This window comes from Coptis chinensis, chromosome 5 (genome assembly GCF_015680905.1).
Source record: "Coptis chinensis isolate HL-2020 chromosome 5, ASM1568090v1, whole genome shotgun sequence".
Lineage (NCBI taxonomy): Eukaryota > Viridiplantae > Streptophyta > Magnoliopsida > Ranunculales > Ranunculaceae > Coptis > Coptis chinensis.
The window spans coordinates 94,063,762-94,131,370 of record NC_141460.1 but is presented as its reverse complement, the minus strand read 5'-3'; the positions used below and the strand labels follow the sequence as shown (position 1 = coordinate 94,131,370).

The window sequence follows — 67,609 nt, the reverse complement described above, 5'->3', positions numbered from 1 at the left end:
CTAATCAAATAACTCCATGAGCCAAAAGTCAAAAAGTTAAAGCCAACCCACCGCGGCTAACAAAATATACTATGGCAAGCGGTAAAATTCAAATGTATGAAAAAAAAACAATGTTAACCTATAGTTCGGTTAGTTCTTGAGATTTGATAAACATCTTTGTATGATCGATTTTACAACCTCACGAAAATTACTATCTCGCTCACGGTGTTTTCTTCTCCCTCTTTTCCCTCTCAAAGGCGTTTCTCTATATATCCCATAACCGCTCTCTTTCTCCAACCGCTCTATCTCTCTAACATGCTCTCCATGATCTCTTTTCGTGTCCCACGCCCCGCCACTTGTCCAACCGCTCTTTAGGTATTGTGTTGCTTCAAGCTCGCGTGCTCCTCTTTGCTTCTTTCCTTAATCCACATTCCTTTAGGCCCCGATATTTCACTGAAACTTATGCCTTTCTAGGTTCCGCGGACTTTATCCGACGCTCCCACTCTTTCTCTAGCAGTTCTGGTAGTTCCGGCCAGATATTACGCGGACCGCGATCCGCTACATTAGGTCTCTTTCTTCGCTATTCAAAGATACGACCCAATTTACCACCTATAACCCCATGTGTCATGAATACGCCCTATACAGATGCCCTCTCGGTCCGCTTTGATATTCAGCGATATCGTTCTAAGTCAGCGGATAAACTATGAGACCGAGATAAATCTCCACTTTCTTTTACGGGTATCGCACCCTCGCACGGCGGCTTATCATTATCTCGATCGTCCGATCCGATCGCGCCAGATCGAACTGTCATTTCGCTCATGTATATCGAGCCTGCTTTTCCACTTTTCAATGCCCCACGTGTCCCTTTTTTTGGTTCTTTTCCCAACCGAAATGACCCTTTTTGCCCCCGCGATTAGTGTCCCGCCCAAACCTCTCTCTTCCTTTCAAAACCCTAAACTTCGTCTCTAAACCTTCCCATCTTCCTTTTCTTCCAGTTTCTTCTACCTTTCTTCCTGTTCTTCATCTTCAGTGGGTCTTCGATTATTCAAGGTTCGAGCTTCTCTTTCATTGCTCTTTGCCGCTTTACTCCTCAGGTTTGTCTTCCTCCCCCTTAGTTCTTGTCATTGTTCAGATTATTCTTCCTCGCTTTTACCGCTACCATTTCTCTTCTTAGCCTATTTCCTCCATTATTCTTCAGCTTAGGGCTTCTCCATTGTTTAATTTTTGTCATGTTTGAGTCCGAATCGGCGAATTCCTCAGCTACCCAACCTGATGGATCGGAGTCCTCCGCCGCCCGGATCTAGCGGTCACACCGTGGACCAATCGACTCCGACTCGCTCTAAATAAGCCTGTCGCGAGCCTTCCACCTCGTGAAGGAAAGCCACTTTGCCCCATCATACCACCGTAGCCCAACTTTAGATGCGGTTAAAGTCGCATATGGTATCGCCAACGTGATCCTTGAGCACGCGTGCGGGCGCTCTCCATTTCCCCGCATCTAGTTCCACCGCGGTCTGGTTGTCTCATTGCGAACCGCTTGGTCGATAGCGGCCACTGATTTCCCTTAACTCTCCTTGATGTCGAGGTATGTAACCACTTCAACATCCCCCCCTGCCAAGGCATCGGTAACTTTTGGCGTATCTTATATGCCGCAGACCATTACAACAAAACCAATTCTCCCAAAATCCAACTCTGCGATATGATAGCTCACTATTATATAAAGAAGAGCACCAAATTTGGTAGTGTAGGATATCAGTCTTTCTGTACCGGCCCACGTAAGAGTCCTTTTGTCCTCTACCTTACTACCTCCTCGATAAAGTGTGGCATCATTATCCGCTATATATGTGTCCAAAAGTTTTCTATCCGCGAATCTTCCCTCCGCGTTTCTCTAAAGGCATCTCGGGTTTCCTTTACTAGTGGTAATCGTCAAACTTTTTGATTTGCAGTGCTTTCGTTCCTAACTTTACTTTTAACTTGTCTTTCTTTTGTACCACGTTTGAGCCCGATTCGCGATCCAAACTTTACAACGGTGTCACCTCGGCTATTTTTCAAAAACTCCGCCAACTTTAGAAGTGCCCAGTGAAGTCCTCGCATAGATCCGAGAAAGGGGCATCCTCTTTCTCCTTGATTCTTTTCGTTGAAAAAAATATTGGTCCGTGATCAAGGTCCACTTTATCGCCTAACCCCTCCCAAGAGAGACTCCCCAAACCTCTCCTCGCCTAAAAAGAAAGGCCTACAAATCTTTTAAGTATACTAACAAGATATTGCACTCCGGGGCGCGGGCCCAACATTTTGCCAAGGCCCAAGGCCCATCCCTCTACTCCATATACCGCCTCTTCCTACTGCTTTCTGTAGATTGGGAAGACGATTTTGATCAACCCTCCTCCTTGTTCAAGAAGCCGCCATGGCCTCTTCCAAACTCAAATTATGGAAAGTGACTCGACGAGGATGAACCCGCTGAAGTTGCCGCTAAGAGCCCTCCCCGCTAAAAAAGGACCGGGATCGCAGCTTCAACCCCACCGGGTTGCTCCCGCCCCCGCCGCCTATTATTTCTTTCGCCGCCCTTTTTTAAAGATTCCCAGCCATCCGGGTCGGTGCCACCCGGTGCACCTGAAATATGGCGACCTCGATTCAGTGGCTAGAGATCGCGCCATAACTATACGCTTCGCCCTCGACAATCCATCCGTCGCAGCCTCTCTTTTCAAATTTCTCATCCGCCCAAAGATCAAGCATATGGTGATTCCGGTAGTTTCATTACTCATAGAACATCCATATACCACGGTTGGGGAAAAGGTACTATTCTCGCTCTTTGCACCTTCTTCTATTCTTTTAACACTTTGATAACCCGTGATTCTTCCCAAACCGAGTTTGGATATTGGTTATGTGATCCGGCGGCTTGACCAACACGCCGGACTCTATGGAGACCATGAAACAGAGATTGAAGGACTGAAGGCCGGAAGGCCAAATATGCCGCGTTGAGAAGGATCGCGATGCTTTTCGAATTGTGGCGTGAAGGCCCAAAAGGCGCTTCAGTGGCCCAAGATCAGCACCGACTATGTTTTGGGTTTACATCCAAACCGAGAGCCAACAAAGAGGCAGCTAAGGTCGCCACTTTCAGTCGCCAGTAGATAAAGCCGCAAAGAGGCCGCAGAGATCATTTTCAGATCCTAGCCGGTAGAGAAGATTAGCCGCTAACTTAAACAACAAAATCGAAGAACTCTCCTCCGCCGGTCGCTCCTTCCCCGTCAGGAGTCTGCAGATCCTCAACTAGCTCGCCCTCCAACCGTTGCATCGATTTCAACTCCTTTACCGGTCCCATCCCCAACTAAAGCCGTTAACCCGGTGATGCCCGCTCCGCCATCATCGTGGATATCCTACCTCCTTTCTCGCGGTGAAGTGGAATTAGTGCCTTCACCGTGACTGGCGGCGAAGGGCCTCGATAATTTCTTGGAAATTCATCTTTTGTGCTTGTGAATTTATGTTTTGCACTTAAAATGTTCCCCTTTATACTTTTGAGATTTTGTGATTCCACTTTGACAAGATTTCTTGATTGTAACATCTCTTTTACGGTTTTTAGGAATGGCCAAAGGTCTTTAATGTTGATCACTTGCCCCAAGTTGATTCGGATGTATAGTCCGCGAAGCGGCTCCTCCCCCCTTTCTCGGGCCGGTTGTGAAGCCCGGAGGGGCAACTTCGGCTTTGCCCCCGTTGATTCGGACATATAGTCCCAGAAAGGCCCTCCCCCGCTTTCTCGGGCGGCTGTGAAGCTGGAGGGGGCATGGTTGATTCGGACATTTAGTCCTTTGGCTGCGTCCCCGGCTTTCTCGACAAATAAGCATGGAGGGAACCTTCGGGCGGGATTCTTCAAATACTCCCGGGCTCTTCCCCGTTTTCTCGGTAATGGAAGCTGGAGGGGGCAACTTCAAATTTTGCCCCAAAGCTGAATCGGAGATATAGTCTGCGGCGGATCCTTTTTCACGGTCCATGGGTGGGTGGTCGTGGAAGCCCTGTGGGCTTATTCCGCTTTTGACTTGATTTGGAGTTCGCTCGTCAAAATTCCTTCCGCTTTCCTACCAACTATATATATAGAAGGACTTGTTTTATTCATGGATAAAAATATACTGTACCAGATATTACACCCTGACTCTCATATCTCACTTGAAAACTAAACAAGGCTTTCACTATGGTAAATTTTCAACATTCTTATGTTCCACGGTTTATCAATCTTTTTCCCTGCTGAAGTCCGTAGCTTATAAGTCTCAAAAGTTCCCTTTTCCGTCACGACATATGGTCCCTCCCAGTTAGGCCCCAGTTTGCCGTCATTCTCCTTCCTGGTGGCTGGCGTAACCCGTCGCAGCACCTGATCCCCCACATTGAAAGTTCGCGGCTTCATCCTTTTATCATACTGTCTCTGTAACTTTCGATGATATTCTTCCAGACGAATGCGCGCAATTTCTCTTTTTTCCTCTATGAAGTTCAACTCCGTGGTTAAAATCCCCTCATTTTTGCCTGACTCCACTATGCTGGTTCTTGTTGTTTTCTCTATCATTTCCACCGAATCATGGCTTCCACTCCATACGCCATTGAGAATGGTGATTCATTTGTAGATGTTTGCGTCGTTGTGCGGTAAGCCCATAGCACATGATGCAACTGGTCAGCCCATGCCCCTTTCCGCTCCTCCAGCTTCCTCTTAAGATTATCCATTATGATTTTGTTCGAAGCCTCTCGTCATCCATTCCCCTCCGGATTGTATGGGGCTGAGAACCCCTGCTTCACTTTAAACGCCTGAAGGAACTTTCGTACCTTTCCCCCAGTAAATTGTGTTCCATTGTCCGCGATAATTGTATGTGGCAATCCAAACCTACAAATTATATTCTCCCACAGAAACTTGTTCACATTTTCTTCCTTGACTTGTTGAAGTGCCACTCCTTCCACCCACTTTGTAAAATAATCGGTCGCGCCAACATAAATCTCCTCTTGCCGCCACGCCGCTGTTGGCGGGGGGCTATATCCATCGCCTACATGGCGAACGACCACGGACTAAAGACATCGCGGCGGTGGTTCACCGGAGCATGTATCGGGGTGCAAATCTCGACATTTTTCACACCTTTTGGCATATCCTATCATCCCTTTTCATATGTGGCCAAAATACCCCCCCGCGTGAGATCGGTCCGGTGTGGTCGTGATGCCTGCAGAATGACTTCCACGATTCGCCTTCATGTACCTTAGCCGAACTTTTTTAATCTGCAAAGCCCTATGCATTTTAACATTGGTCCGCTAAAACTTCTCCTATACAGATCCCCATCGAGTCAAGTGTATCTTTGGCTCACCTGTTCTATTCTGCGTCTTTCCTGTTTGTTTTCTACCTCCACCCCTATCAAGAAAGCTTTGATGGGTGTTATCCAACTTGGATCCATATCAGCGATAAGGCAGACATCTTCCTCTTCGGTGGTACTAGGCTTGCTCAACACCTTTACTTCAATAGATCTTCCCTCTGTCCCCCGAAAATCGCCGCACATATGCCAATGCATCGGTATGTCTATTTTCACCGCGGTTCAAATGTGCAAATTTAATCTTCTTGAACTTACGTGCTTTTCTCTGTAAGACTTCCAAATATCTTGCCATCCTTGGGCAGCGAGCCACGAATCCTCCATTCACTTGACACACCACTAGGTTAGAATCCGAGTAAACAGACAGTTCGCTCACTCCCAAATCTTGTGCCATACCTAAACCTGCTATCACTGCTTCGTACTCAGACTCATTGTTGGAAGCCGCAAATCCCAGTTTCATCGATAATTCCAGCCTATTGTTCTCAGGAGTCACCAGGACGACGCCTATTCCGTTCCCTGTATCTGTAGCCGAGCCATCCGCGAAAACTCTCCAACCATTCCGCGCATCCCATGGATCCAATGGGTCGTGGTTAAGCTCCCCTTCGCGATCCATGACCATTTCCTCTCCCCACGTTGGGTCCTTAGCTGGAAATTCCACTAACACCTCCGCCATCGCTTGTGCTTTTTCTCCAGGGTTCGACTGGTAATCAATTTCGAAGAACCGAAAGTATTATCGCCCACTTCAAAGATTCTTCCCCGATTTCTCGGCTTTCAATGCCCGCCTTTGAGAGGCGTGTTTGTTATTACCACCACGGAATGAGCTTCGGCGGCGGTTTCAACTTTTTAGCTACTGAAATTCCAGCTGCTAAAGCCGTTTTCGATTTTGTCAGATTCGGTTTCCGCCCAAAGATGGTCTTACTCTGAAAGTAAACGGGTTTTCTATCTTTTCAACGATTCGCACCAATACCGAAGCTCACCGCTGCTCAAAACCCCTAGATACAAATACAGTTTTTCCCTTGTTCCGCCCCACGGCGGAAGTGGTGCTTTACCTAAATAATTCTTCAACTCCTGAAGGCTCCCTCACATTCCGCGTCCATTGAAGTCTTGTGTTTTCCTCAATAATCGATACAAATGACGACATTTGTCCGATGATTTAGAAATAAACCGATTGAGTGCGACTCTTCCCCGGGCTAAACTTTGTACCTCTTTCACATTTTGGGGACGACATTTCTATCGATCTAATTTGTTCGATTTTCCTCTATACCGCGTGTGTTACTATGTAACCCAAGAACTTTCCGCCTTACCCAAAGGTACACTTCGGCCGAGCCGACACTTTTGTGTCTTCGTAGTATGTGAAAAGTTTCCTAAAAGACCTTCCAAGTGTTCGCCTTCCTCGACATGCTCTTTTCCACCATATCATCAATATATATCTCCATCCCCTTCGAATCTTCCCCCTGGAACATTTTTCTCCTACTCATTGAAATGTTGCCCCAAAGATTTTTAACCCAAAGGGCATCCCCGGTGTAACGGTGTTGCCCCTACCACGAACGGTCTTTTTTCTCGATCCGGGGCCGCACATGGCGACCTGATTGTATCCCATGGACGGCGTCCATGAAAGAGAACACCTTGAATCCTGCAGTTCTCGTCCACTAGTTCATCCACCCGCGCATAGGGTAACAATCTTTCGGACACTCCTTGTTCACATCCGTAAAGTCCACGCACATTCGACTTTGCCATTCTTTTTCGTGAATCAGCGACCATGTTGGACAACCACTGTATTCTACCTCCTTATTATCCCCGCCTTTCAAATCGAATAACCTCCTCACGAATCGCTTCAGTGCCGGACGATATGCTTCTCATCTTTTGGCGAATTGGCTTAGCACCCCTCATTCATGTGCGGATGATGACATGCAAACTCTAGATCCAACCCCGCGATATCCTCTATCACCCACGCAAACACGCCTGAATTTTCGTTAAGAACCGCGACGAAGTTTACTTTTCCATTCTCTTTGCAAGTCGGCCCTACGGATGTAAATTTCATCGCCTCCTACCCCGTGTTAACTATTTCCACCGTATCCAACGTTTTTCGGACCTAATGGCGGCTCGGATCTTCTTGCCTCCCGGCTTCCTGTAATTGCTATTGCTGCTGCTCCTTGTTCATGAGACGGCCCTCTCCTCTTTGTTCACGGACCAAACTCTTCGCAGTTACATTTGTATACTTTGCTGCTACTTGATCCCCCCTTGATTTCATATGTGTTCCCCGTGGGAAAGCGGATCACCTCAGTAATACGCCGATGGAATGGCCTTCATTTCATGAATCCATTTTCTCCCTAAAATCACATTATATTGTGAACCAGTGTCCACCACCATGAACCTAGTGAATACGGTCACCGGACTCGGCTTTGCCGCGGGAGCGTCAACTCCCCAACCGCTCTCATCATACTGCCATTGAACCCATACAGATTGGTTTGCGGAGCCTTCAACTGGTTTCGGTCAATGTTCATATCCTCCATGGCCCCTTTGAATAACAAATCCACTGAACTGCCGCAGTCTATCAACACCCTTCGAACTAGGTAATTCCCCATCGCTATGGTAATTACCAAGGCATCCTCATGCGGCGAAATTACCGACTCTAAATCCTTCGGGGTGAACATTATGCTCCCGTCTATCATCGTGACTCCACTTACTAACCGCGGTATGCTCACCACCTCACTCACCTGTTGTAGATTCGCTGCCCTTCTTATCTTATCCCTGTGTGTATTCCTACCTAGCGTCTCTCCACTGAAAATGACATTGATGGCGTACCTAAAATTCTAGCCGGGGATGGCACTCTCTCAGCTTGGTGAACTTCGGCGACAAACTCTCTGAGCATTCCCTTTTCAATCATCCTTTCTACTAGCCATTTCAAAGCGCAAACACTCATTTGTAGCATGGTTTCGACTTGATGATACTTTCGCAGAAATGGTTTCCTTCTATCTCCCGTGGGATACTTCATGCCCCTCATAATCTTGGGTTCCCCTTAATTAGAGGCAAGATTTCCTCTAAAGGTTTCCGCTAAGAGGCGCTCGTGTTCTAACTCACGGTATGGCTTCCTCTCCGTATGTCCCTTCTACCCCGATCTCCTGTCCTATCCGGACCTCGGCTCTCCCCTTTGTAAGACCCCCTCTCCTTGTCTTCTATCTTTCTTTTACCCTTTCGATCATCCCTCTCAACCTCTTGCACTGCTTTTCCCGATTTCTTCGTCGCTTTGCGTTCTTCTGCGATTATATCCTCATATCTTATGTATTTTTCTACTTTCGGGTATAGTGCGTGCAAAGTAGTAATTTCGATTTTGGAGACCGACTCATGGACTCTCGTTCCCGACCTCAATCCGTGCTGGAAAGCTATGACCGCCGTATGCTTATCTAAGTTTTCCACTCTTAACGCCTCTTCCTTGAATCTACATAAAACTCCCTTTAACGATTCTCACGGACCTTTGTTTAATATTGAATAGAGCAGCGATATCGACCACCCTTCTCTTTTGGTGAATGAAGTGGTCGATAAATGCGCGCTCCAATTCTTCAAACACTTTGATGCTCCGCGAAGACAACCGGTAATACCAAATCGGCTCCCCTTAAGGCTTGGCCGAAACATCATACAATGAGCCCATCATACTTACTCTCCTGCCATAACGGCATTTGCTGCCGAAAATGGTGCAAATGATTAGTTGGGTCTCCTTTCCCATCGCACCGTTCAAATCTGGGCTGGGAGAACCTCTTAGGTACTTCAGAATTCCATATTGAATCTGCTAGCGGATTTTTATTGAGGCTCGCTACCTCTTTCTGAGCCGCACTCTGGTTCACTTTTTCTGCCACACGGTTCACTTCCCTATCTTTCTCGATCATGGCCTGAACTACCTCCAAAGTGATACCCGCCGTTGGTTCGACGTCCTGTAGCGGGTACTCCACATTCTCCCCCTCCGCTTCACTGCCCCTAGGATCCCCCAGCTCCGTTTCCCCCCGTGTAGTCTCCCTGTCCTTCCTCAACTCGTCATTTTCATTTCTTAGCCTCACTACCTCTTTCTGCAGAAGTCTGGTGGCGTCAACCACCACATCCGATAATTCTTCCTCTCCTACCCCTTCCATCCCAGCGCTCTCGACTTCCTCAACGGCTTCTCTAACTGCTCCTTTCTTAGGTCTTCCAACGCTTTTTTGCTATAGTGGCCATTTTTCCTACGAGTCCCCACGACGGCCAAAATGTATGATCAGATTTTTACAACCTCCTCAAAAATTACTATCTCACTCGGTGTTTTCTTCTCCCTCTTTCCCTCTCTCGCTTTCTCTATATCCCATAACCGCTCTCTTTCTCCAACCGCTCCATCCTCTCTAACCGCTCTCCATGATCTCTTTTTTAAAATCCCACGCCCGCCACTTGTCCAACCGCCTCTCTTTAGGTATTGTGGTTCTCAAGCTCGCGTGCTCCTCACGCTTCTTTCCTTAATCCACATTCCTTTAGGCCCCGATATTTCACTGAAACTTATGCCTTTCTAGGTTCCGCGGTACATCTCTGTTCCGCGGACTTTATCCGACGCTCCCACTCTTTCTCTTCGCCATGTGGCGCTTCTCGGCCGGTTGTATTACCGCGGACACGATCCGCTACATTAGGTCTCTTCTTCGCTATTCAGCATACGACCCACTTGCCACCTATAACCCCATGTGTCATGAATACATCCTATACACATGCTACTCATTGAACTCACTGTTTAGCGACAATACCATCCTTGTATATAAACAAAATCTGAATAGCTTCTTGAATATTACAAAAACAATATCAGCATTCATCACGTACAAATCTCAAATTAATTAAAAGGCTACTCAAAAAAATATCAAGTCATGTCTATTTCGTGTAAACAACATATAAGTGGTTTCCATGTAGTTCATATACACTTCAATAAGTTTTAAAAAAAGCCCCTTTGAATGGGTGTTGAAAGCCTAGAAAGACTTCTCTATCAAGAACCTAACTAGCTTTCAAACCCATCCTACGAACGGCTGTCGTTATATTAAATTATTCTAAAAAATATTAGCAACTATGCACAACTATGAGATATGAAAATTATAGCTAAACAAACTGACGTCGCATCTGTTGCTTCGCCAATTGGTCATTGTTTCAATGAACCTTCTATTTGGAACTCTGATTTTAACAACAGGTTTCCCTTCAGTCTTATGGAAACGAATCGCAAAGATCTCCATGGCCATGACGACAAGCCGCTACAACAAACACCTTTCACAAAATCAGCAACATCAATCTTTGCGGCAACCCGATAGTGGGGACGTTAATTCAAACCAGCAGCAGTGCTCACCACTGTCTCTTGCTATTCTATCCATTAATGTTGTCGAGGTTATCGTGTTTCCAAAACTAAAGTTAGTTGAAGGAGAAAAAGGTGAGAAGACCAAGCCAGTCCCACCACCGCCACCACTACACCAAGTTTGTCATAGTATTCTGCCACCACTATCTGCACAACTAGTTTCAACTATAAAACCCGCAAAACCAAGTAATGTTTCCAAAGGTCCTATTTTCCTACCAACTGACGATGGCCATCAAGACTTTGGCGAGGTTCATAACAACTTGCTCATTGTTGTTAGTGAAAGACGAGTTGACGATGATGCTTGGGTCATACTACCTTATAGTGCATATATGTGCATAGAAAAAGCGGAAAATGGCAATTACGTGAAATTTCCAGCACAGGAAACTACTATCGATGATGAGGAGAACCATGGAGGAGGGGAAGGAGGTTCATACCTTCTTGAAAGAGTAAAACTTTCGCGGCGGTTGCAATCCATATCGTAAGTTCTCCCATAATTGTGATCGATATGGTACTTCGACCCATGGAAACTTTGATGATCGGGCGGCGGCGTTGACTCTCTTCTACTTCTCATACGATACTCCATGACAATTAACCAAGAAAATTGAAGATTTTTTTTTCCCGCAATGAATAGTACTCGTGAACAGTATTTCTTGAAAAAAAAAATCCCAAAAATCGATTGGCTCTTGATACCAAATTTGATGTATCTTGTTGGCGGAAGCTTTAACAATGGATGAACATCAATAAGATTTAATAAAACAAACACTTAAATCTAGGGCTTAAACCTTCAAACATGAAGAACAATTCACAAAGGATTAATAATCAATAATAACCAACCCAACAATGAAGGCCTAGATGCCTTTATATAAGAAAACAACTACTAAACCTAATTGGAAACCAAATATAAAACCATTCTAAATCTTTATCCTAATTCAATTAGGAGACTAAATAAAATAGAAACTACTAATTAATTAACTAATTTAGAAACTTCCATGCTCATGCATCAGTTAGACTGCACAAACGCATGAAGGTGACACTTAGACCATAGAGAATAGCAGTGGAAATAGGCAAAAAAGGTACCTCAATCTTAAGGTTTGATATTTGTTCAAATGTCCAATATTCCGTATGGTCAGCAACTCCAGGTGCTCGATGGACATACTCCTTCCAAGTTTTTTTCTCTTGCCACCACCACCACCAATTATATCTGAAAATATCGTGATTAAAACAAAAGCTTTTTATATCATCGAAATATCACGATATATCCACAAATATCATCGATACTTACACTGGTATTTATCCAAACTAATATCGCGATTTTTATATACCCATATCTAAAATCTCGATATTTATTGCGATATATCGCGATATTTTGTGCTAGACACTGTGTAATTGTTGAGAATGAGCAAAATTGCACATTAACGTGTTGCCCAGCATTGTGTACGTACCAAATTGGCTTGAACCAATGTACACTCACAATATAGTATGGCAAAGGAAATAAGGAAAAACACTAAGAAAAGAACAAGATTTCAACTAAATTGGACTAAAAACAGAACTTTCACATTTACTAAAGCTCATAAATATTCATAAAAATACAGTTCAATCACAAACTTAGACATCACACCTCACTAAAACACACACAAGAATATTCATAAAAATACAGTTCAATCACAAACTTAGACATCACACCTCACCAAAACACACACAAGACTCCATACCCACACACATGACACATTAACATTTGAAATGTACTGATAAACTAATTAGGCTGGATAGGCTTCAATGATGGATATTACATCTGAATTTGAATAATTCTATGACGAGAATATCCTCCATCCCTTAGTAGCTTTTCCCATTCAGTTTCAGTTCTTTCTTTGCCGCCAGAGCTATGAGCAATCATTGAGAGATCAAATATCAATCCTGTTTCATCCAAAGGAGCTACTCCATCTGGTTGCAACACGATTTCAACAATTATAACTTTTACTCCTCTATTTGCTATAGCTTTGTGACAATTTTTCAATATCTTCACACAATCTTCGTCATTCCAATCATGTAATATCCACTGTATGAATGAAAAAAAAAAAAAAAAAAAAATAAGTAAAGTATGTTTTCGTGAATAACAAATAAATTCGGCAAAGTAATATGTCAATCCAATATGAAAAAAAACACAACTAATTAATGACTGATCGAATAGTTGAATGAACTATAATATCAACCAGATAGAGGCTTTCAGGGGTGGAACCGGCCAGTATTTTATAATGTTAATTGGGGTGGGCTGTAAAATGCTCAGTATATAATTTTGTTAATAATAAAATATTGCGCCTAGAAAATTCAACATATACCGTTAATATTTCAATAAATCACCAAAATAATCAACTATATGCAGTTCATTTGGGAAGACAAACTCAAAATGATGACTCAACAAGTTTTTTGCAAAAGAAAAAACTGATGATGGGTTTTATGAGTCCTTTGTTAATTTGCTAAATTTTATAGACAAGTTGGTGTTCTATAGGTAGCACATTGAGTGAGTTGTGTTTGTTCTGAGTCCTGAGCAAGTAAGCAAGTAAGCAAATGCAATATATTGGTTAGTTTTACCCATGATGTAAAGGCAATTAAGCTAGCAAAATACTAGTATTGTAGATAATTTTTTCCCCAAAATTTAAGTGGGGTTACTGCCAGATCCTTGATGCGCCCATGTAGGCTTTAGTGGTTTCCCTAACAATTAAGGCCATATATCTCTACTATTTTAAAAATCCTAAGCTCATTTACAGTTCTGCAACAATACTTTTATTATTTTTAATGTATCTCTTGGTCTGTTGGTCCATTTTTTATGACTGTTTTGCCCTTCACTTCCATAGAAAATTTCAATAGTATATATGCCAAATACCAAGGTAATAAACATTAATTAGATTGGAGGGACAAAAACGTAAACATACATTTAGATGAAACCTCTTTATCCTTTCAACAAAAACCGCACAACATGCGTGCATCCATGTAGTATCTATTAGTTATGTCCTTGCATTGAAACTTTGAAAGTGAGTTTTGTATTATTATTTTTTTTTTTTTGTTTTTTGCTAGGAAATAATTGATACTAGCAAAAATGTACTTTCATGAGTGTGGTATGCATATAATTACAAATTTCGAATTCAGTGAAATTTTGAAATGTTGAAAAATCTAAATTCTGTTTGGAATTCAGCAATATAAAAATTGTTTTGCAAGGTATTAAAAACAATTGGAACACGTCCTGACTCCTGATTTTATATTTTAGATCTTATCATTGTTCATCCACTTAAGTTTAAGAGTTTATAGTTATGGTTTTTTAACATAACAACGGCGTGATTGTTAAGGTGGAGAAACAATGGGGCCGAGGCTGTGAAGTGAAATTGATTGATGGTGATGGAGAAGACGAAGTTTATGATGAATGATAATCTCCATTTTTCCTCGACCTCTTTCATTTCATTTTTTTCTTTCTAAATTAACTATTCTTCAATTTCATAATATATCATCTATTTGTTATTCAATTTCATCACCAATGATTTATGCATATAGTTACAAATTTCAAAATTAACGGAATTTTGAAATGTTGAAAAATCTAAATTCCATTCGAATTCCAACAACAGTATCGAAATTTGCAAGGTAATAAAAACAATTTGAACATGTCCTGATCGTCAAATGTTAGATCTTATCACTGTCCATCCACTTAAGTTTATAAATAGTTTATACTTAGAGTTTCTTAACATAACGATTGTTGTTGTAAAGGTGGAGCAATAATAATAGCTGTTAAGGTGAAATTGATCAATGGGGATGACGAAGACGAAGTTTATGATGAATAATAATCTCCATTTCCCCTTTACATACCTCCTTCAATTTCATCATTTTTTTTTCTAAATTATTCATCAATTTCATAATATATCATATATTTGTTCTTCAATTTCATCGTATATCCTCCAGGAATTTGGAGCTAGGATTAGATAAATAGATCTGGGTTAGTACGTGTTGATAAACAATATAGTTTAATGTAATTACGATAAAGTACATTCCGATTATTTCAATTTCGATGTCATTTCGCTTTTCTCTTAGATTAGTAGTTATTCGCTTAGATTAGGAGAGAGAAAAATGGAATACATAATACGTATAAAGCCCAGTGGCAATATTGCACCAAATGTAATATAAAAAAAACACACACATAGGAGTAATTTTGTAATTTTAAGTATAGGACTTTATAGTAATTTAGATAAAATATAGGGATTAATATGTAATTTAAAAAAAATGTAAAGACTATTATGTAGTTATCATAAAATATAGGAACTGTACCGTAATTACCATAAAGAGTAGGAATTATTCTGTAATTTACATAAAACATGGGGATCTGAAATAAAATTAAAAAATGATGAAATTACTCCTACGTCCACACACAATTACTATTCACTTGACCCCATATTTTTCTATATAGTAAAAATGTCTATCTGTCTCCGCTACTCCCTTCTCCATAGTCCATATATAATACAGTAATATGTATTTTACAGTTTTACATTGATACACCTTAGGATTCACCAGTCAAAATGTCGGATTTAGTTCAAATGCATGGTCTCCTCTCTCTCTATATATATATATGCATGCAAACAATGTTTAGTGAAAAAAAATATATATAGATATGGAAAACATATATCTTGAGAATCACATCAGATACTCACAGTAAGCTACTTCAATAACAATTAAGGAGCAAACCTTCATGACAATGGCATCGGCATGGGGAATCTCTACAAACATGTCACCACCAACGTGCACAACTCCAGCGTGCTCAGGTGCTGTTGCTACAACATGTGGTAGATCAAAATTAGTGCCAGTTAAATGTGGATAAGCTTTCACAATCTCTCCAATCAACGTCCCCGTCCCACCACCAACATCAACAAGCGATCTTAAACCATCAAAACCATTTTTATAACCCGACAAAATTGCATCCACAGCGATCTTGGAGGCAGAAGCCATACCCGAGTTAAAAAGCCTATTAAACTCTGGGTTCATGGAAGCAAACTCCCAAATCTCACACCCATTGGCTTTGGCAAAAGCGTACCCTCCTTCTTCCACACATTTGTTCAGTTTTTGAAATGAGTCCATTGAGCAATGATGTGTCACAGCCTGGATTATTGGGGTCATGCTAAAATCAGCATCACGTAATAGCCACTTGGAAGAATTAGTAAGGCCATAGAGTTTTTCCTCATTTTGGTTTGGAGCGTGTGATGAGAAAACACCTTTACGAACTAGCAATCTCATTATGCGAAATAGATAATTGATATTAGGAGGAGAAGAAGAAGATGATGTTGATTGAATGCCGGCAGCTATTTCTGAGAGGGATATGGGAAGGCCATGGCTGTTTATGATATCTGCTATACGAAGCTCGACCACACATTTTAGAGCCATGGTGTCTGCAAAGGCAAACAGTAACTTTGTTATGTTTTGTTGGCCTTGTAGTATAGCTTCTTCTTCAGCCATCTCCCTCTCTCTCATGTACTCTCTCTCCGTCTAGTCTGTTTGCTTTGATATATAATGTCCTACATTATTTAAGCCAACACGGAACCCCAATTTTCGTAATCACTGGGTCATCAATTTTACCAATCGAATCTTCTGAATCTTTTTTTTTTTTCTAATCGTATTAGTTTTTTTGGTTCTAATCGTATTAGTTGAATTTTAAATATATGTCAATTTTAGAAGAGGTTTTCTTACTTGCCCATAACCTCCTATGCATTCCAATGCACATCAATCTCAGCTAATGAAATTCTGAAGTAAACTTGTTAACCTGAGAAACTGGTTAGACTAGCTTTCGAACCCGTCCTACGAACGAGTGCCGTTATATTAATTATTGTAAAAAATATTAGCAACTATACATAGCTATGAGATATATTAAAATTATATTAATCAGTCATTCAAATTTCTTGCACCACTCTCTATAAAAAGGAAGCACCAAACCTTGATAAAACTCATCGACTTCTTTTTGTTGTTAGGTTTAATAATTGAAGTTTGATTGAAGTTTTGTGAGAATGCCCAATGTGACGAAAATAATATTGAAGCTACTTGAATAACATGACATTTTTAATCATAATAAAAAAAATTTATGATAAACACTACTTAAAATACAAAACTATATTTGTCGAGACATTTATTCCCCCTACATATAATACAAACATGTTTTAGGGTTATTAGTTCAATGCATTTGTATCAAGTTTCTGATTTTCCATTAATTATTTTTTGAGGTTAGTTCAATGTAGCACGTTGCATTCAGTTTCTAATTTCTCATTAATTATTTTTTGAGGTTAGTTCAATACAGTTGTATCAAGTTTCCGATTTTCCGTTAATTATTATTTGAGGTTAGTTCAGTGCAATTGCATTCACTTTATAATTTCCCGTTAGTTATTCATTAAGGTTAATTCAGTACAGTTGCATCCAGTTTTTGATGTTTCGTTAATTACTCTTTGTGATTTGTTCAATACATTTGCATTCAGTTTCTGATTTCCCGTTAATTATTTTTCTAGGTTAGTTCGATAGTTTATAATTTCTAGTTATTTATGCTTTTGAGGTTAGTCGCGATCTGATTTACATCCGGCTTTTCGATTTCCAGTTCACTATTATTTGAGGTTATTTCAATGCATTTGCATCCACTTCGATTTCCGTTAGTTAATCTCTAATTTTAGTTTAATGCAGTTGCATCCAGTTTATGATTTTCTGTTAATTATTCTTTGAGGTTAGTTCAATACAGTTGTATCCAATTTCCGATTTTATGTTAATTGTTTTTTGAGGTTAATTCAATGCATTTGCATCAAGTTTCTGATTTTCTGTTAATTACTTTTTGAGGTTAGTTCAATGCATTTAGATCAAATTTATAATTTCATGTTAATTATTCATTTAGGTTAGTTCAGTGTAGTTTCATCCCTTTTTCAATATTTTATTAATTAGTATTTGAGATTAGTTCATTGCAATTGCATCTTGTTTCCAATTTTTCGTAATAATTCTTTAAGGTTAGTTCAATATATCTGCATATAGTTTTTGATTATTTATGCTTTGAGGTTAGTTTGATGCAATTACATCATGTTTCTGATTTCCCATTAACTATTCTTTGAGGTTATTTTAATGCATATTTGCATTTAGTTTCTGATTTCCCACCAATTGTTCTATGAGGTTAGTTCAATGCAGTTGCATTCGATTTTTGATTTTATGTTAATTATTTTTTGAGTTTAGTTCAATGCATTTGCATACAGTTTCTGGTTTTCCATTAATTATTATTTGAGGTTTGTTTGATGTATTTGCATACCGATTTTCGGTTAAATATTTTTTAAAGATTTGCATCCAATTTCTAATTTTTCGTTAGTTATTCTCTGATGTTAGTTTAATGCAATTGCATCAAGTTTTTCGATTTCTAGTTAATTACTTTTTGAGTTTAGTTTATTGTATTTGCATAAAGTTTTCGATTTTCCGTTAATTACTCTTTGAGTTCAGTTATGTATTTGAATCCAATTTTCAATTTCCTTTTAATTATCCAATGTGGTGTGTAATACCAACTTCTACTGATCCATCTGTAGTGTCCTTGCAAACATGACATAAAAAATAAATTATGTTTGATTTACTATGTGGGATCATCAAAGATTATCCAGTTCCCGATTTTCTATTAATTATTCTTTAAATTATGCATGACTCTCTATGTGGAATCTGCAAAGATTATCTACGAACGGGTGTTATTATATTAATTATTCTAAAAAATATTTGTAAATATGCATAACTATTTTATATTAATATTATATTGATCACTCATCCAAATTTCTTATAACGTGAAAACCTCACTCTCTATTAAAAAAACTCACCTTTGATAAAACCCTTCAACTTCATTTTGTTGTTTAATAATATAAATTTGATTGAAGTTTTGTGAGGTTACCTAATAAGGCGAAGTTCATATATATTGAAGCTACTTGAATAGTAAGGAGTTACCAGTCATACGGAAAAAGATAAGATAAACACCATTTTAAATGCAAAACTATACTTATCAAGACATTCTCACAACATATAATCCAACTATGTTTTGAGGTTAATTCAATACATTTGCATCCAGTTTCTGATTTTCCGTTATTTATAATTTGAGGTTAGTTCAATACAGTTGAATCCAATTTTTGATTCCCGTTTTTTTTTAGGTTAGTTCAATGCAGTTGTATCTTGTTTCCGATTTTTCGTTAATTATTCTTTGCAGTTAGTTCAATACATTTGCATCCAATTTCCAATTCCCTATTAATTGTTATTTGAGGTTAGCTCAATGCATTTGCATCCCGTTTCTGATTTCCCGTTAATTATTCTGTGAGATTAGTTTAATGCATTTGTATAAAGTTTCCGATTTCTCGTTTATTATTTGATAAGGTTGCATTTGCATCTAGTTTTCCATTTCCCGTTAATTATTGTTTGAGGTTAGTTCAATGAATTTGCATCCAATTTTCAATTTCCCGTTAATTATTTCTTGAGGTTAGTTCAATGTATTTGCATTCAGTTTATTTTTAGATATTAGTTCAGTGCAGCTGCATCCGGTTTCCGATTTTCCGTTAATTATTCTTTAAGATTAGTTCCACGCATTTGAATCATGTTTCCAATTTATAATTAATTTTTCTTTGAGGTTAGTTCAATGTATTTGCATCCAGTTCCCAATTTCCCGACAATTATTTTTTTTTATATTTGTTTGATGTATTTGCATCCAAGTTTTGATTTCCCGTTAATTATTCTTTGAGGTTAGTTTAATGCAGTTGTATCCATATTCCGATTTTCTATTAATTACTTTTTAAGATTAGTTTAATACTTGCATTTGCATCTAGTTTTCGATTTCCTGTTAAATATTATTTGAGGTTAGGTCGATGCATTTGCATCTAGTTTTCAGTTCCCCATTAATTGTTCTTTGACGTTAGTTTCATTCAGTATTATATATGTTTTGAAATATTTGTCATTATTGCTTTGCCGTTATTTTTTTTTTTCCATTTTCTATTATATATTTTGTGATGTTATTTTTTGTATAATTTAATTTTTCACATGTAATTTGTTTTGGTTTGGTATATAATTTATTTAAGCCCAACTTCCACTTTAACTGAATCTTGTTATTCCATTTGAATATATATATATATATATATATATATATATATATGATATATATATATATATATGTTATATATATATATATATATATATAATAGTGTTGAAAATTTATATAAATTTATAAATTTAATTGGAATCTGCCGTAATTATTGTGACTAGAATTGTGATTTTTGGAATCCTTAACTATGAATAAATGTTTAAATCCCATTGTGGATGACGCATCAAATCGAAAAGGTTTTTGGAAAATTGTTTTCGGTGGAAACTATTATTTTTAGCAATTTAGTTTTTTTGTCTCATATTTTTTTTTTCGTAATTAGCTATATTTTTTGGAAAAAGTTAGAGACTCTATGAAACTCTAGATGGGATTGTTTTTGTGAAACTCTAGATGGAATTGTTTTTTCGTAATTAGTTATAGTGTTTAGGAAAAGTTAGAAACTCTATGAAACTTTATATGGGATTGTTTTCTTATTTATATCATACTTTTTTATAAGTAGTAATAGAGTTTAGAAAAAACTGGAGTCCCTGCGAGTGTTCCAAAAAATAGATTGGTGAGGGTGTAACTATAATATATATATAAGGAATTGGAATATGTCATAATTATTGTGGTTGTAATTGTGATTTTTTGAATCCTTAACTATGAATAAATGTCTAAATCACATAGTGGATGGCGCATCAAATCGAAAGGATTTAGAAAAATCGTTTTCGGTGGAAATTATTGTTTTTAGTAATTTAGTTTTTTGTTTACTATTTTTTTTTTCGTAATTAACTATATTGTTTAGGAAAAGTTGGAGATTTTATGAAACTCTAGATGTGATTGTTTTTTCATAATTAGCTATAGTGTTTAGAAAAAGTTAAAGAGTATGTGAAACTCTAGGTGGGATTGTTTCTTTATTTATATCATATTTTTTTATATTTAGTAATAGAGTTTAGAAAAAACTGCTTTTATATTTAGTAATAGAGTTTAAAAAAAACTAGAGTCTTTGTGAGGGTATAGTTATAATATATATCTAAGGATAAAGATAAATATTTGTTTTTTTTTTATATTTTTTACCCTCTTCAATTGGAGGAAGCGAATTGAAGAGTGTCCAATATATATCAAGACTAATTAAGAAAAAATAGGATATATATATATATATATATATATATATATATATATATATATATATATATATATATAAGGAATTGGAATATGTCATAATTATTGTGGTCGTAATTGTGATTTTTTGAATCATTAACTATGAATAAATGTCTAAATCATACAGTGGATGGCACATCAAATCGAAAGGGTTTTAGAAAAATTGTTTTCGGTGGAAATTATTGTTTTTAGTAATTTAGTTTTTTGTTTACTATTTTTTTTTCCGTAATTAGCTATATTGTTTAGGAAAAGTTGGAGATTTTGTGAAAATCTAGATGTGATTGTTTTTTCATAATTAGCTATAGTGTTTAGAAAAAGTTAGAGAGTATATGAAACTCTAGATGGGATTGTTTCTTTATTTATATCCTATTTTTTTATATTTAGTAATAGAGTTTAAAAAAAAAACTGGAGTCTTTGTGAAGGTATAGTTATAATATATATCTAAGGATAAAGATAAATATTTGTTTCCTATTTTATCTCCTATTTTTTCTTAATTAGCCTTGACACATGGACACTCTAGAAATGCTTTCTCAATTGAAGAGGGTAAAAGTATAATATATACTAGGTATTATACCCGGGCATATGCCCGGGTTCTTTTTATGAAATTTTCATTTCTAGCATTGTGTAATAGGAGTAAGGGTATTATCATGTAATTTAACTAATTGAGAAATTTCATTTCCAGCATTGTGTAATAGGAGTAAGTGTATCATCATGTAATTTAACTAATTGAGAAATTATTGCATAATAAATCTCAAACATGTAATAAATTTAAGCATATATTTATGCGTTTTGATAAGTTTAAAACTTGGCACAATCTATAACCTAATTATTATTCTTAAAATAAGTAATAGTTCCATTAAAATTTATTCTCTTGATCATCATCATCACTAATGTTGATTATCCAACAACTTCATCACTCGTCATGTCAACATTAGCAAATGATGTTAAGTAATTCTCTATTTTCTTGTCCAACGTGCATGATATCATTATGCAGCTGTTGATTTATTTCATGAAACTGTTAATTGGCTTCTTGAAGTTGTATGATTTCGTTTGTAGCTTCTTCATGAATCTGACGCAGATGATTGATTTCGCTCCTTGCTTCTTTAAGTTGTTGTCGTATATGGCTAAGTTCTTTGAAGTTGAAATCTCTGACGTCGAATTGGTACAATTCACGAAGTGATGTGAGAGCAGTTTGTGCAGCTTGATTTTCAGCTATATTTTGTGTTTCTTCTAGAGTTCCATAACATGTTTGCAATGTTGACGAATTATCATAGTTGTCACAATCTTCTTTAAATATTCCTTGTAGAATAGGAATGTCTATAGTCACATTTGATCCAAATCTATCGCCTATAATTTCCGTTTTGTAAACTGGTGGTGTATAAATTTCGTTATGCAACAGTATCTGATTCAATATTGCTTTCCTTGAAATAGGAAATATTTTATCATGATCCATTTTGCTACACAAAAAATTAAACATAATTAGTACGTTAAATTGTGAATAAGTTTATATACATGTTGGCATAATATCTACTATCGTGCCGATGCAATATTCCGGATATGGCATTTACCGATACAGTTGTTAATTATATTTGCTAAAGTAATATGCCAAGAAATATTTCCAAATTCCAAATATTTGCTAAAGTATGTGTAATCCAAATTCCAAATAATTAGAATTCAAAAATTTAAATTCCACATAGCGATATTTCCAAATTCCAAATTCCACACAGCGATATTTCTTTACTATTCAACAATTCAAAAACACGCGCCATTGGCACTCTGGCAGCATTGAAGAATTGTAAATTCAAGGCAATTTTTTCTAGTTATCCACGTTTATTTGATTTTTTTATCTTACAATCTACTCTAGAATCCATTGTAATTGTAAAGCTTTGGAAAGAATTTGTAAAGAGAAAATAATTGACATACCTGTAAGTTGAAAACTGGAAAGAAATTAGATTGTTGCAAAGAAGAAATCAGCAAATATTTGTGTAGTCGGATCTGGTGTTATATAGAGTTGATTTTGTTGATTTTAGAATTCTAGTTGATTTTGAATTTGAAATATTGTTCTGTATCAGAATTCTGATTTGGTTTTGAATTGGTAAGTTGTATATTTTGATTTGATTTTTTGTTTAGGAATCTATTGCTATTGCTCTGTAAAATGGGTTCGTTGAATGTGTAAATATTCACATATCAGTACTTTAACCTTGCAAAATTCTTAGGTTGACCAATATCATTTCCAGCACCCACCCCCTCCCAATAAAGGTTTTTGTTCTGTTTTTTTTAGTGATTGAGATGCCATAAGAACGAGCTTCAGCGATGAAGGCTTCGGTCCTCCCCCTAAGAAATGGAAAGACATTTGCCATGGAGGAAACAATTTTAAAGGCAATAGGTAACTCTCATCCTTGAATTCTGTCATTTGTGGTTAATTGCACCAGTATTTTACGTTTTCTGGTGTGCTAATACCTAGTTAGACATTTCCAACAAACTTTGGCTTATTTCACTGTTATGCTAAGAACATAATTTATTATTTGAGTTAGCAAACTGATGAACATACAAAAATTAATCAACTTGATTAGTGATTTTATCCTCATTGTGATTTATCTAAATAAGGAAGTGTTAAAGTCCACTTGAAAAAAACCGTATATGGATTAGCATTCAACAACGATATCCATTGGATTATAAACAAAATTATATTCCGACTTTTCTTTGGTGTCTCAGCCCAAATTTAGATGTATTATAATCTAACGGAATCTGTGAATGAGCGTACATATTTTAAGTAGAAAAAATTATCGTTTTGGGTTCGCAACTTGAGCGCTTTTTTACCATACAAATTTTATTACATTTTAGATTGCATTTTAGGGTACTCGTTATGTATTCGCTAGTGTACATGCTTATCTATCTATCTACTTTACTTCTATCAAGTTTTTCCTTTCCCAATAAGTAGATTATAAGTAGATTAGCCGCTTTCCTTGTTTAGTGATTGAGATGCAGTTTTAACCATAAGCTGAAAATTCTTAGTTCATATGCTGATGCTGCGGAAGGATTGGTGGCATGTGGATGATGGATTACAAAAATTGAAAAGTATGGGTGCTTTGTGAAATTTTACAATGGAGTCCAAGGATTTGCTTCAAGGTTAGCTATCTGAATCTTTCATATAGCATACTTTAGATTTAGCTAGTTTATTTGTTAAACACATATTTGCTTACATAGATAGGTTGCTGAAAATAAATGTCAGCTGTCCTGAATGTGAAATTGTAGACTACAAAAACATAGCCAAAAGGTCTTGTTTTCTGTTCGGTATGGCCTGTTATCAATACACTTGTAGGAGATCATAGAAAATGGTTTCTTAATTTTGTGAATCGCTTTGATCAATTTTGTAATTATTGCCATTTGTTTGTTTTACTTTTTTAAACGGCTTAGTAGAATTTTAAGCTGATTTTAACAAAGGATTATATATACATTAGAACCAAAAAGAACGTCCAACCCTTGCAACGCCGACATGAGGGGTTCAGTTCACTCCACCAAAAACTCGAGTTCGTAAGGAATCTAGTCGTAAGTACATCTTCTTATTCCATATTTAGTTGGAACAGCTTTTTAGTCTACCGATGTCAGAGCCAATAGGCATTGGATGATCTCAGTTTGGTCGAAATCCAGGAATGAAATGACTGGCGTTATCTATTGAGCAACAACTTGAAGTGTACCGCCTTTATGAATAATCATGTTTCTTGGTTGAGCACCTAGGTGAAGTGATGATAGAAATCTTTATTTGAGAGTAACATCACCACAGTCCACAGTCATTTAAATATGTTTATGAATGTGCTATTGGGAATTTTGGTATTCGTCAATATGGTGGAATTTTGATTGGAACTGTTATTTATATATAGAGTAGAATAACTTGAGTATAAAAAAAATTTAAGTTTAAAACAATCTATTGAAATAACAAACTACAGTATGATGTTTCCTCAACTAACATCGATTAAGTCGCATAGTCAAATATAAATATAAAATCAAATATGCTACTAAATTATTATTCTTGCTTATCTTCATTCGTTCTGCAAATTCTTTTCGTTGGTGGTTGCTCATCTTCTCCGTCATTTGTGTTGTTTGAATCTTCAATGATGGTGGCCACAGTTCCATCTAGATGTGCTTTTGAATGATGTGTAATCTGATGAGTTATTTTTGTATTCCGAGATGCATTGTCACTTGGTGTTGCATCATAGTTGTCCTGAAAGTAAAATATGTATGGTAAGTAATTTGTAGAGATGTATTATATTGTTAAATTGTTATTGACTAAGATAAAGTATACCTTCTGATTTTGTTCAGTGTTGTCTATTTTGTTCACTGGAAAGATTTTAGAAATAGTTAGTGAATTGTTGTTCTGTTCTTTGTTAAATCTTGTTACTCTTATCTGGAATATAGTTGTGTGCCCAATTAGCCTTCCAAACTCTTTTTCAGCAATCTCTGTTCCATTCTCCTGTAAAATTAAAGTAAGATAATGATCAGTTGCGTGAAATTAAATATTAATAATTTATGATAATTTTGAAGTTGTGTATAAATCTACCTCCATTGTGAGTAATTCCTTTGCACTTTTCTGAAGTAAAGATGAAGCCTCTTGTTCAAATAAAGTTGTCATTGCTGTGGCTGTGTTGTCCTCTATTTCCATCTTTAGGATGTACCTACAAATTAAAAGTAAAGTTAGTCGATACAGAATTGAATATTGCATTTTACAATCTAAAGTCATGTATCATACTTTGGAATTGGTTCCACATTGCCATGTTTTGTGCACTCGTATCCTTCTGCATTGGTGGTGATTTTTTTTGCACAATGTGGGCAAGCTTTGTAATACCAACCGTTATCATGTAGTACCTTGGTTATGGATGCCTTGCATGTGAAATGTGTCTCCTGCAAATAAATATAGTAATAAATATATTTCTATACTAAAAAAAATAATAAATAAATAATAACAACTTACATCTGAAAAAAGATTTGTTACTGAATTTTTTATCTCCGAAAGAGATCTTCTGTTGTGATTCATTACTTCTTCAGTAGTTTTTGATTTTTTCATCTGTGCTTCTTGTGCTTCAACTTCTATTGCGCTGTGAAAAAAAAAGTTAGTTAGTTTTTTCTATTTATTTGATTTTGTTATTTTTTCGAGTGAATAATTATAGTAGAGTGTACCTGTTTTTCAGATTTGCAATCTCTTGAATGTCTGAATTCTGATACACTTTCGTTGCTGATGTTGTAGATAGAGAATATGAACCTGCGACATTGGATTTTTCGTTTAGTTTGCGTATAATGATCGACTCAGTAATAATTTGATTTTTTTTTCGACTTACCGTAAAATTCACTAATTGATGCTGAAGTGATTATTAGCACAATTTTGCCTAAAGAGTTTTTAAGTATCCAATCTTTGATTATTTTTGCGTTTTCACCCCAAATAGTCACTTGTATTGAATTGTTCCTGTACAATTATATAAAAAATTGTTGTTAGTAGAAGGCGTTAACTTCATTACTTTTACTGTTTAAATTGAAATTATCACCTTTCATCTTTCAGATATAATTCCATCATTGTTGATACTGTGTTGTTTTTCTTTTTCTGCTCTACTGGTTGGCTCCATGTACTAACTATTCCAATGATATATGTACACAATGAAAAAAAAAATCGTGTTATAGAAAACACACTTTGTAGACATCACATCTTATATTTATGATTAATTACATATGTTTATTTTTTTTTACCTGTTAGGTGTTTGTTGTCTTTTCTCGATGACACCTTTGTGAAATCTACGAAGTCAAATTGTTGTTTTGGGAATTGAGTGTCGAATTCTCTGTTTGGCTTCACGATTGTATTCCATTTGAACTTGATGATGTAGGGATGATTCACTGGACGGTATGTGACATTGTCAAATATTTTGAGTGTTGAAAAGTCTTCGATGTGGTAGATTTGCATCTCTTTCAGCTGCGGTTTATATTTGCCCATAATGAAACTTGGAATTTTTGCATGTATCTGATCTCCCTATTAGACAATAAAATCGTGTTACTTCTATTTGTATGAGTTTGACGTAGTGAAATAAAAAGATTAGCTTATACTTGCATGTTCGTCTAACAGCAAGATGTCTAAGCTTTTGACTGTATTGGTAGTGTAGTCAATTGCTTCCCAGATTCTGCTTACTCTGACCTTGATTTTGTAATTTCCATTGGACTCTTTGATTTCCTTGATTCTGGTGTATTCTTTTTCAGCCATATTCCTGAAAATTGGTCAGGAGTCAATTACATTACATGCACGTCATATTGATTGATGTTGGTTTAAGTTTGATGGTTTGTAATAAGTTTGTGCAGTAAAGATTGTTCTTGAGAATAACGAAATAAGATAATTGAATTATTGGTATCTAGTTCTTAGGTTTAAGTTAGATGCATACATATCTGTGTAAGGTAAATAGTTTGATGATTATAGAATAGTAGAGAGAAAACATACCTTTAAGCAGTCAATTAATAGACCAATACTATCTAGATGAATTAACTCGGAGGATAGAAAAGTTATAAGAAACTACTTCTCCATAATGCCTTTTATATAGACTATTTTGTTTGTTGTTCGAATATGGTTTTCTATTTTGATTTGTAATATGTTTATAAATTGATTTGGATTTGTGTCCGCAACAATTCTAATACGTATCTAAATAGGACTCCTACAGACACCACAAAATAGGAATATGGACACTGTCTTTAATTATTTGGGCTGAATTCTAATACCTATCTAAATAGGATTCTTACAGATGCCACAAAATTGGAAAGTTGCAAAGTATGGACACCGTCTTTAATTATTTGGGCTGGACTATTTTATAATTTAATTAAATGGAGTGTGTATTTTTCATATTGCAAATGCATTGTCGTATGTATATCAAAGCAGTAATGTCTTGTTTATAGAGACATTGTCATATTCATTTTAGATTCATTTCAACAGGATACACAATTCCATCAGGTTGGGCAATCATGGTCTGCTCTCTTGCCATTCATCTGAACCCTGATAAATACGAAGATCCCCTTGCCTTCAATCCATGGTGATGGGAGGTGGGTGCTTATTGTAGCATTTTCAAGTGTATTTGTTGGACTGCTGCTTGTTCCGGCTCGAAACACTTCGGCAACCCCAATGCTTGGCCATCATGTAGCTGTTTCAAGTGTCTTACTTCTGAGTCATTATTTTTGTGTCTTATTTGGGCAGTTCGATATCACAATGGGATAAGTGGCCTGTGCTAATCCTCCGATTCATTTACATGTACCATTGCGTCACAGCTCTACCTCCACAAAAAAGGGAAAAAATAATTCTTTTTAACTCTGCTGGCGATATTCATACATTACTTTGAATGGGTATTGGAGCTTGGTTTGATCAACACTACTGATGCTTGTTCTTGGTTGTATATTGTGACCTTTACAGTTTTAGCCATAAGCTGAAAATTCTTAGCTCATATTCTGATGCTGCGGAGGGATTGGTGACATGTGGATGGATTACAAAAATTGAAAAGCATGGGTGCTTTGTGAAATTTTACAATGGAGTCCAAGGATTTGCTTCAAGGTTAGCTATCTGAATCTTTCATATAGCGTACTTTAGATTTAGCTAGTTTATTTGTTAAACACATATATGCTTACATAGATAGGTTGCTGAAAATAAATGTTAGTGCTTGGCCATCATGTAGCTGTTTCAAGTGTCTTACTTCTGAGTCAGTATTTTTGTGCCTTGGTAACGTTGTTTCAATAATGCTGAGCATCACCCCCTGTTCTGGTCTGTGATCCAACTTATATATATTCTGGTATTGTGATCCAAATTATATATAGCTTCAAAATAATGTTAATAATCGATCAAAATTCATTTTGGCTATGAGATTTTGGACATGTACTAAATTCGACGTTACAATGGGATAAGTGGTCGTTCCTTTTGGTGGTGGAATGAGAATTTGCTTACCGCTCATAGTACACATAGCTGCAAATATATGTGGTCCTCCATTTTTGGTCACAATTACGTAAAACTTTCCCTAAAGTGCTCAGAAAATAGGTTCGTTGAATGTGAAAATATTCACATAGAACATGGGTTGAAATACACCGCCAATCACTATGTTTGTGTGATTGACTTGTCGAAATCGGTCTAGTCATTTCTAAGAAGTCAAGACATTATTGATGGCATGCCTATGAGCCCGATAGATTCTTGTGGGATTCTTTGCTCGGTGGTCAGAGAATTTTTGGGAATATCAAACTTGTAAAAAGAAAGCGTGAAAACATTATTTGAAATAGAACCCGAGAATGCAAAGAATATATGTGACCTTAGCCAATGTATAAGCTTCATGGGATGTGGCGAAGCGGCTACTATTAGAAAGGCTATGGATGACCGAGGGGTGGTGAAGAAGCGGTTCTAGTTGGATGAAGGTTAAAAGGCAGATCCATTTGTTTTGGGTGGAGATGAATCCCACCCAAGAAGCAAAGAAATTTACGACTTTTTAGAGGAACTGTCAAAAAGGATGAAGGAAGAGGGATTTGTGCCAAAGACAGATTATGTGTTGCATGATGTGGAGGAGGAGCAGAAGGAGCAAAATCTATCCTATCATAGTGAGAAACTTGCAATTGCATTTTGGATCATTGCCACACCTACTGGAACACCGATAAAGGTTTTTAGAGATTGCCATACCGCTATTAAATTTATATCAAAGATTGTTGCAAGGGAGATCACTATCAGGGACTTTAATTGTTTCCATTGTTTTAAGGATGGAATTTTTTCATGTGGTGATTTATGGCGATTTAACTCATGAAAGTGAATCTCATCTCCATGATATGCACATTCCTGATTGTGATTATCAGATTTGATCCATGAAAATCGGAAGGGATGCCATTGTTCTTACCCAAATTGCCAAATCGAGAGCTATAGGTTTCCTGTCACAATCATTAAATGAAGGCAAAGATGTAAGTTATCACCAGTTTCTTATGTTTGTTTTCCTTGTTTTGCTTTATCTAATTAATTGATATGACTGCAGATTCTGGAAATTCCAATTGTAAGCTATGCTAGGCGGGGCCTTATGATGGAATTTGACTTAAAGCGTTCATACACCAAATTTTCGGCTAAATATAATCCGAGAAGTATAAAGGAATTTTCACCTTTTGATGAGTAATTCATTGCGACACTATTACTCTTAGAGGGTTGGGACACAAATATACATATGGAATTTGGATGAATGGTGGTCAGATTATTGTTTGACCGGCGCAAGATGGAAAGGATACTTTGCACGAAGGTGACATTTTTATTCGGTCTAGAAGGATCGGGATCGTCCGGTCGGATCGGCCCGGAAAGGTTGGTAATTATCACATTCTATTTGAAGTCCTAAACATTTATGTAGGAAGAAGGTTTTGTAGTTTTCTTTAAGTTGCAAATCAACTTATTATACCGCCAGATAGTTTATTATCTTACTCTCTTGCTTTTAGTTTATATGGGTTGATTTTTTTTTTTTTTTTTTTAGTTATTACTTTTGCAATTAGTATTTGTTATTTCAGTCTTTCCTTTTTTTTTTTTTCTTATAGGTCCCTTTGGACTATTCCCTCCGATCGTGCTTGAAGTTATCTTTTGGATCCTCGATTGAAGATCAAGGTTCAAGGGTCACCGGTAACTAACTTCATAGTCCATCTTAATAATGTTATTGTTCACTCTCTAGTTGCATTTTGTATAACTTGTTTCATTGATTGATGGATGACTTCTTTTTAGGTCAAAAGTTTCCCATTGGCAAAATCTTTGAATAAGACGGCTATTAGAAAAGGTCATATCCTGGGAAAACCTGTTCAGCTCATTCTTGGTCGTTCTCAAGTAGAATGGGAAAGGATGAATAGTGGAATATTTTTGTATTGGCATGGCCGACTGATTGAGGTGAGCTGTTTTCAATTGTTTCTTATGGTTATAATTCTTTTTGGTATGGTAAACGGTCACCGTCAATAATTAGCTTTTACTATATGCAATAGAAAGTTATTTTTTTTAGTCAAAAAATTCAGCCATGTGTGGTGATTTTAATTGATGGAGGCAGGAATGAGTTTGGGGGGCAAGTGTATATGCAACTACACACAAATATATAGCATAGCATCCGAATATGGTTGGTTCTCTGAAAGAGTATCCCTGGATGATGACTGGGTCTGGAAAGCCACCCTCTGTTCATGAGGTTAAAAGGATTGCAGATATTATATCATTGGAAGGATGGCATACCTTATGGAGAGGTCTCGGATCGAGTAGTCGCGGGATTCTATTTTGCTTAGCCCATAAATGTTCCAGATATGTGGGAGTGGGTCCATGTCTTCCATCTTACCACCATCATCATCACTATCATCATTTGTCCCATTTTTTTTTGTCGACACTTTACATTAAGCACTAATTCTCACACATCCCACATATAAAATGGCAGTTAAATGCTTTCTATCTTTGCTTTGAAAAGACATTGTTTTCAATTATAATCTTCCGTTGTGTTTAATGGTCGTCCGTTGAAGAAATTGGTATCTTGTCACCTTGGGTTGCCGTTGTTTACGGATTATCTGGTTCAAGAGGTCGTTGTCGCTTCTCATTGTTTCGACATAGCCAAAAGTCGATCTCAGTGTATTGTGCTCCCAAAGGTAATTTGATACATATTATACATGGTTAAATTAAATAAAATTGTCCTTCCCCTTTGTTTTCTGTAGTTGTTGCTAACTCGAATTATCCTTTCCTCTACAATAAATTTATTGTGTTATCTACTTCGTCGCAGTACGTCTCCAAAGAAAGAAGGCTTCTGAAATGGAAACAGCCAGGATATTGGGTTGAGAGAGTTTTAGGGATTTACCCAAAAGATAGAGGAAATAAAAAATGCAGATCGGAGTGGACCAAAAGGAATAATAAATGCCATTAGGATATCTATCATCGTTGCGTGCGGTTACCTTGTCAGTATCATGTTTACTAAGGTAATCAACTTAATTTATTATGTATAAGTCAGTAATAGAAATAGAAAATACATAATGTTTAAAATTGATTAAAAAAATAATCATGAGAATATATATGTCTTCCAATGCCTTCAGTTTTAACATTATTATCTCCTGTGTGCACAATAGAAAGAATGTATTAGAATTTAATTAGATATAAAAATAAAATAAAAATATGTATGCGAGTGCAATTGGTTGTAATACATTTGTGTTTGATAATCTTACCATGTGATTGAGCTGTGTTGCTTTTTGTTCTTCAATTTCCATGTGTAGCTGCTGTGAAATTTATTTTTAAAAGTTTGATAATAACATTTGGTCAGTGGTATTAAATATATATTCATAGATTAAGAGATGATGTGTTCGAATCATGTCTAGTTGACATACCTGTTGGTAGATTGTTGAAAACTTCATGGTAAACAATGTTCTTTGTATGACCGTATGGTTTATTTTCTTTGTTGTCTATCAATATCTTTAATCCTTCTCGTGACGTGGTACGGGAAACAGCAACATACAGTTGTCCATGGCTGAAAACGGGTGTAGGAAGGTAGATTCCAACATGTTTTAGAGTTTGACCACGCTCTTGTTGATTGTCATCGCAAAAACAAATTTTTATAGGAAACTGCGTCGTCGTCTTAGAATGAAAGGCCATTTTGATTCGTTTGAAGACATGACGATGCGATGGATGGGAACTCTTTTTCCGATATTCCTTCCTGTTATAATTTGTGCCTCGATAACCCTTTCTCCTAGTTTTGTGATGATCAGCCTTGTGCCATTGCACATGCCCATACTCGGGTTTGTGTTTCTGAGGAGCATAATGGGTACGCCACGCTTCATCTCGAGTTCATGATTTGGAATCCCAAACAACTCTATCGTATTTAGGAACTCTGTCGGATACAAAATATCTTGATTTTGAATATTTCCACACATTGGGCTTATTGAGTCAGCACTCAGGTATTTTTTAGAGGTCTCCTTCCAATGTCGAAAGGACGAATGAGTTAACTTCGTCGACACAATCATTTCTTGGTGTCAAAATGCATCTGTCTCTCAAGTATTCCAACTTTGTATAGTTGTTCTCAATGTCAGGGTAGATGCTAGACACAATTTCTTTAATGCCGTTCTCTCCAGGCGGAATGAGAAGATCGTCTGGGATTTTTATCCAAGTTGGCTCTTTGTTACTATTAAGAGCAATTGTAGGCAACTTTCCTTCACCAAAATCGAGGACCGACTTGCTGAATTTGGATATGGACTCAACCATTTCTGTATCAAGGTTTTCGTCTCTAAGTTGCATATTTTTTGTCAGTAGATAAACCTTGCATTGGTCCCACAAATGACATCTGGTTAGTGAAGCGCAGACCACTTGTTCTCTTTTTTCTTTTGCGATAACGGTAGAGTTTGTCCGAAATCTCCTCCCAAGAGTACTTGTTTTTCCTCCAAAGACTTTTATATTGGATTGTGGATCTTTAAATCGTGATCGGATCTCTCAAGGTTTTGTCCATTGCTTCAAAAGCATCTTTATGATTCATTGGTGCCTCATCCCACACAATAAGATCCGCCAGCATATGAGTTCACCAAATGGTTGCCTTGGCCAATGTTGCAACATGAGTATTCATCAATGTCTATAGGAATTTTCAATCTGAATGTGCGGTTCTTCCTCCGGGCATTAATAGAGATGCTATACACGGGAAGAAGCTCTTGCCAACACAATTTTCCCCTGTGATCTCAATCTCGCTAGGATCGTGTTCCAAAGGAATGTTTTCCCAGTTCCTCCACTGCCATACACAAAAAATAGGCCTCATATTTTTTCCTCCACCGCATTGATAACTGCGCCAAAAACTCTCATTTGATCACTGTTTAGCTGTTTGTGATGCTCGGAGAACTCTTTGTCGAGGGCTACCCTATCGTAGCACAACTCTTCTTGAAGCAATCTGTTACCTTTACCAACATCAGACTCTTTCGACATGTCGGGAATTAGTTTTTCTGAAAAGTCTTTGAGTTTTTTATTGTACTTGTTTAATAATCTCTCAATCTTGCAGAGTGCACGATTTTGAATTTCCTCATCAGTGAGTGTCAGTTCATCGTTTTTTAGTATGTTTCTTTCGTCGAAGAGAATGTCCTCAGAAAGTAATTTCCAATTTCTGTTCCATAGTTCCAAAGGATCGGTTATCTCGCAGTACATCAAAAGAGTGACGAACATTTGCCTCAATGTTTTTGGTAATGCTGAAATTGATGCTTCTTTGATTGCTTCATGCCATTCACCATCGTCTTCCAACAAATCTGAGTGCAAGGCACGCTGACTTGTAGGTCGGATGCACTTTTCCATTTACTGTTCTTGTCTCTTTAAAGTTCCTTGGACCCTTCACCGTGTTAAGAAGTAGACGAAGATAAAACCGTTCACCTGTTGTCGGTGGGGTATAGTATATCCTGCCTATAGTTCTTCCTGATTTCCTTCTTGTCCATTTCTTGTCATTGTTTGCATCCCAGACCCATTTTGTAGGAAATTCAGCATATGTCAATTGCCTTGTATCTTCGTTCTCCGCATTCGTCTTCATCCACTCGGTGAATTGAGTGTCGTGCACTCCACTCCTATTTGCCACATCAGGTATATAATCACTGTCTTGGTATATGATAGGCTGTTGGTTTTCCAAGTGGAATGAAAGACGTTCGACTGTCGGGTTTCAATATTGAATGTGAAAACCGAGAATTCTCCAAGCTGCCTCATGTGCTGATAGATAACGACAGTCTTGATATTGTTTGACCTCGTCAACTTCACGTATGACCTGTTCTCCATTTGACTCGCCATCTTGGATGTTCTCCTCAATAACAAATGTTGCTCTGTCACCACCTTTGTGCACATATTTGAACAAATACTTAACAGACCTTCCGTGGTTGAAGAATTCGATATTTATGTGTGCTTGGTATTTGACAATCAAATCTCGTTGTAATGGAACAACAACCAGAATCAAGTATCAACTTTTTTCCCTTTCTTTGTAATAGCGAATTTGGAATCATTTCTTCTCATGTAAGCAGCAAATCCTTTTTCATCTATGGTTGTTTCGTTGCAAAATCTCTTTGGGAATTTTCTAGTGCATTTATTTTCATCCATGCAAGGAGATTTTTCATTTTCTGTGCCACATGGACCGTGTATCATGTATTGGACTACGGCTTGAAATCCCAATGGATCATCGACTTCATCGGGCAGCTCGGCAGAGATGATTTTTTGGATGTCTGATGGAGTTTTTAGTTTGTCGTGGAGGAACAACAATATATGAGCATGTGGTAGTCCCCTTTTTTGAAATTCAATTGTGTGAACAGCTGCAAAGAGGAAATCAATTAGATTAAATACACAAAAAGGTAATAAGGACAGAGAAACAAAAGTCCCTATTGACTTAGAGGCTAAAGTTCGAAGTTCAAAGTCCAAATGAAAATAAATAATTAGCCACTTTGGCTGATGTTAATATTAATTAATATATAGTTAATTAGGAAGTTCAACTAAAATTGAATAAATTAGATCGTCGATGGAGACGTAGGAGAGACATCTAGAAAATACACGCCATAACCTTTCCGAAGTGTTGACCTCGACATAAATCGTCCATGAGTTGATCTAGCTTGATCTTAAATGCCCGAGCTACAATTAATGGGTCATCTTGTGGTTTTAGCCCCACTAAGGTGGTGAATTCTTCTATCTCCGCCATTTAGAATTACAGTAAATGTGATGAAAAGATCCGGTGTTCTGCGTATCTACAAAAATAGCAATTGCGTCTTGATAGCTTTGAACCATATATCTTGGACCTCCTGTAAATGAAGAAGGTAGAACTAATCTTTTTCCAACTGAAGCTGGTGTTGTGTCCCCGACAACAACTACATCTTGGAGACCTTGGTACAATTCTGATATGATCTTTTTCTGGTTATCACGTATCCAACGTGGACGGAGCTCCACCACGCTTGTTTCTGCATCAACTACTAATCGGCTCAAAAGAGCGTCCACCTCTCATCGATTAATCCGTCCTTCATTTTTTCTATATGTTGAAGCCTGTAAGCATAGAATTCTCTAATGCTTCTTCAGATTGCGTTTTGTCGACTTACTTCCACGCATTATTTTTAAAAATCTGCAAATGGAAACCGTCTTCTCTAAATGGAAAAAGAATAGGATATTGCATAGCCATAAAGCTTGGTTGTAACTCATTCATCCTTTTTAAGCCTTTTGATCTTTTCTCGACAATTACGTCTCTACCGTTATTATTTTCATGTCCGTCTCCAACAATTAATCCAAAGAACTTAACTGCGTGCGGTATGTTGTACTGCCTTGCATCCTTGTTTCGTGTTCTAATGATTCTCAAGCGCACGTGGATCAAATCAGACTCTTGAAATCTTTCTCTTGCTATTCTGAAAGATTTTATTAGATTATTCTCAACATTGAACATTTTTATCAATCCGTCGACAATTTCTTTATCTATGTTTTTTGGATCTTCTTTTTCTTTTCTTTTCAAAAAATCCACTCGGTTTTGAACTTCGTTTTCTGTGTCATGTATATATAATTGAGCAAATCTTGGCTTCTGGCCTGGCATTGGCAGTAAAGAACCTATTTTATGATGATTCTGTCCGGTCAATTTGAAAACATAGGGTCCACAACCTTTTTTGTTTATATCCTTGTCTATTTTTCCGCCCATAGACGTCATAGCAAACATCGTATTGTATGACCGTATGTTTTCTCTGAATTTTCTTGATCTAGGTCCCCCATTGTAGTCCATGAGCTGCTTTAGAAAACTCGGAGGTTCTCTTAGTAATGGCAATTTTACCTTCCCTTGTTGGCAACAGATGGTAAACTTTGGATTCTTGGGTCTCTTATATTTTGTGTTCCTCTCCTCATACCAAAGTATAGCACCACAGTGAGAGCAGACACTTGAAGGTCCTCCGAAATTCCACGGCGTAGAGAATTTTCCTAAAAATGAAAATACATACATGTTAATAATATAAATTAATTTAGCAAAACAATAATACAATTAGAACTTACTATTGGTGACAACTTTGTCTTGATTGTTATGTTGATCCGTAAACATCTCGTCTGCTAAAATGTCACCGTCTGTAGCATTAATAAGGTGTTAACAAATGATTTTGTGATATACACTAAGAAATGCATTAATAAGGTATTACCAATTGTATCATAATCAATTTCCATATGATCATCGCTTGCCAAGGTTGTGGCATTTGTGTATACAGTCAAAACCTCTTGTGACCTTTGTGTATTGCAAGAGCCAATATCTGAACATATAGAAGAGAAAAGTAAGAATCCTAAAAGTTTTATTTCATAAATATATTATCATATTTTCAATATTGTACCTGATTGATATTGAGGAAGATTTGCATATTGAGTCTGTTGGAATAGTGATCGTGAGATTGGATGTGTCGGGTGGACATTATATCCAATTGCTGCACACATAATGATGTAAGTAACTTCTCATAAATGTATGTAAATATATATAAATATGATTTTTTTTTACCTGGTGAATGTTGAACATAAGGAAAGTACTGGTATTGTGAATGTGAAATCATAGGTGATGATTGCAAGTTGCTATTATACTGAAAAGATAATGGATACGAAGGAAAGAATCCATGTGCTTGTGCTGTTGAATGTTGAACATAAGGAAAGTACTGGTATTGTGAATGTGAAATCACAGGGGATGATTGCACGTTGCTATTGTATTGAAATGATAATGGATATGAAGCAAAGTATCCATGTACTTGTGTTGTTGAGATAAATATATATTAGTTCATGTGCTTGTGCTTGTGCTTGTGCTTGTGCTTGTGCTTGTGCTGTTGAGATAAATGAATGTGATAAGAATTACCAAATGCTAGACCGGCATGTGAGTTTTGTCTTGGTGTGTTATGCATTCTTCTTCTGTGTATATGGTTTCCCTTTGCTCTCAACTTAAACATTCTTTCTATGCGTGCTTGTTTTGCCTTCAGTTTTTTGGAGACATTCATTTAGTTCTGCACCGGAAAATATATTAGTCAATAAAATAAATATATACAAACTAATATAGCATGCTTTATGCAGGATGGCTGGCTCCTTGTGCTACTATGAATGTGGTAAGGTCTGCAACATAACCTTTACTTGCAGCAAAACAGAAACATAAGTAGAGTAATAAAAAACATAAGGAGGCTGCTGCATTACACATTGCTCTGTTTGATCGAGATAACATGCTTGCCAAATTCCGATACTTGTTAGGCCACAACGATGGAATTAATGGAAAGAGTTGGGGCTTTATCTAGACAAACAAAGAAATATCAAACTGAAGCTGAAGGTTTTAGGGCCGAGAAACGCAAGGATGAAGAAATTGTCCACTACTACATGGTTTATCTTATGTATCCTTTTGTTTTTGGATACCCTGGAATGCTTCAAAGAATAATCCATGGTAGGCACCAAAAAAAGAAAAAGAAAAAACGGTCTGGACTCTGGACCATCAGCAAATTGGACATTATGTCATCAATAGTTTTCGGTCATTTTCTTTGCTAACACCCTATTTTTTTATGTGTAGGTTCTGGCAATAGCCGAGGGTCTATATGATGTTCACAGTTTAGAGAAGGAGGCTGCTGCAAGCATACACCTTCTTTGTAGGTTTTGGCAATAATCGAGGGTCTACATGGTTCACAGTTTATGGAAGGAGGCTGCTGCATTACACACTGCTCTATTTGATCGAGATAACATACTTGCCAAATTCCGATACTTGTTCTTGTAGGCAAAGGCCACAACGATGGAATTAATGGAAAGAGTTGGGGCTTTATCTAGACAAACTAAGAAATATCAAACTGAAGCTGAAGGTCTTAGGGCCGAGAAACGCAAGGATGAAGAAATTGTCCACTACTACATGGTTTATCTTATGTATCCTTTTGTTTTTGGATATGCTGGAATGCTTCAAAGAATCCATGGTAGGCACCAGAAAAAGAAAAAGAAAAAACGGTTTGGACTCTGGACCATCAGCATAACAAACTGCTTGTCTTATTTCCCCTCTAAAAATGATAATATCCGATTGTTTTTAGCACAACCAGCTCATCTTCCTTTAGTGGAATTAAGTGTAACCAATTAATTCTAATCGGCTTCTTTTCGGTTCATATGATCTTGTTAATTGTATGCAATTTTTATTACGATTATGAATTTTGGGGTTTCATCAGCATTCTTGTCAGAAAAGCTTTTTGCAGTAGGTCTTGGGTAGTTGGGTGTACCAAAGGAAAGTCTGAAGAGACTATAAAGAACAAAAACATCAAGGAGAGATAAATTTTCGAAAAGAAGAAACGAAAATTCGAAGCTAGCTAGGCGCTGCCAAGATTTTGATCTATTTCGCATTCATCTCAGTTCTTAGCTATGATTTGTTTGTTCTGTTTCCTAACTATCCTCTTATAGATTCTCTTTAAAGAACTTAACTATCCTCTTATAGATTTTGATTCATGTTATGCATCTGTATGCAGATGGTTCATGGGTGACAAAGAAATCGGAGACGGGCAGATGGTTAATCGGTGGCTGAACTCAGAAACGGATTTATTTGTAGTTCGATGAAGTATGACGTTTGCTTTATTTGCTTTGACCGTGTATTTCTTCCTTATCCGGGTGTGGCGTCAGATATTGTAGCTTTTTATTGTAGTGTTGGTCCGTGAGCCGATAGTTTACGATAAAGTTGATAAGTAGTCCAGGAATAAAACAAAAATAGGTGCTTACCTTGGTGTGGGTTGAAGTTATTCTATCTATTGCTGTTGTATTCTACTGACTTACAGAGAGTCTATGTAAGTTATTCTATCTATTGCTATTGTATCCCATTTATTTTGTATGACCATTTGAAGAAAATCCTAATGACCATAAGTATTGAAAAAGTTTTTGCTAAGATGCTCAGTGTTACTGTATAGAATAAATAAATAATGAGGAAAAGAGAAAAAGAGAAAAAGAAGTGAACCTTTCAATGAATCAGCAGGAAGAACGTTGAAGATGAAGATGAACAGAAGATGAGCAAGATGATGAGTAGGAAAAATTATTGTTAATATATAGAAGATGACCGACACAATTCGATTGCTAATAAAATTTGTTATCTATTTGTCATACGGATTCGATTGCTAATAGAATTTGTTCTAATATATTTAATAGAATTTGTCTACAGAGTTTTAGTGGAGAGATGAGTGTACGTGGCATACCTCTCTCTTAAGAACGCGCCACCTAGGATTGTGATTGCCACCTCAGCTGGACTCTGTTTTAATCCATTAGCGTGAGCGAACTCTTGAGGTCACTATTCAACACTCTCACAAAAAACCACTTCATACGTGTCACTCTCCCAGGTGTCTGTCCGTACCCCCAAATAACCCTTACTTTGTTTCTGACCGTACCCCCCTCTCTCATTTTCTCCTGTCTTTGCCTGCAACCTCTCCCAATCTCTCCTCCAAACTGTTCTCACAATCTAAGAGTGATTTACACAGCCTCAATCTCCCTCCTTCAGTCTTCCTCTCCCTCTCTCTCTCCCCACCACAAACTCATCTCTCCCTCTCTCTTCTCTACCTCCACTCACGCCCCCACTGCCTTGCAGTTATCTAGTATAGAGAGAGGTGATATAAAGATAATGAAACAAGTATAGAAAATACCAAATCTACCCATGATACTAATCCAACTGAAAAAGTAACCATCCTACTCCCAGAAATTTTGAACCTTCGGAAAAAATGAAATAGTTACGCACTCTCTCTTCGGCAGAGTTATGATTTCTCGACTGAACTCTCTCTTTTCTATTGTTTCCCTCTCTCAATCTCAACTACACAAACTTTAAAAAAAAATCAGTTATTGTCTCCCAAGAGAAATCCCTTTCATTTGAAACTCTCAATTACTGATTCAGGTTTGGATACTCGTTTCTATATATTATGTGCTGAAATTTACTACCTTCTTGTAATATTGGATGATTTTTAATATGGGAATAATTTTTTTCTTCTTCATTGAATCGAAATTTTGGGTTTTCTCATTACTACCAATTTTGACATTGAAACTAATTCATGCTCCTTGTGGTTAGTTTAGAATTTTCCATTAGTGAAGCCACTATATTTATCGTAGTTTCTTCTTAAGTTTTTGGAACTTCATTCGTTTATTTATTCTCGGTTCCAATTTCAGTTTGTCAAACTAGCCTAATGAGAACATATCTTAGCTACATTTTAATTGTTTTAATTGAAATGTAGTTTGGTATTTTGATTATAGTGATTGTTCAGCAGTTATTTAGTTTGACAAACATATTAGTTATCTTCATTTCCTTGTGAATTTTGCCCTTTGTCTAGGGTTGTGAGTTGGGTTGCTCGTTTTTAGTTACATGTCAGATTATTGTGCTGGTCGTTAATAACCAATTATTAGTACATTTTGTATTTATTGTAGTGAATAAGTGAATTATAAGCTTCAAAGCCAATGGTCCTGTAACTCAGTTGGTTAAAGCGTTGGTCTCATGAGCCGAAGAATTAACATATTTTAAAGCTTAGAAGAAAGCATTATAAGCTTGTTCATTGTGTGTCAAGAAAGGTCACATTTCTTCGTTTTGTTGGGAGTTGGGAGTTCTTGGGACTATGGTTGTGCATCTACTTCTGATCATACAGTAAATACTTTTGTTAAGACCAAGTCTTCTTCTGTGAAAAAGATTTTTACTTGTTATGCTTGTGGTAGGAAGGGACATCTTGCTTCATATTGTTGGGATAACTTTTGCTTCATATTGTTGGGATAACTTTTGTAGTTATCAAGATCAGGTTTCTTATGGAAGTAGGTATTGGTTTTCTTTTGTGTCTTTTCAACAAAAAGTTTATCTCTATTACTTGCCTTCACAGTATGCTAAGACTAAGTTTAATTGGAATAAAAAGACTAAAAAGGGGATGTGAGTACCCCCAGATCTGCCATACAACCTGCCACACCTAGAGGTAAAGCTCATGTTTCTTCAGAGTCTTACAAGACAGATTGGGTAAGAAGAGATGAACTTGGTCCCCGACCCTGTTCACATGGGTTAGTCTCATTTTTTTTGTAGACCTATGCTTTTATCGTATATTGTTTTTGGTGTCTCCAGTCTTTTGTTAAGAGTTTAGGATCATATTCTTTTTCCCTTAGTGTGTTTGCATTCATGCATATTTAGCCTTTTTATTTTTGTGAATGAGTGCATTTAGTTAGGATTTTTATTTTTTATTTTTTCAAAAAAAAGTAAATAGAAAAGAAAATTATTGTTTTTGGTTTTGATTGAGTTCACGTACACATTGTTTTTTTATGGTGGGTTACTTGGTGCGTCCTTTCAAAACCCGACTTCCAATAGAATGAGGAGACTAGTTTTGTACACTTGACTATTGTATAAGTATATTGATATTACTATCTTGCTCATCACGTTCCTATTAGTGATATGGTGACAACAAGTGGTTACATTTACTATCGCATAAATTTTTCCCATACAAGTAACCATATTGCTGAAGAGTTAATATTTGTAAATGTGTTGCACTGATATAGATTTTGTTTCTTAGTAAGGAAAATGTTATTTGTGTGTATTAGGTCCAAGTGTGGAATCTGCAGTCAACTAGGTCATACTAAGCCTTGGTGTACATCGTTGAATCCTCAAGCACAAGGTTAGTCGCTTCTTTCCAATAATGCTGTTAGGGGATGTAGTTTATCACCGTTGCATCAAGGTTTCTTTTCTCTTTTGTGAATCTCTCCCCGGTCATTAACAAAACAAAAATGGTGTGCAACTATTTCTGCTAATTCTAGAGTGAGAACCTCTTCACTTTTTGGCTGAAGGGGTTAGGATGTGAATGGTGTGTTTGGCCTTTATCAAATGCCTGACTTATTTTGTTTGTATTCACCCACTGTCGATGTTGGGGGAGCAGGTTGCCACATACAAGCAAGTTGACTCTTGTAGATATTGAAGTACCAAAAATATGATTATAAAGTGAGGAGCTCTTCACTTTTCATGGCCATCATAAGTACATTACCATCAACGAAGAATACATACAACATTTAAGCATTTTCTCCAATTCTTTTGCTTTTGTTTTTGTTTTCTTTTGTTTAGCGAAGAAAAGTTCATAGGGTTCAGCAGACCATAACCTATATTCATCGTCTAGATCATATGTAAATCCTACCACTGCCTTCTTCCTGCACCTCGGTACTTAATATTTGGATTACTGGGGTGCATAATACGTACATACAAAAATTATCACCAAGTTAGGCTACATGATTGGAACATCTATAGACCCCACTGTATACATGTGAGAATTCAATGAACTTGAAGCTTGGAGCTTAGTAAACGCAGAGGCAATACCAAGGTGGTGCCTCTGTGACTCTTATATCTTTAAACTACCCTCAACGAATCTGATTTGACTAGGATTCTCATTATATACCTTGCTCCATGCGATATTTCAAGCCTTGTGTATTACCTAATTATTTGTATGTCAGCATAGATAAGATTGTTGTTTGTGTCGCTTTTGACCACTGTTCTTTGAGCTAATGTGGAATTTGAGGGGATGATCAACTTTCCTTGGGATTTCACATTAGCATGTTTTTACATTATATACCTGACCAACCGAAGCACAACTAAAACTGACAAGGAGTACTTGTTTGAGTCCGTTAACATAGACATAGAAGTGTAAAAGTGTCACTCTGAGAGACAAGGAGTATCTGAATGCTGCTGCAGATGTTGATTAACCTTAAGAAAGACATGCAGTCTGCCCCTAATTAAAATGCTTCAAGTTTTTCAATATTTTCACATTGTTTCTGCACCTTTAATTGGTCCATCCACCACTCCATTTCATGTTAGGAAAACATTGTGTGTATCTCAAGCTAACAATACAGGGTACAGTTAGAGCTGAAAGCATTGAGGTAGGCTTGAAGAGGTGCCTGAGCTACTTTGTTTGTATTCACCCACTTTCAATGTTGGGGGAGCAGATTGTCACTGTAGTTTTTTAATGACCTTGGGATTTGGTTGAGGTTAGGGTATGCAAAAAACTTTGGATGCTGCTTGTATGGGAGTTAGTGGTTACTCTGCTTCTTTGAGCTTGCATTTTATATGCTCGGTTGGTTCAGTGGCCTTATATTGTCTAATTTCTATTTACTTATATGGTAGATATGTTTTAATAATGTCTTACTATTGCAGTCGATATTCTCACATCATACCCATATGTAGTTAAGTTCTGATATGATATCAGTTTCCTGTTGCCAATGAATCTAGGTGTGCATATATTCACTTACCTTTTGGAACTAGATGTTTCAAATTTTATTGGAACATGAAATTTTAAGGCACTCCAGTTATATTTGCTCCTTGATGTAACTGCTCTTCTCAAATTTTATTTTCTTTTAAATTTTGATTTTTATGTTGAATGCACAAGTGTATTTACTGCAATGCCTTCTCTAATGGTCATTTTTTCAATTGTTTTCAGAATTGGATCAGGAGGTTGCCCCTAGTTCATAAGTGGTTGATTCGGCATCAGACAATAAAATTGGAAGTGTGACAGCTAGACTTCGGTTTCTGTGGATGTCTTTGTTGAGGGTGGAAGAAGTTTACAAGAGTTCAGGAGTATTGAGTGTCAAATGGCAGGAAGACGTGACCGTTGAGGGCTCAAGGCCATTCATTCGATCATAGTGGTGGTGGCCTGCGGAATGGTTCACATAGCATCAACAACATAGTGTAGCTGCTTTGGATTGTTTTGTGTAGAGGACACATAGTTCTTTAATGTTTAATCTTTTCCAATCTAGCTTATGCTTTGTACGTCAACTTTGACATCAATAAAATTCCATTACGTACTGACATTGTTCCAAATGCATGCGTATCTATTTTTACATGATTGTAGTTATTGTTTGAATTACTATCCCATAGGTTAATTTTTGTCCCCCATTGTCTTTGTAAGTCTTACGCAACTGAGTGACACCAAACACTTTTCTGAGCGAAACTATAGGAAATTAGCATGATGCGATTCAATTTAGAAGGTCATACATAATTCTCATAAAAAAAATGTAAATATTTCATCTCATACAACCACAAGTGGTTATGATATCTCCACTAATGTGCTTAACTTGGAACTTGTTTATTTAGTTCATTGGTTGCCACTCTAGATCTTTGTATCAATCATGGTCTAATGCTAAATCCTGCTTATGAATCATCAGCCAAATTTATCATATTCATCTTGCTATGTTTGGTTTCTGCTTGATGCAGCCTCATTTGTCTACTAGCCAACTTCTGAGTTTTTTGTTTTTCAAGAGTGATACTTGTCCAATAGTTGATAGTTGTATTTCAGCACTCTTTTGTTGTCCAAGCGTTAGTGGAAAGAGAAACACAAGATTTTTGAAATCTTTATGCAATTCCTTTCCCGAATGACAAATCAAGAGCTGGATGCGATTAGCAATTTTCTTAATATCTGAATTAACCTCGAATTTCTGATCGCCCTCCTAATGTTTCTTATAGTGCTCACAGAGGCTTTGCAATTTTGCATTGACGTACGGATTCTGTTGCACAATACTGCCACGCAGTCTCTTGTGGCCAAAAATTTAATGGGTACGCAGTCAAAAGTCAAAACTAAGCAAGGAGGAGGACCATTTTACTATCTAGTGGAAACCGCTTTTAGTATATAACCAGGTCGTTCAATTATAGGTAGGTGAGTTTAAGGAATGATAATGGATAAAATGGTTGAAGCTGTAAGAACTGATGTGAGAATTCAAACTGGAAGCACAGTACACAATTCCACATAACTTCATCAACCAGAACCACAAGCAAAAGTTTCTGGACCTGCCAATTCTGTTAATGCTAAAGTTAACACACCAGGACATATATAATGCCAGACGAATTTTACAATGAAATACATTGGTTAACACCATGTCTATGTTAGAAATGGCAAATAGCTTAGCTGAAGATACAACTGTATAGTGAAGGACATTAAATACATGTTGACATCGATACAATATATAAACCATGACGATTGACGAGAAGTGTCTCCTAAAACTTGAGTTCGCCTAGTACATGTGAACCAATTCATTGATAACAAACCAACTTCACACTTCTTTTGGCTGAATTTGCTCGAAGTCAAATACCTCAAACATGAGGCGTCTCACATCTGCCTTCCCATACACGGTGTAAGAGAGTCCATGGATGGCTTGCTGAATAGCAGTGGTGACAGGATTCCTAAGTCTCCGGTTGTGTTCGAACTTGTCCTGTATCTGCTCATCGTAGATGATAAAGCGGTGGAGGTTTTTGTCCCTGAAGTACCTCCCACAGAACTTGTTGAGCAGAAGACGCCGATGCCTCTCCTGTAACCATCTTCCAGGAGCATCGATATGCTTCATGAGTAGCTTCTCGGCCATGACAAGATCCTGAATAGAAGAAAAATAGATAAATTTCATATTTGGCTCTTCAATGCTGTTCTGTCTCGTCTTGATTTCACGAGTGAGGTAGTATTATGGAAATGACTTGGCTAGCTTCAGTAAAAACTGCTACCTCAGAGTAGAAGTTCTCCATCCAGTGTGATTTTGGGTAGGGAACAGAACAGGTATATAAGCCAAACATGTAATGGCATCCAACATTCCAAATTACATTATTTTTTTGTCTATATAACAGTTCTTGCAACTGGGCTACGAATATGCTTCAATGCAACGCAAAACTTGAGTAAAGTGCTTAAGAAAGGATCGCTGACATGTACCAACAATTGAACACTCTTGATCTAGAGGCTTCTGCCGTGAGGTGAATCAAGCACAGACATGTTGTATGAGGTAAGCAAGGTGCCAGGGAGAGGCATTAAGTTATACTCTTTATTGAGAAGCATCTGTTGTGGTATTGCAAAAATATGCTTACGATGCTCCAAAAAATCGTCAGACGTCAGGTAATGAGACAACACCACTTTTCCAACTTCAGTTGAAGACCACTAAAACTCAGCATGTTGCAAGTGGCTAAAAATGCTTATGATGAATCATAAGGGCTTCAAAGTAGAAAGCCCAAAAGGACAAGATCAACAAATCCTGGAAACATATCTGATATACACCTCAGGACTGCCTAATTATTTTGAAAATTCCTATGCAAATCATTCTTACCTCAGCCTCTCGATTATTCAAAATGCTATTTTCAAGAATGGTGCTTCTGCGGGACTTCTCATCTGTGTCATCTGAGAATACAGTTGTGCTGTTGGTATTGGCATCACTGGGGTCCGACGCTACCATATCAAAGTCATAATTCAAAATCTTCTTCTCTGACAAACCAAGCTGAAAGTAAATAAAATAGAAAATGAATTTCCTAAAATGAGTCCAATAGTCCATCTGTTTTATACTATTCAAGTACTCATGCTGAATTGTAGGAAGATCCTACTCATGCTATGTATGAAAACTCCATGGATTATACACAAATGGTAGCTTATGACAGTTGCAGTCCACGATTAGACCATTACTGCATATTTTCATAGAGTCAAATATTCATTTACTTATTACCAAGAAAAAACAATGGCATATTTTCATAGATAACCTAAGAAAAAATCTACATATGGCTCCCCTGCATATGTGCTAACTGTCTCAGTATGCGATTAGCAGACAACACCAGGTCAACTGGCAGAGCCTGTACATTCCTGTTCTTTTTCAAAAACCAAACAGTACACAGAAGCAGAAAGACCCAACCGAACGTCAAAAAATAAAATAAAAATCACACGGTTGAAAAAACCAACCATTTGCCGCCTTCTCCACATGTGAGTCCATAAGTTCAATAGCTCATTGGTGCGTAATGGCTTAGCAAGATAATCAGCTGCTCCAAGTTTCAAGCACTTCACAACAACAGAAACCTCATCTTGAGCAGACATCACTGAGCGATTCAAAAGGATAAGAAAAGTGAGAATCAGTTCACATACATGCAAAGATAGCACATACAATATCAAATTGAACTTACTGATGATAGGAATCCGTCGTAATTATTCGTCGCGCATAATGTACTTTAACAGCTTTAAGCCTTTGGTTACCGGAAGGTCAACTTCGACAAGTATATACTAGAGAAAAGATTAAGAGGTGTGGAATCCTCTCAAAAGAAAGAGTGTATAGTAAAGCTTGTATAATAATAAAACCATGGGAAGAGGAAACCACCATAACAGTAATTGAGAAAAATATCAAGAAACAAAAACTTTGAGTGACTTCTCTTTCTCCAAAATACTTGCCTCCGTTTTCAGAGCAAAAGACCCATGGATAAACAATAACCAAAGTTGAATGCAAACAGCCAAATGGCTTACCAACAAGAATTGATGCCATGCAAATAGTGACCAATATAAATATGTAATGAGATTGTTAAGAATTCTAATGGCAAGGGCAAAGCGGCTCATTAGCCACTGTAGAGAAAAAACGAGTTTTTCTGCTTCTCACGATCAGAGCGCGCCCGCGCTCAGAGTGGGCGCGACTCGCGCTCATGACTCCAGTGATTTAGCGCGACCCGCGCTCAAAGAAGGGGCGACCCGCGCTCATGGCTTTAACACATAACGCGCCCGCGCTCAGAGGAGGGCGCGCCCGCGCTTTTTTTCTCCGTGGGCTTCGCTACAGTAACCGCGAAGTTTTGGTTTTTGGTATAAAAACAAAATCAGTTTTCTGGAAAACCTAACTTTTCCAAAAAGAAAGAAAGAGAGAGATTGTAAGAGAGAAATTTTTAGTGAGTTGAGTGTTCATTCTTTGTGAGTGAATTGAGAGCTCTTGTGTCTGTTACTCTGGACTTCTAGTAAAGCTTGGATCTCGCCAGGTGTGGATGTAGGCAAATTCTTAGAACCACGATATATCCTTGTCTTGTGGTTGGTTCTCTTTTTGCATTATTATATTTACTTTATATGCTTGTTAAATTGTTAATGAGAAGCGTTGGGATATTATTTGGAGGGTGTTGAAGTCTTGTCTATTGAGAAAGATCAATCTTTGTGTAGGATTGATCCGTTTGGTGTGGAGTAACGTTGTTTCCAGCTTAATTATTCACAACAATTGGTATCGAGGCGAGGTATATACGACCTAGGATTTTGAGTTTTGGTAAAGAACCATAGTGCTTTCGAAATTTATGTAGACAAGGTGTTCGATAAAATTCCCCGAGTGAGATAATTTTTTGGGTTATTGTGTGTGACTTGAAAAAAGGGGGCTCCCAAGATGTCAAATGCTAGATTTAAAGTAGAGAAGTTTGATAAAGAAGCAAAAGAAAAGATGGCGAGGGTGATGTCGAATGAGATGACTTCCACAAGCAAGTGGAAGGGTAGTTCGAAGAAGCCTTTAAAACATGTACGGTGCTACAATTGCAAAGAAAAGGGGCATTATCTATGTGATTGCTCTAGCCCGAAAAAGAGTAACAAGATGAGTGGTAAGTTTGAGAATGAGGATGTTAGTGAAGCAAGTCTTGCTTCCGGCTTCGATGGGGATGATGTAAGTCTTTTGGTGTCTACACAAGACGACCACATGACCGATACATGGATTCTTGATTCCGGGTGTTCCTACCACATGTGTCCAAATAGGAAGTGGTTTGCTACCTATGAGAACTTGAGTGGAGGTTCCGTTTTGATGGGCAATGACGTTGCTTGTAAGACGGTTGGGATTGGAACTATACGGGTCAAGATGCATGATGGTGTAGTGAGGACTTTAACCGATGTGAGACATGTTCCTGAGTTAAAGAAGAACCTTATTTCTCTTGGTACCTTGGATTCCAAAGGCCACACTTTTGTGGGAAATGGTGGAGTCCTAAAGATCCTTAGTGGCTCTCTAGTCATTATGAAGGGTCAAAGACATGGAAACTTGTATACTTTGTTGGGTAGTACAGTGATAGGTGATGTAGCAGTGGGTACATGTAGTGATGATTCTGAGTGCACAAAATTGTGGCATATCGCTCATACGGCATATGAGCGGATTGTCCGAGTTGTGCGCGAGGGCTACCGAAAAGACTTGGAGAAACCAAGTATGGAATTCTCATGAAGCATTGTGTCTCTATGGCAAGCAAAGCAGAGTCAAGTTCGGTACAAGCAAGCACAAGGCGAGAGACATCCTGGATTATGTGCATACGGATGTTTGGGGACCTTCTAGAGTGGCTTCTAAGGGAGGAAACCGGTATTATGTCTCTTTCATCGATGATTATACACGCTTATGTGTGGGTATATATCTTGAAGTCCAAGGATGAAGTTTTGAGACATTTAAGAAGTGGAAGGCAAGGGTTGAGAATCGCATGATAGGAAGGTGAAGACTTTACGGTCCCACAATGGTACCGAGTATACCTATAGGCCTTTCCAAGAGTTTTGTGCGCAACAAAGGAATTGCCGCACACCGGGCGATGAGGGCACGCCACGCCAGAATGGGTTAGCGAGAGAATGAATCGCGTTGCTTTGCTTGAAAGCTAGGTGTTTGCTTTCCATGCCAATCTTGGCAAAGAGTTACGAGGCGATCACGATGGCCATGGCGTGTTACTTGTATAATAGATCACCGGTTCCGTGATAGATCGCAAAACACCTTATGAGGTGTGGACAGGAAACCAAACGATTATGGTACTTTTATGAGTGTTTGGATCTAGTGCTTACTACCACATGAATGATAGTAAACTTGATTCTAAAGCTAGGAAAGCAATATTCTTGGGCTATGCAAAGGGAGGAAAGGGATACGGATTGTGGTGTCTAGAGAACCACAAGTTCCTGGTCAGCAGTGAGGTTACCTTTGATGAGACTTCGGTGCTATTTTTTAGCAGGCCGGAGAAGGCTGGAAATAGGGGTGATTCTATACAATCTCAAGTGATTGAGATAGAAGCGTCTGAGGATGCTAAAGAGAGTGAGGTTCTTAGTGAAAGAACTATTCAACAAGAAGTAGAGTTACAACAACCTGAGCAGCAAACTTTGGCTAGATCAAAGCCAAAGAGAAGTGTGAAACAAGTTATGAAGTACGGGCATGATAAGCCAGTGAAGCATTATGGTCAACCGGACTCGGTTGCCTACGCACTGAATATTGCAGATGATGAACCAGGTAGCTTCAAGGAAGCTGTTAGAGATGCTCATTACAGAGATTGGTCGGTGGATATGCAGAAAATGGTGGAGGCTCGTGACAAGTTTTGTACTTGGCAATTTGTTTCATTGCCTAAGGGCAACAGGGTTTTGGGTTGTAGAAGGTTCTCTATGGAGTTGAGTTCCAACATTGGTTGGGGGTACTCCACAAATGGTGGAGGCTCATGCATTGTTGATTGATGCCTTTCGTAGGCATGGCCCTTTGTGGGCGTGATTGCTCTTTGTGAGCATGACTCTCTGTGAAGATAGCTCTTTGTGAGCAAGACACTCTTTGTGGGTGGCTCTTTGTGAGCATGACACTCTTTATGGGTGGCTCTTTGTGAGCAAGACACTCTTTGTGAGTGGTCCTTTGTGGGCATAAATCGCGAGTTCGATGGATGTGTTCTTCTTTGGATGTGTTCGCCCGGTTTTATCGCGTAAAAACCTCACCGAGGTGGAGAATGTAGAGAAAAAAACGAGTTTTTCTGCTTTCACGATCGAGCGCCAGCGCTTTCCAGAGTAAAGCGACTTCGCTCATGACTCCGATGATTTAAGCGACCAGCGCTCAAAAGAAAAAGCGACCAGCGCTCATGGCTTTAACATAGCCGCGCTTCCAGAGGAGGCGCCCCCGAGCTTTTCTCCGTGGGCTTCGCTACAAGAATCCGCCGGTTTTGGTTTTGGTATAAAAACAAAATCAGTTTCTGAAAACCTAACTTTTCCAAAAAGAAAGAAAGAGAGAGATTGTAAGAGAGAAATTTTTAGTGAGTTGAGTGTTCATTCTTTGTGAGTGAATTGAGAGCTCTTGTAATCTGTTACTCTGGACTTCTAGTAAAGCTTGGATCTCGCCAGTGTGGATGTAGGCAAATTGCCGAACCACGATATATCCTTGTCTTGTGGTTGGTTCTCTTTTGCATTATTATATTTACTTTATATGCTTGTTAAATTGTTAATGAGAAGCGTTGGGATATTATTTGGAGGGTGTTGAAGTCTTGTCTATTGAGAAAGATCAATCTTTGTGTAGGATTGATCCGTTTGGTGTGGGTAACGTTGTTTCCGCAGTTAATTATTCACAACAGCCACCCTTATCTCAATTACATAAATCCTATAGTGCCATTCTACAAGCCCAGTCGGAGAGATACTAAGAGATAAAGTCAGCCAATATGATCTTGGCTTTCACGACAAAAGCCAAACTCATAGTACAGGTAATAGGATAACAAATCCAAAAGCAAAATTCCAAGACTGTAGCTCAGTTCACTACTTTGTTCAAAAATCTAAATCCAAATAAAGGATAAAGTATGTACATCATAAGGTTATTACCCTACAGGAGAAAGTATGTACATCATGATAGAAGAGTGATTGAGAAGAAAAATAAGTTTATTCAATTCTTCCAGAAACTATTACATTGCTCTTATATACTAGACAAAGTCAGTTACAGAAGATTAGTTACTAACCACTACTAAAAACGTAATTAGTTACTGATTCTTTGAGTTGTCATAACTTTGATCAGGTTTGACAGTTTTCCTTTGACTCACATATATCCTTAATACCCCCCTTCAAGCTGAAGGGAGATGGTTGAACTGATAGCTTGGAAAGTAAAAACTGAAATCTCTGACATGATAGACCCTTTGTAAAAATATCTGCCAATTGATCCTTCGTGCATAAATACTTGACTTCTAAAAACTTGGATGTAACCAACTCTCTGACATAGTGATAGTCAATCTCAACATGTTTTGTTCTTGCATGGAAGACTGGGTTATTGGCTAATGAAATAGCACTGATATTATCACAATGGATGATAGGTCTCTGTAAGAGTGAAATCTGAAGATCCTTGAACAAAGTGCATAACCAATACAATTCGGCAGATGTATGAGCTAAAGCTCAGACTTTCGGCTTTGGTGAGGACCTTGCCATCATGTTGCTTCTTTGCAGACCAAGAAATAAGGTTGGAGCCAAGAAAAACACAGAACCCTGTGATGGATCTTCTGTCCATTGGACAGCCTGCCCAATCAGCATCAGCATAAGCATTCAAATGCAATGTTCCTTTAGTAAACCAAAGACCATGAGAGATAGTGCCTTTGAGGTATCTCAGAATTCTTTTCACTAAATTGAGATGAGTCATTCTAGGTTTATGCATGAACTGACACACTAGATTAACAGCAAAAGAAACATCAGGTCTTGTCCAAGTTAAATACTGTAGTCCACCAACTAATGGCCTATAAGATGTAGGATCTGCAATCAATTCTCCACTGTGATCATCCAGTTTACAAGAACTTGATATAGGAGTAGATGATGGTTTGGCATTTAACATATTTGCCTTCCCAAGTAGATCATATATGTATTTTGTCTGAGAAAGAAATAACCCATGAGAGTTTCTTTTAACTTCTAATCCAAGAAAGTAATGAACTGAACCAAGATCTTTCATAGAGAAAGTACTACTAAGCTGTGTTATAATCCTCTGATAAGTGTTAGGGCAATTTCTAGTGATAAGAATATCATCCACATAGACCAGCACATATGTAATAGACTGAAAATCCTTGAGAATGAATAAAGAATGATCAACTTCTGAAGTAGTAAATCCAAAACTGAGAAGTGCCTGATAAAGTTCTTCATACCAAGCACGAGGTGCTTGTTTTAGACCATAAAGAGACTTTAACAATTTGCACACATGATTAGGTTTCTGAGGATCCACAAACCCTTGAGGCTGAGTCATGAACACTTCTTCCTTTAGATGGCCATGAAGAAAGGCATTTGAGACATCAAGTTGTCTAACATCCCAATTGAAGTGAACAGCTAGAGAAAGAATGATTTTGATGGTTGCAGGTTTAGCAACTGGACTAAATGTTTCATCATAGTCCAACCCACTTTTCTGAAGATATCCCTTTGCAACCAAACGAGCCTTAAACTTATCTATAGAACCATCTTCTTTCTGCTTGAGTCTGAATACCCATTTATGTTTTAAAACATTCTGCTCAGAGGAATATGGAACAAGAATCCAAGTACCAGTTTTAATTAAGGCATTAAATTCTTGTACCATAGCTTCTTTCCAATTTGAATCTTTGATTGCTTGACTGAAACATGTTGGAGTAGAAGGAATAGAGGTCATAGTGGCTTGTAAGGCAACAGAAATAGGATGTTTTGTAGAAATGAGAGTTTTAGGTTTAAAAATACCATGTTTTGATCTTGTTGTCATAGGATGAGAAGTTGGTGAGGATAAACTTGAATCGGAGATATAATATTTGATGATGATGATGTTACATGAGTAGAAGGAATAAAAACAGATGATGGCAATGAGGGTGATTGTAAGACAGAATCAGAGGGAAATGTGATGTTAGTAAACTCTAGAGTGCAAAAAGATGAAGTAAGAAATGAAGTGATAGATGTGGAATCAGTTGAAGAAGATTTGAACGGAAATTCATTTTCATTGAATATGACATGCCTAGATAGAAAAATACGACTAGTTTCACTATCTAAACACTTGTAGCCTTTATGATGTAAGCTATACCCTAGAAATACACATGGCTTTGATCTGAGTTCTAACTTATTTGAAGTGTAGGGTTTTAACCAAGGATAACATCTACACCCAAAGGCTTTTAGTATAGAATAATTTGGCTCACTGTTATAAAGCTTTTGCCATGGTGAAATATGAAGCAGAGAAGAAGAGGGTAATCTGTTGATGAGATAAACTGAGGTAGAGAAAAGTTCAACCCAGTATTTAGGTGGAATATGAGATTGAGAGAGTAAAGTTCTAGACATGTCAAGAATATGCCTATGTTTTCTTTCCACTACACCATTTTGTTCTGGTGTATGTGGACATGAAAACTGATGAATAATACCACAAGTGCTTAAAAAAGTTTCAAAAATGGTACTAGTAAACTCTCCACCAGCATCTGTTCTTAGTGAAAAATTTGTAACTGGTGGTACGGCCATTGGATAAACAGTTTGATTTTGCTGTGAGAAATCTTGATTCTGCTGTGAGAAACCGTGATTTAGTGAGAAACCTTGATTCTGCTGTGGTTGTGAAGAATTTAGGTTTGGAGCTTGAGGAAATTGAGAAAACTGAAAGATTGGAGATCGATTTGAACTCGTGTTCATAGGATTGAAACTTGTTGTATTGCGATCAACAAGATTAGGGTTTGGTGGAAGTTGAGCTTCAACCAATAAAGCTGGAATTTGAGCATCAGCCATTAAAACTGAATTTGTTGATTCAGCATTGTTTACTGGAATGTTAGCATCAGTAATTGAATTAGGGTTTGTTGAATTTATAGCAACACCTAAATCAGATTGATTGTTCATCATTGTAGATGGTAGATTTGTTTGGTTTGTTCTTGTCATTTAGATTTGAAATGAATATTGAATTGATGATGATGATGATCAATTGGGTTTTGAGGATAAAGAAATTTTAATGGCGGATCGAACACCAATTGGTGACGAGCTCTGATACCATGATAGAAGAGTGATTGAGAAGAAAAATGAGTTTATTCAATCCTTCCATAAACTATTACATTGCTCTTATTTACTAGACAAAGTCAGTTACAGAAGATTAGTTACTAATCACTACTAAAGCAGAATTAGTTACAGTTGCTGAGTTGTCATAACTTTGACTGTGCTTGATAGTTTTCCTTTGACTCACATATATCCTTAATACATCATACATTCAGAAGGGAAGTCGAATGACCGCTACTTCAAAAGGATAATAAACATTTCCAATAGAATATCTAGAATACTATAGTCCATACTACGTCTTGGTTGGCAATACTAATCACGTTACTTAGATTAATTTCATAAATGCAGCATCCTAGGACCTACCATCCTTTCACCAAATCAACCACAAAGATGGGTATTCTTTTGACTTAAAAACATACCACTGGATTTGTATTGCCTTGATGTCTTTGGCTCTCATCAACAAGTGTATTCTCCAGATGGACTTTTTCTGTCTAACAAACAATAAAAGGGGAATAGTTGAAACAGTTAACATGAGCTTTCAAAAACAAACCCCATTTGCAGTTGATAGAAAACTGATTGTAGCAAAGAACTCTACGTTGCCCTTCAAGTCAGTATTTAAGACATAATCTTAAAGGTATTTCATCAATCGAAGATGATCAATGAAAAAAATTAAGTAATCTACGTTGCAACAGATATGAAAACAAACAAACAGTTGACTGTTGATGGTTGATGTCTCCAATTGGGAGGGGAGGTAACAAATGGAGCGGAAATAGAGAATGTGGAGATCCATTCGAAAGTGGAGGGGGGGGGGGGGCGGGAACATGGTGATCGTGGGTTTGGACGTGGTGTGTGGGGAAGCCGGGAAGATAAATTCTTTAAGTTTTTTGAAGTTTTGAAATTTTGAAAATTCCGATAAACTGAAACAAAATTGAAAATTGTACTTCATCCGAAATGTGGCCAACGGGGCAAATCCACATGGCCCAATTTTTTCCATATCCACACACACACAAAACCGAATTATATCGGTCTATATCGATATTTTGGAGATTCCAGCTTTTTTGAAATAGTTAAAATTTCGATATATATCATTATATATATGATATATAACAGCATATGTCAGAATTATCTATCAACAAGTCAATCGATATATATCAAATATATCGGATATATTGCTGATATACATCGGTCCAAAAATGAATCAAAATATCACATTATTTCCATATCGTGTACTCATATTCCGATATATTGATATATCGGACGATATTTTCGGCCTTGGTTGAAGAGAAAAAGAACTAAGTTAGGGGTTCAATAACATTTTTATTTTTCAATTTTTGGTTTAGGAGAGAAATAAAATTAGCTTATGTGTTTGCTGAAATCTTCGAGCATTTTTTTCCTTCCAAATTAAATGTCGTCCACTGAAGCTTAGATAAAGACTTTATATATCTCTCCACTGAAGCTCAAATAAAGATTTTATATATCTCTCCTGTAATGACAAATATCCCAGATTTGAAATAAATTTTTTCCGATTTTGCATTTTATATCATTTTGGTCATTATTCATACCTTATGTGATGTATGAACAGTGATTGTTCATACCCACATAGGTTAACATACTTCATACACTATGTTGATGTATGTTCATACCCCAAATATGTACAAACAATGATTGTTTATACTCCAATATGTGTTCTTATTGATTATACATTATGTTAATGTATGAACTTATGAACAATTAATGATTGTTCATACCCCAAATATGTATGAACAATGAGTATTCATATAAACAATGATTGTTCATAGCTCAGGTTGAGGTATGACCCCCTCCAAATAGGTATATGAACAATCATTATAGGTATGAATAATCATTGTTTATACTCATAGCTCATGTATAGCTCATTGTTCGTACTCATAGCTCATTGTTTGTGAGTGATTATAAAAAAAAAATCATATCCTCTAGAGTTGTTTTGAAACAAACTTGGCCCTGGGGCTAATTTATTGTATTCAGAATATATTGCCTAGGCTTGACCTGATTTGACTAAAGCAATTTCATTGTGTAATCAAGTCAACTGCTGTTTGGTAATACTCAAGGTCTCAAACGGACTCTAAGAGGTAAACAAGGTAATTGATGAGGTTAAACCTCGGTAGTTTAAGTGCCTATTAATCCCCGCTTAAGACCAATTTTCGAGAAATCGGTATATAAAAAAAAAGCGTCGCCTTAATAGGTATGCAGGTTTTTTTTTTTTTTTTTGTTTTGTTTTTTTTTTTTAAACAGTAATGCTACACCGACCCACTTATTTGACTTACTATTTGAACCCACTGATGTGTCAAAAGTCTTAATCATCGATTTACATAGAGATATGTGTGTGTGTGTATTGCAATGCAAACTAACGTTATCCAAATAGTGAGTTCAATAGTATATCTAATCAGTAGGTCCGTGTATCACTACTCAAATTTAAGTCCACAAAAAAGCCCAAAAGAGAAAAGCCCATGAATCCATATATTGAAAACGTTGACAAGGTAAACGAACTCAAGGTAAGCATATGCTAGCTAAAAAGAAACTGCTGAGGTTATTTTGGAGGTATTTCGGAACTCCCAACCCCCACGTTCAAGGTTCAAACCCCCACGTCTCTAGTCGTTTCTTCATTTGTTTCGCCTTCAACGATCATTATCCTAAGCATGGACCAAAATATCGCCGATATATATTGGTACACCGACATCGATATTTACGACATATATCCACCGAATATAGAACCCTTTTTTTCCGATATATATCGGAATTTCCGATATAAAACTTTATATCGCCGATATAATCGATATATCCGATATATATATATCGGTTGACTTTTTGACTATTTTTTAATATAAATCCGATATTTCTAATATATTTCCGATATTTCTGATATTATATGTCCGATATATATGATATTTCCGATATTTTAAATAGTTTGGAATAGTCACCAAAATAATAGATATATCCGATATATATCGGTTTTTGGGTACACCGATATATTGATCGATATCGATATTTTGGGCCTTGATCCTAAGAGGTGACAATTTTGTTAGCATTGGTTCATTAACTGATATCAGTGGACTTCACATTTTCGAGGTATACACGTATCCATTTCCTGTTGCTTAGAAGTTTTTAGCTTTTCATGTTATTTTTCTTTTTGTTCATTTGTCCCATGCCAACGAAATTGAGGATAGAGTTAAGTTGCAAATATCAGCAAAGAAATAGGATAATGATCTTGAGACGAGACTTTTCAAAGCTGCTATAATGGAACTAGAGAATACTCTTGTGCCAATTATTAGATATAAATATGCTTTACCTATCACTCCTGAGCTAATGAAGGAGACAATGAAAACAAAACGGAAGGTAAATTCATGCTAAAGATTTTATGATTAAGTAGAAACTATGTTAATAAAAAGAAAAATAGTTGCATAGTGAGATGTTGTTATGCCCTTGAAATAGTGTGTGCTAGAGATTCTTTAGCCAATACCCCCACAATAACAAAGAAAATGTGCATTCACATAATACTCATTTTACTTGTTACAAGCACGAAGATAACAATTTGTTATTGTTTTAGGTTGTTATTTGTTATTTGTCTCTAGTCGTTTTCTTCATTTGTTTCCTCTACAACGCTCATTACCCTTAGACGTGACACTTTTATTAGCATTGGTCCATTAAAGGATATCAGTAGACTTCATATTTTCGAGGTATACACCCATTTCCCGTTGGTTAGAAGTTTTTAGTTTGTCATGTTATTTTTCTTTTTGTTCCTTGGTTTTATTGCTTAGTTTCATTATGTCTCCCAGGTAGTAATTATTGTTTTTGTTCAGATAATACGGTACCTTCTTCTTGAGAAGTAATAGAAGTGTTAATCTTGTGAAAGGCTTATTCTGATCATATTGACCCGACCCGACCAATTCTAACTTCCAAGGTATGTGTGGTTTGCTTGGAGGTCACGTCTAGTATCTTATGTTTCTTGTCCGGTTTTCTCTTGTTGATTGCATCTTCTTTTGCTATGTTGCATTGTGCATGCATTATTACTTCCAGTTTTATTGGAAACTTATACTACGATATTAGTTTTACTTTCATTTAATATTACGAATCGGTTCTTTTCCTAATTGTTTGATTTATTTATTCTTACTCACTGATTGATATTTTCACTTATATTAGCTGATGAGTGTTTCCTACCTAAGTGAGTTTATGTATTGTGTTTTTAATCTTAGTTGGTTTTCACTGTCACAAATTGGTAACAGACGACATATAGCCTTTCTTAAGGCCCTGTTTGGCAGCATGAATTGCCCAACCTGTAGAAGGAATAAGGCCATGTATACCAGGTCTTAGTGTTTGGTCAGGTCCATTTTATGAATTGGGGCCACAACTAATGAGTAGGGTATAAACCGGGTTGATTGTGAAACTAGAAAAACCGTGTATAGTGGATCTTTGGGTTTATGTGAGATAACGTAATACATGAGAGAAATACAGGAGAGAGAAAATAAAAACAAAACTCTTGATGGAAAAAAAAAAAAAAAAAAGAAAAGAAAAGAAAAGGGAATTGGGTCGTCTTCTCCATGCCGATGTCTTCTCCATGTTGTTACTAACTTCTCTCCATGACCCCCAACCCATCTATTCTTTCGACAAAATCAAAATCACAATTCATACTCACCCCACCACAAGTAATCCATTCTTCTCTTCAAGTATTTTCAAATTCGTTGAAATCAATCAATCAAAATTTGTTATTAATTTTAAGTTGGGTTTTTTGTTTGTGGGTTTGAAGAAAATTCTCATTGTTTGTATTTTTATGGCGTCATGTATTCAAAGAAGATCTTAGAAGATTGGGTTTGTTGTCTATTTTGTGATAAGAAGATTTATTGTGTCAATCAAATTGAAACATTGCACTGATTTTGGATTAATCCTTTCAAAACTTTTTTTATATTTCCTATTTCAATCACAGACAAACACTGGACAAGGCATAGAGAAGACAACGAAAGTGAGACCAAACAATTTCCATTCCCATTTTGTGTTGTTTGTACATCTACTGTGTTGAATCACCTAAACTAGGTTGGCTGCTACACATTTTTCTACTGCCAAACAGAGCCTAAGCATTCACAAACAGCAGCCCAATTTTGACTGTTTTCTAAATTTTGCTATGTTAGTTCTCATATATTCGTATACTACACCTTCTCATTTGCGAGTCAAAATGAACATCTAAAGGATGTTAAGGGTCAATTGTTATGCTCGACTAGAGTTATCAATATGTCGTTGAAGCCTCAAATATTAATGTTTCTTTATTTAGTTTTGATTTTCAGGTTCCAATGGAAAAACTACATAAGGAGGTGGTTAGTGTGAAGCTAGATTTATGTGCAATGAAATCGTATCTTGATGAGGCTTTTAAAGGTTTAGTGTCCCATGCCAACCAAATTGAGGATAGAGTTAAGTTGGAAATATCAGCAAAGAAATGGGAGAATGATCCTGAGATGAGACGTTTCGAAGCAGCTTTAATGGAATTAGAGAATACTCATGTGCCAATTATTAGATATAAAGATGCTTCATCTATCACTCCTGAGCTGATAAAGGAGACAATGAAAGCAAAACAGAAGGTAGATTCATGTTAAGGATCGATTTTATGATTAAGTAGAAACTATATTAATGAAAAAAAAACAAAGTTAGTTTAATGCAATTGTTTGAGTTCACTTTAAATTTGTGTAGAATAAAATAATATGTTCTTCATAATTTTGGATGTTGTTTGAAACAAATTATTGCTTCCTCTTATATTAGTTATGCACAAGTAAAAAACTATCGAATCCAAAGCCTTGTGTGTATGTAAAATCATGAGTGATGTGATTTTGAGTTGTAATATGATCATGAATAGCTGCAATATTATCTTAAGTTGTAGGGTCCTCTAAGTTGTAATATGATCATGAAATAGACGGAGAAAGAGACACAAAAAAAAAAATTGTGCCTCTTTCAGATTAAACAATTAATTAGAAGTGGATCCATATGGATTCGAACCATCAGCCTCTCAAATAATGAGCACTCTTACCCTTTTGAGCTTATGGATCCATTGACAAAGACAAACATTCACCATATGATGAGTAACAAGTTCAGATATCAGAAGTCATATTGATCTGATATACATACAAAGAGTACAATAAAATCAATTTAAGGGTGATTTGATGAGGGAAAAGGTAGGAGATTCATTTTAAAAAGGTTCAAGATAGATATAAACTATAACATTGCAGCAGGGTGAAAACAAAATTCATCAAGGTATGCTTGTATGCGCTCGCTGCTCAGGTAATTAGATTGCTCATGTATTCCAAGAGCTTTAGTTTATCCGAGCTTTATTTTGAAGTAAGTAATGGAATTCAAAGTCCTGAAGGAACTTTGTTATGTTCCCACCAAATCAGCAGGGAATAACTTGACAAACAAGCAGTTCTCTGTATTGTGCTCTAAAAAACTGAATGTGGGAAAATAACACGCTAAAATGTAGAAAGAGGCATTGCTTCCTTGAACTTTTGAACAGGCCGATACCCTGCCTTAAAGCATTTTCGTTCAGAGATAGTAGACAATTTGGGGTTATTCAGCACACGGCAGGTCAAAAGATGCAAGTTGAGATGCTATTAAACTATTATGCAGAAAGGGGATGGAATAATTGAATCAAGTATATCAAACATCAATTTTTCATCATGACTACTGGCCTACTACATATATAACAGAATAGAATAGTACTTGCAATCATATGTGTTGCATCTCTATGTAATAAAATGAAGTTACATAAAAAAAAAAAAAATATGCAAGCCAAAATATAACAACTTGTTGAAAATAGTAAATATTTCATTAGAACGGTACACATAGTTAGGAGAAGCCAACCCTTCTATGTATCGTAGTATGGCCAATGATTGGTTGGTTTGCCTCATTTTCATGATCTGGAAGAAGCCTCCAGCTAGTTAAGAAGGACCCTCTGTGGAGCATCAGGCCACCTTACACGGCCAAATATATCAGTATATTCGGTTTTATCTAGTTCAACCAACTTCCTCTTGTATGTTGGATGGGCATAGCTTTCCTCAATTGCGACAAATCTGTAAATAACGGAACAAATTCTAAGGTAAGATTATATCTTTTTTGGCACACCAGTTTAAAGAATGCATGTCTATGTTGGAACCTGGACACTGGTGGCACGATAGCTTCCGAAAAAGCAAAAAACTGAAGTAGTTTAAATGATAAGTGTGTAAATAAAAAAAAAAATGAAATCAGAACTTGGCTATGAAACCTAAGTGTCGTTCTATACATAGTTTTTGGAACGAGGACTTTTATCACTCTAACTTTTTACTATAAACATCTCCTTCACAGATAGAACAACTTTCATTACAATGTTGTTACCTTAGCTTCTGTGAAAAAGAACCATTATACCGCTCACCTAGTGCCAAGGCTGATGCCCTGAGCCCCTAGGGCCAAAGCAGCAACATAACCACACCCATCCACAATACCACCTGCAGCAATGATGGGCATATCTTGACCAACAACGAGATCAACTACTTTTGGCAATAGAGACATCAATCCATCCTGAAAAAACAATTAGAATCAATGCTAAAGAGGTGAATAATTTTCCTACATACATCTGTAAATTAAAAACATCAAAAAGTTAAACACATTGTGTCACTTAGTATCCATGAATCGTGATAATTTTCTGTAACATGGCAAACATATTGTTAAACCTCTTACAAAGGGCAAGTAATAATTTTCTGATATTAATTAACATCATACAAGAGAAAAATAATAACTTGCAACACTTGATAATATAAGTCTCAACTATTATTTCAACCAGGGTTCAAGTAAAAGATATACCTCCTTGCAGTATGAGGAAGAGCAGTTCGTACATTTTCTGCCATAGGATGTCATAATCCTTCCATCCACAGAAAATCCAAAGCTAGTGTGCTGAAGGCCTCAAAGATAAGCTTTGTGTGTATTTGTGTTTAGCCGTTTAGGTTATAAGTTCAATATTATCTTTGTTAGATTGGATAGTACCAAGAAAAGAAAAATGCAAGCAAGCCTATTTGTCAGTGAGTAAAGAGAGACGGAGGAGAGAGTTATCGAACATAGAGACTGGGGAGAGGAGTCTGGGCACGAGTTTCTTGTTACAGAATAATGGAAAACCTAAACAAAATTTCATCCAGTTTTATGCCGGTTTCACCTTTTGTACATTTTCTCATCTTTATGCTAGAAGATGACAGATGTGTGGTCTAGATATGTGCGCATTGAGATGCATTTAAAGCTCTGCGCATTGTAGATTTAGTAATTTTAGAAGGACACATTAGCACAATTTTCAAAAAAAGAACCCAATCTTAAGAGAGCTTCTTTCTTTTTCCATGCGGACAACTTTAAATGCGCTCCATGTGCGCTAATGTGGGCCACATATGTTAAATGTCACAAAAGCCACGAACAGCGGTTACCTAAACTTCATAATGAACCCAAATTAGTAATTTCACACCATATTTCTTCCTTCTTTGCACCCAATCACGAGCCCTTCACTTAAATCTTGCGAATCAATGAACCATGAAGAATTTAAACTCTTTAAACTCTAACTTCGTCGTGCTTCCTCTCGGGATTCCATTAAAGGCATCCATGGTTTGTCTATTATCAATTGATGATATAGTTTATGGTTTGTTCTAGCTGTTATGATAGTGCTCTTGATTACTTTAGAGGTGTGATATTTTGGGTCTACGACCTGATGTTGTAGATGGTTGTACTCTTTCTTGGGACAAGAGTTGCCTACATATAAAGTTCTTTGGGTAAAACTTGAATCAAGCCTTACATAGTTCATCTCTCTCTACTTATAGATGTTTAAGCTGACCTTTCTTATTTGCTCCAGGCCGTTGTCAAGTGTAGATCCATATTTTGTGCTATCTTAATGATTCGTCATTACTCCTGATGTTACAAAGTAAATGTCTCCTTGATTGGTGCGTTGACTGAGCTCCAGGATCGCGCTAAATTCACTACACCATATCAGTTTTTTGTGGCAGGGGCTTTTCCCAATTTGTGACGCAAAATAGGCGTCATAAAAGTTATGACGTCAAATTGTCGTCAGTATTGTTGTTTGGCATCACAATAAATCAACAAATTAGTTTTACTTTATTTATGAAATTTGTTTAAAATATAGTGACGGCAAAGAGGCATCACTTTAATAAAGATCAAGAGTCACGTGTTTGGCATGTGCGATAGGATGAGACATCAACTTCCAATCTTTGCGATTTCTTCTCGACTCTTTTTCTTCTAAACACAGAAACCCCTTCCCGCTCAAAACTCTTCTCCACTTTTCCCAATCTATTTGAATTCCACTCTCTTTTTCATTCATCTTCCCCAAATTTCGATGAAAGTGAACTAAATGAGGTTACGAGAAAAATGGTGAAAAAAACTGCGAAAAAAAATGAGATAAACTTGCCGAGAGAAAAACTGCTCCAACTCAAAATGGAAACCCACCAAAACCCACGACTCTCACCCGAACTGATCTCTCTCTCCCACTCTCTCTTCTCTACCACCGAACCTCAAGAATTTTAGATGAGTGATCAACACAACATTTATATCTTATAGCTATGTATATCTCCAAATATTTTTTAGAATAACTTAATATAAACGGCACACTAACTCTGAAAGTTGAATCATAACTTAGAATTGCAAGAATTTGAGAAAGTTACCAAAGTGGCTACTCGACCTACCAACACTTTATTTTCTTGACATCATTGGATTCCGAGAAAGTTACCAAAGTGGCTACTCGACCTACCAACACTTTATTTTCTTGACATCATTGGATTCCATCCAGAGCTACATAAGAGATGCAAGGACTGGACAGGGACTCCCCACCTTCGTGTGGAAAAGTGATTGTGTTTTAGAATCATCTAATCAGGCGTCCAGCACTAGAAGGGGTGAAATGCACCCTGTCTTTGCAAGCAGCACATTTTACAATGTGATAAGAAACCTAAAGGAAGGGGTAATCGGTTAGGTATCTAATACATGTGGCTATATGCCAGGCATTGTGGAAAGCAAGCAACGGAAATCAGGTTGCAGCAGTGAAGTCTATGTTGTTACCCATCAAGGTGACTTTCTGGTATTCACTTAGGACTTAATAGCAGACCCTTTTAGAGGTCATTGAGGGTGTCCACGTCGATAGGGGGATTACAAGAAAGATGGTGAAAAAAACTGTGAAAAAAAATGAGATAAAGTTGCCGAGAGAAAAACTACTCCAACTCAAAATGGAAACCCACCAAAACCCACGACTCTCGCCCGAACTGATCTCTCTCTCCCACTCTCTCTTCTCTACCACCCAACCTCAAGAATTTTAGATGAGTGATCAACACAACATTTATATATTATAGCTATGTATATCTCCAAATATTTTTTAGAATAACTTAATATAAACGGCCCACTAACTTTGAAAGTCGAATCATAACTCAAAATTTCAAGAATTTGAGAAAGTTACCAAAGTGGCTACTCGACCTACCAACACTTTATTTTCTTGACATCATTGGATTCCATCCAGAGCTACATAAGAGATGCAAGGACTGGACAGGGACTCCCCACCTTCGTGTGGTGAACGAAGAATTATCAGCGTAATTAGTGAAAGTGTCAATACCATTGATCAGGGTAAGCTCTTTTTTGGTTTAAATATACTTATCTTATTTTATGCCTACTTCACTATTTTGTTGAACGCCATTTATTGTTCATTTTGTTGACAAAATCCCACCTTCATGTGGTCAACGAAGAATTATCAGCGTAATTGGTGAAAGCGTTAATACCATTGATCAGGGTAAGCTATTTTTTGGTTTAAATATACTTATCTCATTTTATGCCTACTTCATTATTTTGATGAACGCCATTTATTGTTCATTTCATTGACAAAAGGATTCTGATTGTATGTTCTAACAATAAATGTAATGAGTATATATGACTTAAGATTGACATATACTTATCATTTCTGTTGAATATTGATAGGTTCCTGTTGTAGATTCAATTCTTTGATTTCTTATTTAGTGATGAACTGAGATCAGTTTCACCTTCAGTCGACTCAACTACGACAGACAAATATGAAGATGGAGATACTTCAGGTCAGTTCATCTTATCTATTTCGTTTGCTCGAGGCTGGGTATCTCTTTCAGATGAATAAGAAGATTAAGTCTAATGTACTCGCTCATCAAGTAAGAAATTTGTAGGGACATCTTGAATTTGGAATTGCGGTATGTTCTTTGCAACCTCAGGAATTCCCTTTCTTGAGGAGTTGAGAAAGAGGGTCGTGTATATGGACCTAACTATGGCAGGCCAATAGTCAGAAAGAATTAGCTGAGGTTAGTTTATCTCATATATTTTGTTCTTATAACCATTACTTAAGTCCCAAGTAAATTGATTTCACTACCAAACTGCAATGCTTTGTTTTTTCAACAGTGTTTCTTTTATGAGTTTTTGATTTGCACACACTAAGCTATGGGTTTAAGAACTCTTCTTCTTCTGCCCCTTTCAACTAGGTATGTCTTTCAAATCGTTTTTTGTTTGCATAATGATAATACCCCTTTGGTGATATTGGTGTATTTGCTCAAGTGATTTCTTATTGGAATTTTGGATTGATGATTGTTTTTTAGAATACCCATTTGTTTGTTTTGTTTGCTTTTATGGACATCTCGAATCTTTGATTGATTTATAGAAATTTTAGGACACAAATTTATAATTTTGTTGATTTAAGAGACACCTGAGTTAATGATGATAGTATCCATTTGCCTGGTGATATAGTTTTTGAAACTGAAGCAATATTGTTGAACCCAAAACAAAAAAAGTAACAATTTCCATTTTCCTTGATAACCCAGCTTAGTAAATCCACGCCCAATTTCCCCATTTTCCATTGTTCGTCCCTCTTTCTCTCATCTCCCATCGCATCTTATTCTCTCCCATATCAATAGAAATTCTCGCCTCCATTCTTCACAACCAAAATTTCTCGTCCATAACTTCTTTACTCTAATAATAATAAAGGAATTGTATTTTGAAATTTTGTTGAGAAGGAGAAAAATTGGAATTGGAAGTAGTAGTTATAGTAGAGGGTATTCTGTGAAGAATTGGTGTACTGTGAGAAGTGTTCTTCAATGATTTGACAAAGAATATTAAAAGGAAATCTAATGATTCTAAGGTAGGTACTATTTCATTACTTCAACTTATTGAAGATTGTGTATTTTTATTTATTTCTTTTCGATGTATTCATTTATAGTTGAATTGATTGTTTGGAAGGAAAATTTTCATATCTGCGGTATTTGGTTAGGTATGTCATATGTGGTTTTTAGTTGCAAAATTTGAAGT

At 36.9% G+C, this 67,609-nt stretch overlaps 3 protein-coding genes and 1 long non-coding RNA gene across 7 annotated transcripts; 1 reads left to right on the top strand and 3 right to left on the bottom strand.

Annotated features, from left to right (window-relative positions):
• Nucleotides 1–12,182: 12,182 nt before the first annotated feature.
• On the bottom strand, nucleotides 12,183–16,209 carry LOC147500299 ((R,S)-reticuline 7-O-methyltransferase-like). 3 transcript variants are annotated; one of them, XR_015196285.1, is made up of 3 exons: nucleotides 15,373–16,209; nucleotides 12,334–12,706; nucleotides 12,183–12,268 (listed from the first exon to the last, which is right to left on the bottom strand). XR_015196285.1 is itself a non-coding variant. In XM_086561974.1 (2 exons), the coding sequence occupies exons 1-2, from the start codon at nucleotides 16,150–16,152 to the stop codon at nucleotides 12,437–12,439; spliced, it is 1,050 nt and encodes a 349-aa protein (XP_086418100.1). In that variant the 5' UTR covers nucleotides 16,153–16,209; the 3' UTR covers nucleotides 12,303–12,436. The 3 variants fall into 3 exon arrangements, 2 of the variants coding, with proteins under 2 accessions (XP_086418100.1, XP_086418101.1); XM_086561974.1 differs by lacking the exon at nucleotides 12,183–12,268 and having other exon boundaries at nucleotides 12,303–12,706; XM_086561975.1 differs by lacking the exon at nucleotides 12,183–12,268 and having other exon boundaries at nucleotides 12,481–12,591.
• Nucleotides 16,210–34,823: 18,614 nt separating this feature from the next.
• Nucleotides 34,824–37,301, bottom strand: LOC147500298 (uncharacterized). The gene is made up of 4 exons (XM_086563626.1): nucleotides 37,202–37,301; nucleotides 37,016–37,123; nucleotides 35,985–36,803; nucleotides 34,824–35,176 (listed from the first exon to the last, which is right to left on the bottom strand). The coding sequence occupies exons 1-4, from the start codon at nucleotides 37,299–37,301 to the stop codon at nucleotides 34,824–34,826; spliced, it is 1,380 nt and encodes a 459-aa protein (XP_086419752.1).
• Nucleotides 37,302–40,437: 3,136 nt separating this feature from the next.
• Nucleotides 40,438–44,636, top strand: LOC147500297 (uncharacterized). The gene is made up of 3 exons (XR_015196284.1): nucleotides 40,438–40,728; nucleotides 42,396–42,469; nucleotides 44,273–44,636. It is a non-coding gene; the product is annotated as an uncharacterized LOC147500297 (long non-coding RNA).
• A 928-nt stretch (nucleotides 44,637–45,564) lies between these two features.
• LOC147500296 (ribonuclease III domain-containing protein RNC1, chloroplastic-like) lies at nucleotides 45,565–48,150 on the bottom strand. Of its 2 annotated transcripts, none has more exons than XM_086561971.1 (4): nucleotides 47,749–48,149; nucleotides 47,531–47,664; nucleotides 46,911–47,029; nucleotides 45,565–46,196 (listed from the first exon to the last, which is right to left on the bottom strand). In XM_086561971.1, the coding sequence occupies exons 2-4, from the start codon at nucleotides 47,559–47,561 to the stop codon at nucleotides 45,879–45,881; spliced, it is 468 nt and encodes a 155-aa protein (XP_086418097.1). In that variant the 5' UTR covers nucleotides 47,562–47,664; nucleotides 47,749–48,149; the 3' UTR covers nucleotides 45,565–45,878. The 2 variants fall into 2 exon arrangements, with proteins under 2 accessions (XP_086418097.1, XP_086418096.1); XM_086561970.1 differs by having other exon boundaries at nucleotides 45,566–46,196; nucleotides 46,911–47,078; nucleotides 47,749–48,150.
• Between the last annotated feature and the right edge of the window lie 19,459 nt (nucleotides 48,151–67,609).

Coding starts and splice junctions, on each gene's coding strand:
- LOC147500299 (XM_086561974.1), bottom strand. CDS start 16,152: ATGAGAGAGAGGGAGATGGCTGAAGAAGAAGCTATACTACAAGGCCAA. Junction 12,707..15,372: donor CCGATGCCATTGTCATGAAG/GTTTGCTCCTTA, acceptor TCATTCATACAG/TGGATATTACATGATTGGAA.
- LOC147500296 (XM_086561970.1), bottom strand. Junction 47,079..47,530: donor TGTGGAGAAGGCGGCAAATG/GTTGGTTTTTTC, acceptor ATTTACTTTCAG/CTTGGTTTGTCAGAGAAGAA. Junction 46,197..46,910: donor TGAATAATCGAGAGGCTGAG/GTAAGAATGATT, acceptor TCTTCTATTCAG/GATCTTGTCATGGCCGAGAA.
- LOC147500298 (XM_086563626.1), bottom strand. CDS start 37,301: ATGTGTGCAGCAATTGGATATAATGTCCACCCGACACATCCAATCTCA. Junction 36,804..37,015: donor AATTGATTATGATACAATTG/GTAATACCTTAT, acceptor TTTCATTTTTAG/GAAAATTCTCTACGCCGTGG. Junction 35,177..35,984: donor TTTTCCATTTAGAGAAGACG/GTTTCCATTTGC, acceptor TCCTCTTTGCAG/CTGTTCACACAATTGAATTT.